The following is a 72,089-nucleotide window of genomic DNA, read 5'->3' as shown; positions in this document are numbered from 1 at the left end:
GTTGCTCCATTGTCTCCTCCTCTTCATGGTATCTGCTGATAGATCTGAGCATATTCTTACCTGCGCTCCTTTGTATGTGACTGTCGTCCTTTATCTTGCTGCTCATAAAATTTTCTCTTTTCCCTCTAAGTTGGATATTTTTTCTATTATATGTAGTGGCAGGTTCTTTTGGGGATTTAATCTAACTGGCATCCTTTCTGCTTCCTGTATGAGTGCCTAGTTCTCTCTTGTTTGGATGGGAAATTTTCTTCCAGAAATTATTTTGCTATTTGGCTGTCGACTGTGTGTTGTGTTGTGCTCCGGTAGACTGATTATTCGAATATTATTCCTCTTTTTAGCATCTGTCATTGATCTCAGGCTATCTTCTGTTTCTTTATTTTTCCTATCTGACTGTCTTTCACACTCGATTAGGTCTGTTTGAGTGTTCTCGAGATCACTGATACGGGTTTCTGCCTCTGAAAGCCTAACTGTAAGTTCTGTGAATCTTGTGTGGCTTCTTCTACCTCCTCTGTTAGCTCCTGCAGTTCCCTTTGATGGGTGGATTTCATCCTCTCTATTGTGGACTTCATCTCCTCTATCACTGCACCCTTATTCTGGTTTGCATCCCTCAGCTCCTTTATTACTGAGAGCAGACTTCTGAAGATTTCATTCTGTGGCAGATCTGTATCTGTTTCTTCTATGAGAGATGTTAACTCTGCTACTATGTTTTGTCTTTCTGTTGTTTTTTTGTTGTTGTTGGGAGTGCTGTGGTCTGTTGATTTTTCCTCAATCCTTTCATTGGCCCCATGTTTCTTGGAGGCCAGGGGAACCTTATCTGTGTTACTCATAAAGATTCTTTCAGGCAACTTCCTATGACCTGTGTAGGAATTGTTCCCCGAAGGCTTAGTGACCCACAGTGGTGAGATGTTTTAGCAACTGGAGTGGGGGCTGGAGCCTCATTGAGTGCCCTCAGGCTTCTTTGACCTGGTCTGTCAGGGTACCCTTAGCAGCCCTTTTCATTGTTTAGTAAAAACAGGAAAAAGTTAAAAATTAAAAAATATTTTTTTAAATATTGGGAGTAAAAAGAAACAAATGGAGAGGGAGAAAGAAGGCGAAGCTATAAAAGAGGAGAGAAAATAATTGATAATCATGAAAGTAGAAGGGGAAAAAGAGAGATAGAAGGAAAACCTATAGAAAGGGGGCAGAAGAGAAGTAATAGTAATAATGAAAAAGGGGGAAGAGAGAAGAGAGCGAAGAAAACACAGAAAGTAAAAATAAAAGAGAAAGACCAGCACGAGATAAGAATTACATATATATGTGTATATATTTAAATCTCCCCCCCTTTCTTTTCCCTCCATAATCTAGTCATACCTAATAGAAGGTGGAGGTGGGCGAGGCCTTGCTTCCACCAGATGTGGTACTGATCTGAGCTCCAGAGCAGGGCTATGTGGGGGGAACATGCTCTTCAGTTCAGCAAGCATTCCCTGGTCCCTGCAGGCCTGTAGAGTTGAGCCTGTGGGAAGAGGCTACACGGGCAGTGGAAGCTCCACAGGGGCGGACCTCCTGCACCAGCCAGAAAGGGCTGGGGCCGCAAGGGGTGCTGAGTGAGGCACAGGCCACAGCACCCACCTCCTATGCCAGCTGAGAAGGACTGGGGCAGGCTTAGAAGCTGGCACTGAGTAACCCACAGGGCACAGCAGTGGTGATAGCCCGCTGGAGCATAAAGATGGCTCTGGCTGGGACCGCAATCCCACATCCCAGGCTCCCTAGCAAGTGGGCATTTATCACTTGAGCCACTGGCTTTGTGATCGGCACAGGCTCCTCAGCAACGTGGCTCAAGCTGGATCGGACAGTGGTGCTCTGGCGAGAAACAGCGGGCAATGGCGCTTGCCCTCCACCCTGGTAGGAATGCGCCTGCGGCAGGCTCAGAGCTTGGAACGGGCCACTGGAATCCCCACAGCGCACTGGTGAGGGCAAAGCCACTCCAGCAAAGGTGCAAATCCCTCTCGCTCATGCTCCCAGAGGCAGGAGCACCCACTGTTCCACCTGGCGCTGTGGGTGCTGGAAGGGGCGACCTGTGGCAGGCAGGCTTTGCGCTCTGGGCCCTGGGCACGGGTCTCCGAGGTGGCGCAGGCCAGCCTGAAGTGGCTCCGACGGGAACGCAGTGTCCGGATAGAAGCGGGATGGACTCCGGCCGCAGGCCAAGCTGGCAGGAAGTGCACTGCTCAGGTTCCTGGGCCGGGAGTGGAGCGGGCGCTAAGCTGACGCGGGCAGACGGCCAGGCAAGCGCGGTTCTGCTAGGGCACTCCCAGGCAGTAGTGGGGGTGGATGGCCCCCCATGGGGTTTGCTAGGCAGCCCCTGGTGGCCTGCAGGTCAGTTACTAGGGACTTGGATGAATGGAGGGAGGGACTCAGTCCAAGGCCAGATCGTTGCCACCTGGGGAGAGGAGAACCGGGGGGAAAGGGAAGCTTTTCTCCTAGTGGGGTCCTGCGAGTGGGCAGCTACTGTACAGGGTTCCTGCCACCGCTGAGTGTGTCTCGGCAGAGCAGCAAGCAACTCTGGGTGCGGAAGGGTCTGGGGATGGAGTGGGGCTATAACTAGTTGCGGACACAGTGGCGGCAGCCCAGTGACCCGAGATGCCGCATGAATTGGGTCCTGGATCACCAAGGCCCCATCTCAGGACAAATGTGTAGGGTGGGGGTGGGGTGCTGTCCCGGGTTGGGGGGTGTATTTCACTCACCAGACTTCTACCACTTGGCTACCTGGACTCCAAACCTGCCTTTTTCGAAAGAGCTCTCAAAGTATGCGGCTCCCCTGGTCCGCCATCTACCCCAAAGTCTGCATTTCTTTTCATTTTTAATGATTTGCACCTTTCTTCATACTTTGTACTTCCCATGTTCTGATTATCGATGGGTGTTTGTAACTATTTTTTCTCATTTTGAATTATGCTGAAACCTGTCATCTTGTTGACGCTGCCCTTCCCTGAACTATCAGGGATGTGGCTTCCAGCATCACAGCAACGTGTCATGTGAGACAGCACTGCAGACCAGGCCAATGGTGCTTTGCTGGTGTTGGGGCCTGAATTTACATCAGTGGGTGGAAGTATAGGCTCTATGATAAGACCGGAAGGAAAGTAAAATATTTGCACTGCTTATGATATCCAAAGGTAGATAAAGTAGTTATGCCTTTGGGGGATTTGCCATGCTCCCTCTTCTCCTGTAGCTGCCTTGGAGCCTATTTGGTAGTTAATAGTGAAAAGATGTTGAAGCACCATTGTTTGTAATTGAAGGCTGGGGCATGGACTCATTAAAATTCGTCAAGATCAGGCAACAGGATGTTTGCGGAGATGGGAAGCACAGCGGTTTTTAGAATCTGGCCCTGGGAGCCTCCAGGGTTCAAAGAAGTGTTGTTAGCCTGGGAGGTGGGCCCCCACGTGTGGTTCCCCGGAGCTGCAAACCGAGGAGCCTGTTCGACGTTGAGTTTAGGCTCCGGTGTTCTTCAGCTAAAAAAGCACTGTAGCACCAACCAATGGCAATCACTTGACGCAGCTTTTGTGTGTTACGGAGAACAGAGAGCTAGACGCGGGAGAACTGAGCGGTCATCCCGCCAGCGTGGCCTCGCGCAGTTCATGCTTTCTCTCTGCACCTGCCTCCGCATCTGTAAAATAAGAGCAGCGTCACTGAAAGTGTTGTTATCCAGGGTCTCTTATCTTAGTGTTGTGTCATCTGACTTGTCGTGTCGATGCCAAAGCAATAAGACCCTGGTGCCGTTGAATTGGTTCTGACTCACGGCAACCCCAGGGGTTACAGAGAACAGCTCTCCAGGAATGTCTTGGCTGTAACCTTGCAGTGGGAGATGGTCACCAAGCTCCTCTCCCACGGTGCTGGGTGGGTGGGTGGAAACCACTAACCTTTGGTTTAGCAATCAGTGGTAAACCGTCTGCACCCCCTGTGGAGCCCCGGCGGTGTTGTTAGGTTACTTGCTGCAAGGTTGGTGATTCAAACCTGCCCACTGCTCATTGGGAGAAAAATGAGGCTGCCTGCTCCCGCAAAGGTTTACAGCCTTGATGCCCCTATGTAGTGTATCGAGTTGAAAATCAAGTCCAAATTGACTTGATTTTAAGTCGAAATCAACTCACTGGTAGGGTTAGAGACCTTGTATTACCAGAGAAGGCCAATTTGGAAAATCCTGTGAAGTGTAAGGTGTTCACTGGTGGCTCTTAGACTCTTCGGTTGATTTCATTTGGAAACCACTTCTCATATTTATCCACACAGTGGAATTAAAAGATGAGGTGGCACATAACATTTATAGGCCTTCTTCCACTTTTCAGATTATGTTAATCCATAAACTCTGATCCTGTAGTGGATTGAACCAATAGATGAGTCCTTCACTTAATTTTGACTAATTTTTGAGGCTCCCAAGAGGCTGAAAAGCAGTTTAAAAAAAGAGGAAAAAAAAAGTAGTTATGCCTTTGAGTAATCAATCACTATACAACAAATTTCTCTCTCCCGGGGTTTTAGATTATACTGGTGCTTTGGGTGCATGCTTGAAATTCTGCCCCCTCACCATGACTCGTGACCTACGCAGCGAATTTGTTGCGTAGGAAAAGGAAGGCATGATGCTTCTTGTCTGATTATTCCCAATGCCTAGGAGACTCTTCATGGCAAGGACGGGGACACAGAGACCTCTGGTTTAAATATTACCTTCCTGCTTTATCAAAGGAGCCCTCTGGCTACAACTATATTAACATTATATAGTATTACAGTCTCACCAGTTAGGAACATTGGCATTAGATACAAAAGGTGATAAATCCTTAAAAAGTAAACATAAGTAAAAATCTGATTTATAATCTCTTTAACATTGATTTGCTAAAGACTGATAGTCAAATATTAATATGATTTCACTAGGTGTAAGACAGGTCTACTTTTTAAAATAATATCAGTATATTTTACTTGTAACTGTTTTTGTTTTGACCATTTTAAGTATTCTGAACATTAAAAAATTCAAGTTTTTGTTAGGCATTTAGCTTATATAAAATAAGATATTTTAAAATGTTCACTGCCTTAACATTTAAGTGGTTAAAGCCCTCCCCCAACGAAAAACTAGTCCTAACTTTATAATGGATATAAGGTTTGTTTGTTTTTTAAGGAAGCTTTACAGGAAACTTGAGCCTTTAGAGCAATGGTTTCGACCTTCCTGAGTCCGCGACCCTTTAACACAGTTCCTCATGTTGTGGTGACCTCCCAGACAAAATTATTTTCGTTGCTACTTCATAACTCATTTTGCTACTGTTTTGAATCACACAACCCCTGTGAAAAAGTCATTAGACCCCCAAAGGGGTTGCTACCTACAGGATGAGAACCGCTGCTTTAGAGGGAAATTCATCAATAGGAGCAACACCACTATGTAGAAATAAGCACCCAAATTATTGGAATCAGTAAATATTTATTCAATTTTTATTTGTAAGTAGGACTATGAAAAGATTTAGGCACAAGCTTTATCTTTAAGGAGCTTAGATTTTATGTGTGGGCAGAACAGATACAAATACCAACTTAAGAATTACAATTTCAGTAATCAATATATAGTATATTCAATGTTCTGATGCTGTTCTTTCAACTAAGGATATAGCAAGAAAAAAGGCAGGGGAAATGTATGTGAATGCAGGAGTTTCAAGCAGGTATAAAATAAGCATGTGGCACCAAGAGTAATTTAATATTTGTATCTGCAATAGCATGCACATTATCACCTTTCTTTATTAGCTCCCCTCTTCAGTTGGTGAGATATCAATAAGACTTCAATAGCAAGTGTTGCAGTATGTCAAAGCCTCACAATTTCTTAGAATAATTTTAGGATTTTAAAAGGCTGGTGTTTTAAAATGTTAAATAGAAAAGGAAGAATTTAGCACGGCAGACTATTATTGTACAAATTCTGTCAAATGCATTTTCCCAGGAATAGAATACAGTTGAGTAGACCAATTGATGTCTCAGAGAAATCTCTACAGCATGCTTCTAGGGACAGTAGAAAATAGTTATAGATAACCCACCATGTTTCTCTGCAAATTTTGGAATTCCATTGATTTCTGCATCCAGACTATTTCAGCAATTTTGGAATTTAATTGATTTCAGCATCCAGACTATTTCAACCAAAAAAAGAAATGAAGAAGAAAACAAGCCCACTCCACTGAGTAGATTCTAACTCATAATGACCCTTCAGGACAGAGTAGACCTGCCCTGTAGTTTTCTTTCAGAGGAGAGAAAGTCTCGTGTTTCTCCAGTGGAGAGACTGGTAAGTTCGAACCACCAGTCTGTAGTTTGCTGTTCAAATGGTAGCTAGCCTACAGCACCATTCTCTACCTTACTCTTAGGGAGTAGATTTTAAATAACAACCAAATTACTTTTAAATCGGGGTGAGTATTGCCCCTATTTCATTCCATTGACATGATGTTTATGTTGCAAAGATTTTTGTGCTAATCCTAACAGACAAAGTAAAAAGAATTGCTGTCCATTTGATGTTAACTTGCAATGATTGTCCTGTATGTTGCGCATAAAGCTGTTCTCTGTAGTCTATTCAAAGCTGTGACCACTCGTAGGGAGATCACTCAGTTTTTCTCACAAGCTGCCTCTGGGTGAGTTGGACCACCAACCAGGTACTCAAATATTATCTTAACAAATCCAGAAAATAAAACAAAAATTACCACCCAAATCAAACAGATTCTAACGAAGCTGCTTAGGGAAAGTGTCTTTCCTTTTTTTTACAACTTATTTTTCCATTCTTTTTTGTCCTCTCTCCAATGAAGGGAATGGTCCTTTTCAGTCTAAAATTAAAAGAACATTAATATTCAAGATCCATGAAAGCACTTTTTATGACAAGCAGTTGCATGAAGCATACATCAAAGTGATATTGAAAGTTGTCCTCCTTCCCAGAGACAATACTTTTCAGGTTCATAGACTTTTACATATAAATCAGGAGGAAAGTGTCTAGGAGAATTTGCACACAACCATTATAGAAACTTTGACCTAGATATATCAGTAAAGGCCATTCATTCTCCTCTTCCTACCTCTAAGTCAAACTACCTAGACAAGTGTGAGTAAAGTTTGCTTTCTAAGATGTTCAAAAGAATATTCACCAAACCTCATTTGTAGCACATTTCATTTCTTAAAAATCTTTACTTTTAAGACTGTTTAACAATTTACCAAAATATGTCCAAACAAAATATTTCCTATGATGTTTAAAGCAATTCTTCCAAGTACTTCTATGTATAGAGGAATGTTTGCTTGTAGGGGACTATATAGATTACTTGACAACTGTGGATATTTTTCATATTATTTTCTGAATCCATTTGTTAATCTTCTCTAAGAAAATGACTTTTGAGGTACAGAAAGGTTGTCGTTGCTAAAGCCACACACTCTCACTTTCTTAATATGAAAGCAAGGACATATGAGCCCCCGTTTCCTCATCTGTATAACTGTCATAAAGATTTCAAATTTAGCAGATGCAAGGAGAAACATAAGAACTGAGATGGGGCTTAGCATGTACTAAGGCCTCCTATGCAATACCTTCTGTTATTATTTTTTATGTACTTCTCTATTCCATCATTCAGAATTCAGCAAACATTTATTAAATAGTTTCATTGTTAATCATTTCTTTATAGCAGCTTATTATTGCCTTGTGCTGACGACATGGGTTAAATTGGTATAATTCTGTATTTTACTTTAATAAAAGTTCTCTAGGCCCTTGACAATGCCTTCCCCTGCTGAAATACAGACATCGTTAAAAATAACAACAGAATAGAAACAAAGTCGTGGCCACGGAGTTGATTCCAACTCGTGTTGAACCCAGATGCATCTGATTAGACTGTGCAGATAGGCTTCTTGAAAGCTGAGTTTTCAGACATAGAGATTTTTTTTTTTGCGTGTATAAATATCTCTGGATAGGCTTGAGCGTCTAACCTTTTGGTTAGTGCCAAATTATGTTAACCAAGAATTTGAAACAACCTTACACATGTGCTACTAACTTCAGCAATGTATCACTCCACAGTCACCAATTTATTTATGGTCTGGCTGCTGGTACCCGATTCATAAATGGTGCTTCTTTCTCAGTGTAAACACTGCTTCCTTTTCTTTTGTTTTCACAAGTTACGGTAACTATATCAGTTTATAATTAAGTGGTGAAAACTGCAGGATGCCTGCTCAGGCCTGGTTTCTGATCTTAGCACTGTACCATAGTCATGCAGGAATCTGGATAACCAAGTGGCCTTTATGGATCTTGGTGTTCTTAGACCTTCCTGACACAATACCAACCTCAGAGAATGCTGAGACTTAAATAAGATCATGCTAACCTAGTTTAGCTTCTGACACTGGGTTGGCTGTCAATAAATGGCAGTTATTCTTATTCAATGAAACGACTTAACATCAGGCATAAAATTGAATCTAAAGGTGTCATTTCTCCTGTATTTTAAAACTTCCATTAGAGTTTTATTTTGACAGTTTTCATAATTTTTATCATTTTTGTTAAAGAAAATGTCTACTCGAGGAACTGTGTGCTACATATTCTTAGAATCCTTTGTCAGCTGAAGACTTTATGAAATGCTGTTGAGAAAAAAGAAACTTAAATGGGAATCAGGAGTTAAAATAAGTTTAATTAGTAAAAAAGAAGCACCCTTTAAGGGGAATTAGCGGTGTAGGCTAAGGCATGCCACAGTGTTGTTAATGTTAGGGCCACTTTTACATTGTCAACTTTCGATTTAGTAATCTTGAGGGAGACAGCATCAACAGCAGACAAAGAGAAATGTTTCACTTTCCTGCAGCTGACTCCTGTGTCTGCCTGATGTTTAGTTACATTTGGGCATCTGTCTCAGGAACGCCCATTGTCTGCAACCGTATGCAAACTGAAGTGTGCATTGGGGTATAGACATGAGGACAGGATTTATACTTGGATGTGCCATTCAACAGCAGTTGGATGGCTGGACTAGGCCTGGATACTTCATAGAGCTCGTTTAATGGACTGCTACTTTATTATTTTGTAAAGCTTCTGTAATACACATTTATGATATAAAAAGTGCCTTGCATACTGCTTCATCGGAAGGGGACCTCATTTAGATTAACCTGTGACTTCAACAGCAGGTGGTAGAATGAACCAACTGCTTCAATTACTGCTTTTGCGCATGACTTTCATGTGTTGCTAAGATTATCAGAGGAACCTGATTACATCCCCTTAGACACTATTGTTGGCATGATGATTAAGCTGTTATTTTTTTTTTAAGACTGGGAGCCTAAAAAGCTTTTTGGCATGAGGCAAAAGCACTGTGTATAGAGATCAGTAAGATAGTGTGTATCATTGCCCTGTCGCTTATCTCCGCATATACAGCTCCCCAGTGGGTCCCTCTGATAAACATTATTGGAACAATTAGCTGCTGCTGACACAGAATCCAGACACAATAGCCATGGCCAGCAGCAGAGAGCCAAAAATTATGGAGCCAAAACCCATAAAAAGCAACACCAAGCTACTCTCCCCATTCAACTGCTGTCATAAAACCCTCCCAGTGCTCTGTTTGCATAGCTGGCTTCCCCGATATGGCACTGTGACACAAAGAAGAAGCTGCAGCACTTGTCTTTGTTTAAGCTGAAATTACAAGTCATTGAATTAGTATGTCATCTTTATTGTGCTGTCATGCAGCAGAGGTGAGGACGGCTCCGTAATGGATGGGGGAGTTTGATGGCCTGAAAGACAGGCTCACAGATGGTTGTGGATATAAAACCGCCCCCCCCCTTAAAAAAATGGAAAGGAAGAAAGAGGGAGAAAAGCAGAAAACCTGCTTTGAATAGATCTCTCCTAATTTGTGGTGTGACACCAAGCAATAGTCCTATACGTCTCATTTTTAAGAACTTGGACGGCCGAGTTTATGACAAAAGACAGAATGCACACACTTCTGAGGGATGCATTTATGATTTCAATGACACGGCATTGTGGCTTCCTAGAAAGCTGGTGACGGCTGTTCTGAGGAACTTGCTCTTAAATTCCCAAAACATTGTGAATGATTCAATAATATGAATAAGAAGAGCTACTTGTGGGGCAGGAAGTTTCAAAAAGAATAAACGAGAATTTGGACTTTTATTATTACAAGAAGTCTCTTCTTGTGTGATTAGGCTTGTTATGATTTGAATTTCTTAATGATCTATTAATGAGCTATTGAGAGGGATTTGGTTTTAGTACATTTTAGTCCAGTCCATATTCATGTGCCTTACTTTAATTTTTATCTGTAGTTGTAGTTATATTTACAACACAGTAGTGGAGAAGGGTAATAGCATTGTTTAGTTAGAATCCGTTAATTGAGAAACTAAGTTTAAAATGTAAAGGCAAATTTTCTGTTTCCTTTGACATCATTATTAAAAGTTTCTCCAGGTCTGAAAATCTTTATCCTAAATATAACTCTTTAGTGAAAGCACTTTTTGTTCTTATTTTATTTCAAGTGGAAGTTTAATCCACTAAACATCCAGGGCAATGTTTTAATTAAGGAGCAAACTAGTTTTACCAGGAAGTGTGTCGAATTTTTAATGTACTCATGATGATTTCTGATTAAGGTTATCTTTTTAATTAATTTTTTTGATAAAGAAAACACAAAAGAAAAAAAAAGATCTAATACTCCTCGGTAAAATTGAGAGAGAAACATAGCCACACATGAAAGCCTCTACTGGGATTAATGTGCATATGGATATATACTTTAATATATATTTATATGGATATGTATTTTTAAAACATACTTGATCACATATAAGGAAATGGTAAGGGATGAAGTTCAAGGACTATGTACTGGCATAAATTAGCTTTGCTCAAGAATGTGCACATCTCCCTGCAAATGCAAATCAAAGGACCCAACTTCCTGGATATTTCTAAGGTAATGCTTCAGAGCACATGAAGGGGAAAGACAGGATTAAAATGCCCAGTTGAGATCCTAAATGTATCTGGTCTGTTCAGCATCATTGTTCTATCTATGGACGTCTGTTTAATGCAGATTTTGTATTTATTTGAAGATTGTGATGCCGACTCTTGCATTTTGGTTTGAAAACCACTCTTTTGGGAACATATTGCTAATATGTGCATATTACACATATGTGTGTATATGTTTCTGTGTCGGGTGCTTGTGTGAGGTGTGGAGATGATGGGCAGAATATGGACTTTACCATCAATGCGATTTGGATTTGAACCTTGGCTCGGCCACTTGTTAGCGGAATAACCTTGAACAGGTTGCATGCGTCCTGGCATCACACTTTTCTTAGTTGTAAAAGCGAGTGAGGACAAGCGGTAATAAGGGTGGTAAGTGTCTGGCACCCGGAAAGAGGGAGGAACTTTTTTATGGACGAAACGTTTTCAGTTGTTACTCATTTCCCTGTGGTCAGGAGGTCTGCAGGTCGCCGGTGAAAGGACTGGAGTTTAAGAAACCCCCAAGCAAGAGCAAGAACACAGAAGCTTGAGCGCAGGAAAGTACAAGGTCAGAGCAGAAAGGGAAATATAGATTGTCCGTCAGTTTAATCTCCCAAACTGCCCCTCAAGGCCTTACTTCCTGTTCTCGGAGCCTGGGCCAAGGATTACGAGGTCCCAGACGTTTTTGTGCATAAAGTCAGACAAGTCATTAAGGTTTCATCATTTGTGATGTAAAATGATTTAACCAACCGAGGAAAGGTATTGGTAGAGACCAAGTTAGGAGAGAGAATATGAAGATACGCATGGAAGCATGAGAGTTTAAAGAACGAAGATTTCTTCTCCAAGCAGAGAGAGAGAGAAACAAATAGGATGGAAAATCAGGAGTGAAATGTTTACTCTTGTATTGCTGGACTCACCTCTACCGCCCAAGTAGGAAAGGGTCTTCCCAGGCAGGTGCTATAAAACAGCAGATCTTCCAAGTCCAGGGGCTCTCAAACGAATGGCTGTTCACAGATGTGCTGACTAGAGGAGGCAGTTGCCTGTGTGCTGTGAGAGGTATCCCAGGTTCCTGGTGTTTCTCATGCTTCTGTATCTGCTCCATGATTTTTCAAGTTTTTCTGATGTGCATGTGAAGTAAGTCACAATAGAACCACGAACCATTTGCTGTGGAGTCTATTTCCACCCATGGTGACTGCGGGTATCATGGTAGCCCTTTGCTTCTTAGGTTTCCTGGTGACTGTAAGATCACCAGTCCTTTCTTTCATGGCTCCTCTGTGTGCATTCAAGCCCACAGCCTTTCTGTGATAGTTTTGTGTATGTGCGCCAATATGGCTCCCATAGAATCATTTGGGCAGAGTTCAGCCTGTCAATCAGGTCCAGCTTGATTGGAATGCAAACAAGATAAATGCCAGCCTCCTCCCCCTTTTCTACCTGGAGGCGGGCATGTCACATGCTCCCTCTCTGCTTCACCTTCCTGGTGAGGAACTGCTCTGAGCCATGCTGATGACAGCCAGAGCCTTGAAGTTGCTCCCACCACCACTGGATCCACAAGAGTTTGCACCTACCTGCCTGTGACCTTCCTGCATTCTGCATCATTGGCTGTGGCTGTGCGAGTCTGAATAGGGATTTATGGACTAAAATTAAAAACAAAAGCTATGCTTACCGTCCAATCAATTCCAACTCACGTGGCAGAGTAGAATTATGATTCATAGGCTTTTAAATGGCTGTGCTCTTTTTAAAAACATTAAAATATTACTGTATTGGGGATCTCACAGATCTTATAACCATCCATACATCAATTGTATCAAGCATATTTGTATTTATGTTGCCATCATTATTTTCTAAACATTGACTTTCTATTGAACCCTTGGTATCAGCTCCCCTTTTTTCCCTCCCTCGTCCCACCTCGTGTGCCCTTGATAAATTATAAATTCTTATTATTTTCATGTCTTGCACTAACCGCTGTCTCCCTCCCCCACGGTTTCTGTTGTTTGTCCCCCTGGGTGGTTATGTATTGATCATTGTGATCTGCTCCCCCTTTCTTCCTCCTCCTCCCCACCTTCCCTCTACCCTCCTGGTATCAATACTCCTATTCCTGTTCCTGGACTCCATGTGCCCTGAGCTCTTATCTCTTCTCTATGCCTGTGCACATGCTCCCTTGTAGGCCGCAGTGAAAGGCAGGCCATGGGTCATGACAGTGGGGGGCGGTGGAAGCCTCAAAGAATTGTGCAATATTTCTCTGGTTACCCGAGGATGTACTCCTATGGGAAGTGGCTGGATGGCACAAATCACTGAGGACTGACGGCTAACTGGAAAGCCCAGGCTTCAAACCCACATCAGAAGTCAAGCTTGTGTTCTGCTACTAAGAAGTCTCAGCTTTGAAAACCTTGTGATGTGAAGTTTTGTTCTGAAACACATATAGTCACTGTGAGTTAGGATCAACTAAATACCATTTAAAAAAAATCTTACAGATGCATATCATTGAGTCTTCCGCCCATGGCAGGGGTTCTATGCAAGCCAACATGCTTTGGATTCATTAAGCAGAAACCCTTTGTGACAAGGACATGAGAAAATAACTTGGTTTAAATTCACAATTTACAAGTCCAATGAGATAATATATATGAAACACACTCATTGCCATTGAGTCGACACCCACTCACAGCGAACCTATGGGACAGGATAAACAGCCCCGGTGAATTTCCAAGTCTGAAACTATTTAGGGGAGTAGAAAGTCATTCTCCAGGGGAGCAGCTGGTAGTTTCCAACACCTGGTCTTTGGGTTATCTGCCCTAAGCATAACCACTACCCATCAGGACTCTCTCTCTTTCTCTCTCTCTCGCTCGCTTGCTTTGTATATAGATGTGTGTGTGTGTGTGTGTGTAGCAAAACAAAACCAATTTTGTCATTGAGTCAATATTGACTCATAGCAACCCTATAGGACATGGTAGAACTGTGCCTGTGGGTTTCCGACACCATAACTGCTTACCGGAGTAGGAGGCATCGTTTTCCTCTTACAGAGTTGCTGGTGGCTTTAAACTGCTAACACTGCAGATCACAGCCCAATGCATACTATGCCACCAGTATGACATAGATGCAAGGAATATTAACTTGGAAGGTAGCATGCAAATGAAAATTATCATTGCGATCCCATTTCTCTTTCACTGCCATCAAGTCAATTCTGACTGATCATGACTCTATATCTCATTTAGTCTTTATCAAATGGTTAGAGAGCATTAGAATCCACACAAAGACATAGGCAATAGCTATAGGTGTTTCCTATGAATTGGTGTTAAAAGAAGGGTGGTATGATAAGGACCTGGAGGTAGATGAAAGCCAGAAGAAGCCAGGACGCTGGAGAAAGCCTGGGGGAGTTGAGATCTATCACTGTTTGCTGTTCCAACCATGGTGAAAAGAACAAATTACTTGGTGTTTATAGGTGTCCAGAACATTTTACTCTGCACCTTTTTTCTCTCTTCTCCAATTTCATCTTTCCTATAAATTTTTAATTCATTTCCTGAATCGGGAGAAGAATAAAAGCCAGTGAACAAGAAAGCATACCTCTTCATTTTATGAAAAGGGAATTCTTTTTAAATGCCGCACATACACGTGTTTATATTCTGCTGTTCTCCAGTTATGCTAGACTATGATTCTAATGTTTAGGTCGCAGGGTCATGTATTTTGTAATATAAGCTGACTTCAGCTGAAACATCTCTTTTCCCTTGCAGCCTGCAACTTGTTCTTTGTGAATAAATGTCACTTACTGTGCTTAAGCTGCCTCTTGGCTCTCTTTACCTCTCCGCTTTTCCTGGGCTCTCCATTTGGCGTAGCTGTGCGATTAAATGATACTTGGACAGTCATTTGAAGTAGTCACAGTCCTACAACCTTGTCAAAATCAAGTACAATTTTTTTCAATTATTTTAATAGGCAAGGCTTTATAAGTAAGTTAATCATTTATTGTTATTTTTAGGCACCCAATATATAAATAGAAATGGACTACATCCTAATCCATAGTAAAATTGACTCCAAGTTACCTGACTTGACTTGTATGTATGTGTCCCTGTGATTCCATGTTTGTCCTCTTCTGCACCTCTAATCCTCTCTATGGATAAATTTAACATGTATGTAATTTCTCTCCTTTCTGGATTCTGGTGGTGTAGTGGTTTCCCTTTGGGCTGCAATCTGCATGGTCGGCAATTCAAAACCACCCTACTAATAGCTACAGTTTGGGAAGCCTGCAGGGGGTCACTGTGAGTCCGCGTGGCGGTGAGTTTGCTTTTGGAATTCCTTCCTCTGCAGACCAATGCTTCAAATCCAGACGAGACCATGTTCATCTCCAGTCTCACTGTGTCATTAGCTAGTATATTAGCAATGGTGTTGTTCTGTTGTGCATAGGGTGGCTACGCATCAGACTGACACGGTGGCACTCAACAACTTAACAACAACCAGGAGTCACATCGACACCTCTTTTGTCCCAACCAAAAGCTATTACCTGCTTTTTCCATCCTCCCATGTAAAATTATATTTACCATATAGTACAACAGCAAATATTAGAATAGAAGGTTCTGAAAACGCCACTTTTAATTGGGAAGTTTACATGCCTTGTCACTTTATATTATCAGACTCACTTTTGATGGCTATGCCGACACACAACCTATCACAATGGCTTATATTCAGTATCACCCAAATGTCTCCTCCCACCCCACCCAAACCAGCTTCCCCTGGTACTTCCAGCCACCATCTTGAATAGCTTCAGAGTCAGCTTTAAGTCTTGTTCTTCAGAGATTTGCCACATTTGATAACATCGATGTCTCCAATATCAGTAACTTCTCCCGACAGTTTTCTCTCATACTCCAGCTCTTACCTGCGACTTTCCAAAAACTCTATTCCCCAACAAATTAGGACAGTGTACTCAGTCTGGTAGTCTGTATTAGGAACAATTTATTATGACCTGCAAACTGCAAGGCTGCTTACTGCAAGGTCAACAGTTCCACACCACCAGCAGCTCTGTGGGAGGAGTCGAGGCTCCAACTCCCAGAAACCCACAGGGACACCCCGAGTCGGAATCGACTCTAAGGCTGTGACCTTTTTCCTTTGTGGGTGAGCGGGGTGGTGGTGGTAAAATTTTTGCACTGAACCTATATTTCAACAAGCCTACCTATGGGGTCACCATTCATCTGAACCAACTCCACAACAAATGCACAACCCCCACCTGCTAGTTATGAAGTCACCCTTTTGCAGAAAGACACATTTCATGTCTGATTTCTCCTTTGGGCTGTCCCAACCTAGTGTTACCTTTTCTTCTTAGAACCTTACTCTCTAACTATTGTTAACTCTTCCATGGCTCTTAGCATGTTATGATTATTTAGAGACTATTTTCGTTGGTTTCCTGACTGACTTTGCCTTCCCCAGGGAGTCCTGGTGGGTTGCATTTGGACCGCTGACTGTGAGGTGAGATTAAAGGCACTAGCCGATCTGAGGGAGGGAAGTTCGGAGTTCTGCTCTGATGAAGAGCGACCGTCTCAGACATCTGCAGCAGTTCTTCTCTGCCACATGAGGTTGCAGTGAGCTGGAACCAATTCAATAGCAGTGAGTTTGGTCTGTTTGAGTTTTGCCTTCTTTATTCTTAAGCTCTCTCTGGGCAAGATGTGTTGTAATAATCATTGGATTATCAAAACACATCACTACAATTTGTGTGCCAATACTCAATATTAAAAAAATGATTTTTGAAGGAAACCAGCTGCTTGAAGATGATTATCTCTCTTTGTCATTTGTATCGGTAGATTCTGTCCAAATTCTCATACACTGTAGAATATGGTGGAGTGAATCCAGCGAAATTAATTGTGGGTTGCATAACTTTTCAAGATGGAGAAATGAATGAATACTTATCATTCTAGTTTGATTGTTGAATCTGGCACATTGTATATTATATGATAAGCCCACATTCGGGAACTGAACGTGGTCCAGAGGAGGGTGCTATAAAGTGACAGGTGCACAAACTTTCTAATTAGCAACTCAGTTTTCAAAAGCCATCCATAATTATCATAATTCTTGAATTATGATAATCTCACCTTTTATATAGAGGGAGGAATTGGAATGGAAGTTAATGACTTTTGACATCAAGAAATCTGAATTTTGTATGGCTGTTTTTTAATTGAGGGCAAAGGATATGATAAGTACATCTCCATCTGGAAGTGAAGTTGAGAATACTTTTGTTTATCAGGCTGTGATCCAACCTCTCTGGCTTGTTGGGGTGGAGGGAGGGGCAAGGGTATTTACAGCACTACAGAGGTCTTATTCGCCCTTGACTTCCCGCTCAGATAAACTTAGCAGCGCAATTGGTTTATTTTGTATAAATAAGCAAAATGCTAGAAGAAACTAAATATCTTCATAAAACAAAACATTGTGATACCAGAAACCCTTAGGAATAGCACTAATGCTTTTAAATGAAGGTTTTATTTGTCTCTGAGCTGCAAAAAGGAGTCACTAATGAGATGTCATTTAAATTCTAACACCTGTTTAATGGCAGTTTTTCTCTATCCCCAAAGAGTAACCGTTTATGAATGTTTGCAGTTTTCCAAGTGTATCTACAAGAATTGTCTTTTCATAAACACCGTGATACCTTTTTCCTCATCTGCTGCAGTTATGTTACAACACGTGACACAAATGGTTGGTTATGGCATATCTGATCAGATAGATTTCTATGGTACAAACACTGAAACTTACAATTTTCTAATGTAAATAATAAATATCTTGTCGGCAACTTCACATTTTACAAATGAAAGTTTATATATAGATAAAACCAAAGTAAAAATTTCAACTTGTCCTCTTTACCTAAATTTAAGTAAGATGTGAGAAGACAATGTTGAATGGCATTTGCCCTTACATTACTTGTCATGAAAAGATAATATATTCCTGAAGGAACATACGTGCACATAGATTTCTAAAAGTAGCAGAACAGAAATGCTTGTTGGCTTCCTTTCTCTCTGAAACAAATAACTCAAAAAGGCAGAAAAGGGAATGTACTGGCCCATTTTTAGTGGCATGTTTTATGTGTGAATATTTTTGTTCAAGTAAAGAAAACATAATATCTGTTCTCATTTCTCTATATAATTTCTACAGAAACTAAGAGTTATGCGTGAGATTGATGGATTTGGGAAAATGTATTCACCACTGAAGGCATTTTTATTGGGGTCTATTTTATTTGCTATTTATTGCAAATAAAGTAGATTACTTTCATATGTAATGCTCTTTAATAAAAGGACTTATACATCAGTGGATTAAATGGCATGTAGGTCTACTTTGAAACGATTACCTTTTCTTGATAAATTAAACTATAATTAATTCCATTGGTATAGCAGGGACTTGGGACCATGTGTTTTTCTGAAAATTGTTACATGAAATCTTGACAATGCAAGCTTCTAAGGAAGAAGCATTTTCTTTTAAGGAAAGTGCATCTTTGGCCTAATAAGAGTGATGCTGGATGAGTGACAAAGACGATCCTTGGTTGTGTTACAGAAGTGTAGCAAGAACTCATCCTGACAAAAGGTGAGACCGAGGCCTGTGGACGAAATCTTCCTGAGAACGCTTATGGATTTAACTGAGTGCACGAGGCTGCCTGCAAAAGAGAAGCGCTCAGCCATCAAACGTCCAAGATGTGGACCTGAGCAGTTCTGCAAAACCTCAAGTTCCTGAGCATTAAAGAGGGAACAAAGGATTGGATTGGATTTCTCTTTATGCAGAGCAGAAAATGGCTCTAAATCTCTTCTGTATGATCACGATGCCTTACGTTTTTGAGCACCAAGTCACTCCTCTCCGCTCCTCTCTCCTCCAGGACCTTCAGGCCCCGTGTGACTTTGCCATCTTACAGTGGTTCTTTTTCAGCATCTAGGTGCATTAAAACATCTTTTTGCTCTGGATTTGTACAATTTTCATTCATAGGGTTCTAAGTGCTTAATTGGTGTGTTCTCTAATTACCCCCTGGATTTATACATATACTTAACACTGAGTCAAGACAAATAAGCTTATTCTTTTCACTGTACAGTTCTTTCCTTGACTTATGAAAGCCAAATATCCATTCTGTATGGAGAGATGAATCAGCAATCCATAAAATATCTATTCATCATACATATTTCACAAGGAGGATATTGTGGTGACTGCAAAGTTCTTACAAAAATAATATGGAAATCCGGAACTTGATGTGGAGTGTCAGAGAGCCTCTTACTATTATTTACCTTATCAGCTTTTGCTTTCTGAAATCAATGGAAGGGCATCAAGTTCAGCTAATCCATATTTCTGAGTATGAAATTGAATTTATAGTCTGTAGTATGTTGACTACCGCTTGCATTTAAGGCATAATTGATTTTTATTGAAAAGCCAGCAGGCACATCAAAAATTTCCACAAACCACAAGGATGTTAAATTTTATCCTGTTTAGATAATAGTGTGGCTTTATTTATCCTTTAAAATGAAGCTTTTATATTTATATCAGCAAATGCTGTAGAAGTGTGACTGATACCTTGCGAAACCATCAATCCATGGTTCTGTAAAACTGTACTGCAGAGAAATAAGCAACTTTATATTTCTAAAGTAAATGCCCAGGGATGGCTGCTTTTAAAAGATATATTGATAAATGGGATCATAAATCTACCATTATATCAAATCAGCAAAGTTATATATTTTTGACATTGAAATAACAACTGCTTGTGTCATTGTTTCTCTACCCACTCCAACCCTCCTTTTCTTTTGCATCTCAGTTTTCGTCCCCTGATTTAGCATCTCCAGTTCTGTTTGTGGTTTGTGTCTGTTCACACGTGAAGTTGATTCCACGGGAACATTCTATTCCTTCTTTATCAAGAAGTCAACTTTGAGCCTGGGTCAAGATCCATTAAGTAAGTTTCCCTCTATTATTTCCAGTCCATACGTTCAGTCCACATATGCCTAGCTTAAAGTAAAAGCTATGGTCAAGAGGCCATTGGGTTTTCTGTCACAGAATGTAAATGGTTAATGTCAATCGCATAGTAGCTTCTTGTAAAAAAATCAATCTTTGCCTAAGTCTGACAAAAAGCAAATAAAGACAAGCCAAACGCACCATGACACAGGTGTGCTTGTTCTCTAAATCCTCCTTAGGCAAGGCCCCGACGGTGGTTCGCGCTGTGGGGAGGGTATCACACCTAATGAATACAGGTGCTGATCCAGTATTTTCAAGGATGACGAGGGATGGAGCTTAGGCGACCACTAACCTCTGGTGGAGTCAAGGAGACAACTTGCAGAAGAACCTTGTGCCATGACCCCACAGAACTTTCAAGTGTGCACCCTACCCGATATTCATATGGATAAAAGAAATATTTATACTTATATATGCCTAGAATCAGTTCCCACTCTCTATGCAATTATGAGGCATATTTTAAAATAATTTCTAATATACATGAATTTTCCAGAATTCAAATTGTCATGTAAATTAAAAGTGATAATTTTATCAAGGTCAGTTGTTGATCACTAATGATAATGCTCCTTCGGGTGTTTATTGAATTGACACAGCACTTGTGTCTCTGCATTGTTGGCTAGAGTCTCCAGTGTATGGTGATTCCTTATTCAGGCAGTAGCCCCTGACTATGTAGTCATGCCTTCCTTCCTACAGCAGCAATGCTTGAGTAGTTACATTTCAAACTAGGTGATATTTTATTTTGCCTTTATTTTATATTTGGAATGGTGTCGTGACTTTTTTCAAAACTGTGTTCAGAGTCGTTAACAAATTTCACTTCAGGAAAGTCAATGGGTTACAAAGTATTTGCTATAAAAAAAGAAAGCAAAGGTCTGATACGGTAGAAAGAATTTGCCTTATGATGCTGAGGCATGAATCTTTCAATGCAAATGTTTCGATGATAAATCTAGTGATTATTTTAATGGAACAATTATTTCCAATGAGGAAAATATTAGCTCAGGGATTTTTGAAATAGGCAGTGGTAAGCCCTTAGTGCCTACCTGCTTAAGTGAATGGATGAAGACGGTTGAAAACAATTTGTCACATGCACAGAAGTACAAAAGATGCAACCTAAAGAGATTATACATCCGTCTCTGAAGAGTAAAACTGACGGAAAGAAGCAGTATACCTTTCACAGAGGCAGATATTTTCAAAGCAATGTGTGACAGGTACAGGGACAAATCCCGTTAATAAGTAAGAGGATTTGTGCTTGGCTCTGTCACATGCCACTTTGAAAACCTACCCTCAAACTGTCTATAAATTTTCATGCCCATCTTTTTTCTCTTTGGTTTTTCCAGAGTGTCTGATTTATTTTTATTCATGATTTTTTTCTTCACTTAATCTCATGGCGACCTTTAAAACTTTTTAGGAGGTTGATGTATACACTGTGATTTTGTGGTTACATTATTTTTAACAAAATACTACAGGTATATCTGTGCGCCCTCGCTGTTCTCTTTTGCTTAGTTATAGAACATTTTTCTAGTTCTCATACCTTCTGGATACATAAACAAAATATCTGCCTCATGGAAACAAAGGAGGGAAATGAACATAATGATATATTGGTTAGCTTCTCTTATGGCATACAGCTTTTTTAAAGTAAAATGAGTATTAAAAATTGATGCCAGCCGAGATCTCAACTGTTGTGAAACTCACAGCCTCAGAAGGAGACTCCCAACAGCAGTCCCACGCTGGCCTCCACGGTCACTGAGTCAGAATTGACTCAATGGCTGAGAGGGTGAGGGAGTGATGCGGATGGCATAGTTTCAAGAAAGGGGACCTTGTCTTTTTCAGTTATGAATTTTAAAAAGTAAATTAGTAAATATATATAATGTTCTTGGTAAAAGCTACTGGGATCTAAATTTGAATCTTGACATTTTGCTACGGTGAATCAATTCCTTGCTTCAAACTTCAGCAGTATATTAAGAAATATGTTATTTTTAAAAATACTTGTGCATGAAACATGTTTCCATGTAGACAGTCCCAAGGGAAAAAAGAAGAGGATTGATAGTGTTCTCAGGAACATTGATGATGCCTATAACGTACTGAATTATCAGTGTCATCTGGATAACTAAAATTACACATGGAACACTGTCTTCTTTGCTCATCTTTAAGCTCAGGCTTTGGCTGTCCTTCCCTAGCATGGGCCAGCTGGGGGGAAAGCAGAAAACTGAGCGGAACTGCCAGATGTTTGGTCTACATGAAATCTAGCATCTGGGTATTTTACAAACATTTTGACTATTGACTGGGTTTTTCACATTCGATCTGCACATTTTTGGCACTTCTTTATTTGCTTGTGCTTTGTGAATGTGTGTATTAGAGGATACAGAAGAGATGCTACCAAATCTGTTAAAACTAGCTAGAACATAGAGCGTTAGATTGTGGATATTTTTCCAAATCTGGTTTTAAAGCCTAGCTAGTCAAAGCCTAAGATACATAAAATTTCTGAAGGTCAGCGAAAAAGGGGGAAATATCTTACAATTTGTTGTAGTTTCCAAAAATATATCACAAAAAATGGAATGAAAAAGTAATAGAAATTTTTCCATAAACTTCTGATCTCTCCTTGTGTGATAGAACGTTAGTTATGACTCACTGGAAGGTATTTCAAAGCCACCAACTTAGATATTTTACCTGTAGGCTTAAAGAAAAAGTCATCTAATATATGAGGGGGTTGTTTCTTTCTTTTTTTTTCAACCCAAACCCTCCCAAAATAAGAAGCTTTCTGATTGTAAGCATCGTTTTTCTTAAATATTAGTTTAAATAAATGTACAAAGAACTTTGCCCTTGACATGCAAATTGCACTTACCCCTGTAGAACCCCAATCAGAAAACGGCCAGCAAGCACAGAGTGAGTGCTTGGAGTGTATGCTCATCTAACAAACAGCATCGGTCTCCACTACAGAGGCCTTTGAGTTGTTCGACCATTTTTCAAAGGCATCTATTCATTATTTCTACATGATAGAAACGATCGCACTGAATCCTCGTCATCGAATTTTTGATTTGGTGTGATACTCATTAATGTACGGATGTGAAAGGAAGATGAGAAGGGAGGAAATATTTGTGGAGCAAGTTCTATAATACATTATAATAGGGGACCTCACATGTTATTGTATTCTCACAGAAACAGAAAGAGAATTTTCTTTAATGTGTAATATGAATCCCGACTCGACCATGCAGCTGCAAATGTTTGCGTCTATGTTCTTTTTAGGTGCCATCAAATGTGTTGCCCCACATAGTGGCCCTGTATGCCACGGAATCAAACAGGCCTCAGTCCTGCACCGGCCTCAAGATTATTGCCGTGTTTGCACCCATTGTTGCAGCCACTGTATCACTCCATCTGGTTGAGGGGATTCCCCTTTCTGGCTGCCCCTGTACTTGACCAAGCATGATGGCTTTTGTCAGGGACAGGTTTCCCCTGGCACCATGTCCAAAGTATTGTGTCTCAACATGTTGGCCTCTAAGGAGCAGGCTGGTGGTAATCCTTCAGATAGATTTGTTGTTCTTTTGGCCTCCGTGCCCTTTAAATATTATTTGCCAACACCACAATCCAAGCACATCCATCTTCCTTAGTCTTCCTTATTCAATGTTCATCTTTGACATGCATAGGACGCAATGGGAAATACAATGGCTTGGGTCATATGTACTTCAGTTCTCTGGTTTTCAACATTTTAGGGAAGTCTTGTGCAGCAGAATTACCCAATGCAATGTGTCCTTTGATCTTTTGATTGTGATTTTCATGAGCATTGATTGTGGATCCAAGCAAGTAGAAATCCTTGAAAATTTCGGTCCTTTCTCCATGTATCATAACATTACCTATATTTATCCAGTTATGAGGAATGTGCTTCTTTACACTGAGTTGGAATCCATACTGAACGCTGTGATCCATTCTCTTCATCAGCAACGGCTTCGAGTCCTCCTCACTTTCAGAAAGCAAGGTTGTGTCATCTGCATATGCAGGTTGTTAATGAGTCTTCCTCCAATCCCAGTGCCACATCCTTTTTTATCTAAGTCAGCTTCTCGGATTATTTGCTTATACAGATTAAATAAGTTTTATGGAATTCATATGGCATGAGGGTACAACCCTCGTTTATTTATTGACTTTAAATGAGGTAGCGTGGCCTGTTATGTTCTCACAATGGCCTCTAGATCCATGTACGAGTCCCAAATGAGCATAAGGATGTCTTCTGGAATTCTCATTCTTCCCAAGGCGATCGTAGTCTGTTATGATCACCACAGTCGAATGCATTATCATAGTCAATAAAACACCAGAAAATTCATTTCTGATCATCTCTGCTCTCAGCTAAGGTCCACCTGACATCACCAATGATTTCCTTTGCTCCATGGCCTCTTTGTGATCCAGGCTGACCCTTCAGCTGTCCCCACACAATGTACAATTGTTGCATGATCTTCAACAAATATTTGCTGGCATGTGATATTGATGATATTATTCTAAAATTTGAGCATTCAGTTGAGTCACCTTTCTTTGGAATGGGAATAAATACGGTATGTAGAAATTTTGATCAACTTCTAACTGAAAACATTGGTAGATTTCTTCAATTTCATCACTAGTCTAGGTGGTTTGTACATAAATTTGGATAATAGTTGTATTGATTGGATTTCTTTGAACGTGAATAGGTGCAATACTCTCACAGATAGCGTTAACTTCAAGGGAATTCTTGGTGTGCCTTTGGACAGTAAATACACCACTCCTCTGGGCTGTATTATAGTAAACTCCTCTGGGCTGTATTATAGAAAATCACATATGCTGGTCCAAATCAGCTCACTAATGCCTACAATATCAATTTTATGTGGCTCACTTCATTTTTGTTGAGATCTAATTTTCCTATATTCATACTAAATACATTCAAAGTTCTGATTATTAGCAGATTTTTGTAGCTGTTCTCTTCTCATTTTCAGTCATGCACCATCACCAAATGAAAGTCCCAAAGGCCATGGGCTTTTCTCCATTTGCGTTCTTATGGTTGACTCTCCTTTGAAAAAGCAACTTTTCCATTTTTGTCAGTGGCTTTCTTTTTGTTATTGTTATTTTGTGTTTGCTTTTTGCTGTTGTTGATTTGCTTTGGTGACTTTGTTGACTCCCTTTGTTGTTTTATTTGGCTTTGCCTGGATTTTGCACTTATTAATGAATCTGCATGTCTATCTAGATAAGATAGGTGGGACCAATAACTCAGATGAATAGAACAGGACCAATGGTTCTGGGGATATGGGAGAAGGGATGGTAGGAGAAAGGGAGGGGAGAGGAGACCAACCCAGCCAGCGTCAAGGGAACAAGTGAACTAAAATCAATGGAAGGAACGTTATAGGATGCCTAGTGGGGCTCAATCAAGGGCAATGTAGCAGGGAAGAATTACTAAACCTGAATGAAGGCCAAACATGATGGTGGGACAAGAGGGAAGTAAAAAGGAAATAGAGGAAAGAACCAGGAAGTAAAGGACATTTATAGAGGCCTAAATACAGGCATCTGTAGACAATTGGACATCCCTTCACAGAGGGGTCACAGGGAAGAGATGGGTCAGTCAGGATGTAGGATAGAACCGATGAAACACACTACTTTCATCTAGTTCCTTGGTGCTTCCTTCACCCCTCTACCATGACCTCAATTCTACCTTGCAAATCAGATTAGACCAGAACGTGAATATTGCTACAGATAAGAGTCCGCGAGGGGAAAAAAATTGATGTATGTATATGTATGAACTGTGATAAGAGTTGTATGAGCCCCTAATAAATTGTTTTTTAAAAAAAAAAAAGAGTCCGCAACACAGGGAATCCAGGGTAGATAAAGCCCTCAGGGCCAACAAGGAGAGTAGAGATACCAGGATGATTAGGGAGGGCTAGGGGTAGAAAGGGGGAATTGATCACAAGGATCAACCTAGAACCCCCTCCCAAGGGGGACAAATAATAGAAAAGTGGGTGACGGGTGACAGGATGATATAAGATATGGAAAAAATAATCTATAAATTATCAAGGGTTCATAAGGGAGGGTGGGTGGGGGAGGGAGTGGGGAGAAATAGTGGACATCAGGGGCTCAAGTGGGAAGAGAATGCTTTGAAAATGCTGATGGCAGCATATGTGCAAATGTGATTGACACACTGGAGGAATGTATGGATTGTGGTGAGATGTAAGAGCCCCCAATAAAAGTATTTTTTTAAAAAAAGGAAAAGGCAGCTTTTCCTCAGTTACATTTTGAGTGCCTTCTGACCCGACAGGTCCATATTCTGGAATGCTCTTGGATAATGTTCTGCTTCCTTTAATTAGACCTTCAACATTTGAAAATGTTTCCATATTATCAATAAAGTTTTCAATGACTATTTCCTCCAAAGTAGACAGCCTATTCCTTCTCTGTAGTCTGTTCTTAATCTGGAAGCTCTGCTGAGATCTGTTCCGTTTGCTTGACCCTGATGATACACTTCTCATTATAATAGTTTATTTTGCTTTTTGGACCACCTTGAGCTCCTCTGTTCAGCTCTTGAACAGCATTTCTTCCTCTCATGTTAACATATATTCAAGAGCAAGGCTGAATCTTTTCTGGCAGAAATGTTTGTGCTTTCTTTTTCTAATATCCTCTCACTTTCTTCATACATGATGCCTTTAATATCATCTCACAACTGGCTTGGTCTTCGGTCACAGTGTTCAGTACATCAAATCTGCTCTTGACACGGGGTGTGCATTCAAGTAAGACATAATCAAGGTAACTTTGGCATTGTTGCCGGTATTTTTTTTCCAGCTTTAAGTTGATCTTGCTTGTGAACAACTGATGGTCTGCTCGGCAATCAGCCTCTGGACTTTTTTTACTGATGACACTGAGCTTCTTCATAGTTTGTTCCACAGATGTAGTCTATGTCATTCCAGTAAGTTCACACATCTAATCACTGTTTGTGCTACTTGCTAAGGTATTTGCAATAAATAAGTCAGTAGACTTGCAAAGTTGTATCACACATTTTCTAGTGTCATTCCTTCACCAAGGCCATGCGCATGTACATATGCACAAATCCATATTATATAAATGGATATAAATAAGTATATATATATAATATTACTACTGATCCTCTTTTTTTTGTTTCAACGTTTGCATTCCAATCATTGTTATCAGTGTATCTTGATTTCACATTTGACCAATTTCCAGCTGCAGAAATTGATAAAAATCTTCAGCTTCTTCATCTCTGTTATTATTGATGAAATGTATAATCGTCATATAATCTGGTCTTCCTTATAGGAGCATGAATATGATTATATCACAGACAGCATTATAGTTTAGGAGTAATCTTGCAATCTTCTTTATTTATGAGTGCTACGTCACTCCTATTCAGTTTGTCCTTCCTGTCACAGTTGTCTGTATGATCGTTCATTTCAAATGGCTAATATCAGGTCATTAAGCTAACCAATGCCCATGATATCTCTCTATATGCAATTTCTCAATAACTTCTAGCTTTCTTAGATTTATACTTATCCCTTTCACATTCTGATTATAAATCCACACATATGGCAATTTTTTCTAGTTCTGAATTGTACCACATCAAAAAATTAAGATCAGGAATCACTCAACCATCTAAATCACTAAGATTGATTCTCCTTGGAAGTAATAACTCTTCCCCCATCACATGGTGAGTAGCTTCCAACTTGAGTAGTTCGTCCTCTGGTACTGCATCAGACAGTGCCCTGCTGCTATTCAGATGGGTTCACTGGCTCTTTTTTTAAAAACATGGATTGATGTGTGTTTCTTCCTGGTCAGTATTAGTGTGGAAGCCCTGCTGCACCCTGCCCACTGTGCGTGAGCCTGCTGGTATTGAATAGCCGTGACACAGCTTCAAGCATCACAACACCCAAGCCACCACAATAAGATAGAATTAAAGAAAAATGAAGAGAAATGATAGGCTAGAATCCTTGATTTTATTGCACTGTTGATGCATTCACATATCTGGGAATGTGTTAATATTAAGTATTCACTCTGTCATTACATTTGATGTTACATGTGACGATAGACCAGATACTTCAACTCTGATTACTGTAAAAATTCTATTACACAATAGGTCTTGGGATGAATCAAACACCAACTTTACCATTAAGGAAATTGTGTCTTTCTTTCTTTGTTTTAAAATCTCACAGAGAATATCAGGTGAGTTCTTAACTAGCCACAATGCAGACTAATACATCAAGTATGGGTGTGTCTTCCTTTTGGAACATGAATGAATGTCAGACTCCAACTCAGGGAATCCTAGAAACCCTTGTAGAAGAAAACCTCAAAGGGTGGGGTAACACGGCAAACTGAGATGAGTGGGAGACCAGAGGGGTAAATACTGAATGTCTTTGGAAGCACCTTGGGCACACATAGATGATCCCTGAATTTGCATGTTTTTCCATCTAAATCTTGTAAACTCTTTTTAAAGGGTGGTAGGCTTAGGTCAGGTCAATGGAGTAACCATGGTATTTGACCATGTCATAAAGTGATTAGTGCTGAGCAATAAGAATTAATTTAGGTCAGGATTAGGGATAAATGATTTGCTTGAAGGAATTTAGACTCAACAAGGGTGAGAAAAAAGCAGAAGGTGAGATGTCTCACGAATCTGCTAAACATCTTTATGTGTATATTTACTTATCTATAAGATCCATGGTCTGGACACTATTTTAAATGATATGCCAGCTTTTATTTTCTGGCCAGTATTTTCTAAATTGTGTGCTGTTGTGTGTTAGCTCTGCTAGATCACAGTGTCTGTTAGGTAGACTGAAAGAAGGGCTCTGTGATAAAACAAATTTCTTGACTAGCTAATTAAACATTCCAGGAGAGTTTCCTTTGTTCTGCGTATGTGTCTTAGGATCAGAGTTCAATGAAGCATGTGTTTTAAATATGTCCTGTACATATACGGTGCTCTGTTGAGTTTGCAGTCGGTCTGTTGTCCTTAATAAATTGTCTATAGAGAACAATATTTAATCAATAATTTATTATTTATCTCTGATACTGAACTATCTATGTAAAGGAGGCAAATCTCTTGTTCATGTATTGAGATCACCTCACATGCTGCTAATAATAGAAGTAGGATATTTGTTTAGAGGTAGACGTTCATGGTCCCTACATTCTTGAGTAAAAGGGGTCTTCCTCTATCTGAAAAGAAGAGTCTTTTCAATTTTTGAGACCTGTCTCAAAAGAGAACCCCCCTGGGGTGGGGAGCAGACAGTAGGCTAGCACTATCGACCTCTGGCTATCAGTAGAATGGGAAGTGGCATGACCAGACAGCCTACCCTGATAAACTACGTGTGCAATGATCTCCTCAAAAGAGAAGAGTTTTAAGGAGCTCCTCAAGTAAGGTATGACACTTGTCAGAGGAACATAAGAAAATTGTTCCAGATGGTTGAGATTGTGAAAAGAAGGTGAAGGGGGCAAAGAGAGGTGACGACTAGAGAGAAAGAGGGAGGAGAGGAGTGGTGAAATCCTTTGGAGGGTGGACAGGTAGTTGGAACTTCCTCTGAATGACAATGAGACTCCACTGAAAAAACCACACACAATACCAAAGAAATGCTCTGCCCTTTAGCCTGCAAAGCCAGTCTTTGGAGGGATCATTCAGAATTGACTAGAGGGACTTGTCAGAGTGGGGAATTTTGATAAAATGACACATGGAAAAGGAGAGGAAATCAGAGTTGGATATTGCTGTAGTTGGTTTCTTCTCCCACCCCCTTTCCCATAGCCTGTTTACACCTTGCTGCTGACTGTAGGAACAGCTCCCTGTCTACAAGCAATATGGTGAAAGAGCAGTCAGCAAGGCTTGATTTGCTGTTAGCTCCTTTTAAACATCCTAGAAAAATTCTGAAATGAGGCATATGCTTTTTCATTAACTACTCTCGAGATTTGGAAGCATGACAAGTTTTCAGTTTATTGTTTTATTTTTAAAAATCAAAACATTGCACAGAAACTGCAAGCATTTGATTTTTATCTAAGCCTGATCATCCTCAAATCTACTAGAACCCAAATGATTTTTCTAGTCCTGCACCCACAATTAAACAACGCAAAGGGTGGGCGGTTTAGCACTGGGAGCAGCAGGCTAAGAGCTCAGGCATGGATGTGGGTGTGCACATCCAATCAGTGTTAGTCTGTGACCTCAGCAAAATGATGCATCCTTTCTTTCCTGTGGGTCATTCACTTTTAAAAATAATAATTTCTCTATATACGCAGTAGGACTGAAACCAATAAAGATGTCGCTATGGTGTTGGGCTCATGGTGTGGTTCAGATTCACCTTTGGTTCTTGGATGTCTTACATTTCTTGAGTAAGAAATATATGTTGATCACTTTTTAGGTGTTGGAGATACAACAGCATGCGAAGGAGAGAAGTGTCCACCCTAATGGGTGTTACATTCTACTTGGGAAGGCATAACTAAAAATAAGCAAGTGATAATTAGGTTCCTTTCCAGAACATGCCAATCTCTGGTCTTTTACCAAAGGTGTACTGGACATGGAACTATTGTGAGTTATAAACAGCATTTGGCTTTGCCTGTTTTTTTTGCACTTATTAATGTATCTGCATGTCTATCTAAATAAGACAGGTGGGATAAACAATTGGAGATGTAAAGAATGGGACTAATGGTTCCAGGGGGATACAGGAGTAGGGAAGGTGAAAGAAAGGAAGGGGGTGGTACCAACCCAGGGACAAGGGAACAACAAGAGAATTAAAATTATTGGAGAGAAGGGCATATGATGCCTACTAAGGCTTAATCAAGGGCAATATAGCAGCGAGGAATTACAAAATCTGAATGAAGGGCAAAAATGAAGGTGGGACAAGAGGAAAGTAAAAGGAAATAGAGGTAAGACCAGGATGCAAAGGACATTTATAGAGGTTTAAATACAGGCAGGTACATGTGTGTGTGTGTGTGTGTGTGTGTGTGTGTGTGTGTGTGTGTAACGAGAGGGGAACAGAATTAAATACTCATATCTACATGTTGAGAATTAAGGTTGCAGATGGACATTGGGCCTCGACTCAAGTACTCCCTCAACACAAGAACACCTTGTTCTAATAATCCAGCATTCTGTGATGCTCACCTTCCCTACAGTATCACTGAAGGCAAATAGGTGCATAAGCAAATGTGGTGAAGACAGCTGATGGTGCCCGGCTATCAAAAGATATAGCATCTGGGGTCTTAAAGGCTTGAAGACAAACACATGCTATCTAGCTCAGAAGCAACAAAGCCCACATGGAAGAAGTGCACCAGTCTGTGTGATCATGAGGTGTCAATGGGATCAGGTATCAGGCATCTCAGACTCAGAACAAATTCAAACACAATGTGAATTGAGGGTGGAGGTGGGCATGGAGTGGAAACCCAAGGCCCATCTGTAGACAATTGGATATTCCCTCACAGAGGGGTTAATGGGAAGTGATGAGCCAATCAGGGTGCAGTGTAGCATCAATGAAACACGTAACTTTCCTCTAGTTCTTTGGTGCTTCTTTCCCCCCACAATCATGACCTCAATTCTACCTTACAAATCAGATTAGACCAGAGCATGCACACTGCTACAGATAAGAGCCCCCAGCACAGGGAATCCAGGATAGATATACCCTTCAGGGCCAACAAGGAGACTAGAGATAACAGGAGAATTAGAGGAGGGTGGGGGCAGAAGAGGGAATTGATCACAAGGATCAATCTGTAATCCCCTCCCAGGGAGACAAACAATGGAAAAGTGGGTGAGGGGTGATGGAGGATGTTACAAGATATGGAAATAATTATGTATAACTTATCCAGGGTTCATGAGGGAAGGTGGGTGGAGGTGGTTGGTGAGAAATGGAGAGTTGACATTAGGGGCTCAAGTGGGAAGAAAATGCTTTGAAAATGATGATGACAACATGTGTGTAAATGTGCTGGACACACTGGATGAATGTATGGATTGTGATAGGTAAGAGCCCCCAATAAAATCATTTCATTGAAAAAATAAGCAAGTGAACATACAGTATATTGTCTTGATAATTCTGTGGCAGCAGAGGACAGATTACTGATTTGTAAAATAATAGATAGTTTCCCTGCAGCATCGGATTCTGTTTAGTTTATTTTAATGGCTGTGGTTACATTTCCTACAGGATGAATAAGCAGACACATGCCTTACTGTCATTATATGGTTGGTTGTTAGGTGATATTCAGATAGCTCCAACTCCTAGCAGTCTATGTACAAACAAATGAGACAGTGCCTGGTTCTTACAATCCTTTCTGCATTTAATCCTTTCCACACCACACCACACCAGTTGTCGATTGTCTTCCTCTTTTCCAGTGGCCCTCGGCCGTACCAAACATGCTGCCTTTCTTCAGGGACTTGTCCTTCCTGGTAACATTCCTGTCCAAAGAGGGAGACTTCCTTCCAACACAGATTTGTCCATTCTCCTGGTAGTCCATTCACATTTAATATTCTCTTCTACACTGTAATTCAGATGCATCAGCTGTTCTTTGGTCTCCCTTATCCTTTTCCAAGTTTTATATGTACAGAGAGGGATTGAAAATAAGGTGTCTTGGGTCAAACACACCTTAGTCTTCAACATGACATCTTTGCTTTTTTATCACTTTAAAAAGAACTTTTTGTAACAGGTTTGCCTAATGCAATATGCCATCTGATTTCCTGATGGCTGCTTCCATGGGCATTGATTGTGGCTCCAATTAAAATAAAAGTCTTGATGAAATAAAAGTCCCTTCTCCATGATTGTAATGATTCTTGTGTTCTTTATGTTGAGGTGTAGCCTACTTGCAATCCGTAGTCTTTGCAATTCACCACAGTGTCCCAAGTTCTCTTTGTCTCCGCAAAGGTGTGTCACCTGCATAGCACAGCTTGGTAATGAGCCATCCTCTGATCCTGATTTGGTCTTCTTCTTCATGAAGCCCAGTTTCTCATATTATTTGCTTAGCATAGAGGTTGAATAGTGTGGCCCAGTGGGTATAGCGATAGGATCATATAATTTGTCTTCCAAAGCAGGACACTTTTGAGAGTGAAAGGAGAGTCCTGTGCATGCTGGAGCAAATGAGGGAAATATATAGACAATTCAATATGGCAGACAGCCTTAGGGAATGATATAGTTAGAACCATACACATCTGGATAGGGTGCTATCCATGGTACTGAGAGACTGCATAGCATTTCAGAGACAGTGACATGTTATCTCTGTGTCTACCTACTGCCTGATCCATAGCCAGGAAGGACACTGCCCTAATGGCAGGGAGCTCTCTCTCAGGGTGGCCATTTCTGTCTGAGCTGCCCAACTGTGAAGTAGACAGGTCCTACCCTTTAAATATTGGCCTTTGGGGGCTCAAAGCCTGTCTCCCATCAAAAACAAAAAAACACTGCCATCAAGTAGATTCTGATTCTCAGTGACCTTGTAGAACATGGTAGAACTGTTCCTGTGGGTTTCCATGACTAACTGTTAGAGAAGTAGAAAACCTCACCTTTCTTCTGCAGAGCAGCTGGTGGTGTTTGAACGGTTGACCTTGTGGCAGGCCATTACCCTTCATGGGGAAAATGGCATGCCTGTACGAGCCTCCAGGGCGCACACGTGGAATGACATGAGGGCAATCTCTGGACTGGTTGTGGTGTCCTGAGTCCAGGAGAAGGTTCAAACACATAGAAGGTTGAGGGAGGTTTGCGTCCTCCAGTCGCTCTACTTCTTTCTGGTTGAAGTACTGTCCCCACAGAGGTGCAGTCTTCTTCTCTGGAGCTTCCTGCTCATGTCCCTCCATGTTCATGGCCCCTATGCCTAGGATTATGGATAGAGGTCCTAATAAATTAGTTCTCTAAATTTGAGAGAAAACCCTTTTGTGAGGCTCACAGATTTTTTTTTAATGTTAAAAATTGCAAGCAATGTGAGCACAGTAATAACACACACTTCCATCCTTCTGTCTTTAAATTGAGTCAGGGGCTGGTTTTTGATTATTACTAAAAGTATCATAACTTCCCTTGTGTGCTGAATTTTAATGCATCAAAATACTTTTAAAATCCAATTTCAGTGATGACAGTAACTTTTTTAGAGAGGTTGTTTAAGTATCATCACTACATAATTTTCTCCGGCCTCATTCTCCCCCCACCAGTAGCAAAGAGGAATTGGTAGGCATTGGGTTAATACTACATGTCTTATCTAACAACGATAAAGGAGAATCTCCTCTCTGCATTTTTGTCTTTAAACACTTTTAAAAAAGCTATGCTTGCTTAGTATTATTTAAACTTAAACTTATTTTGAAAGCTAGGCTTCAGCAAAGGAATTGATTTGCTTTTTTTTTTCTTTCACAGTGTCTTTTATCTATCTCCCAATACATAGAGATTGAGTACGTTTGGAGGTATAGCACAAGATGATTTACTACTCTACCCAGGAAAGAAGTATGAAAATTTTCATCACAATGATTATAATTCAAATAACTTCACTGCTGATGTTCCCATCAATGATTGTGGGTTCTTTGTTCCTTGGAATAGAAAACTACTACAGCAAGGATAATAATATTGACATTGTTCTAAGACCTTCACATATACCATCTGATTTAATGTTGACAGTGCATCCATGTACTTGATGTCATTATTATTCCTATTAGAGATGAGGGACGTTAAGTAACTTTCCTGAAAACATGGCCTTCGCTGGAGTCCACACTCCTCACCACTTGCTGTTTTGCTCCCAGATACAAATCCAAATACTTCAGGCTGTCACAGACTCTGAGTCCAACTGGTTTAGGATGTATTCCTGGTCCTGCAAGTTATCAGTGGCATGTCAGGGGCATTCCATTACTGCCATTCAGCCTTCGTAAAAGCTAAGGGTAAAATTTAGGGGTAATTGTGATGAGGGGAACACTGTTTATCTTTACTTTTGTGGAAGAAAATTCACCTGATATTTTTTGAAGTTCTCATGTGACCATGTTCCAGGAACAATTACGTGTGCCGAGGAAAGCAGAGGTGAGCAAAAGAGACCTGCTGTTCTTTCAGAAAGTTATATTAAAGTTATGTTAAAGAGGAAAATAAAGAATAATGTAAACAACTTAAAATTGCAAATTAGTAGAGCAAAACATAGGCTTACCACCCCATCCAACAATTGTCCAAGATATGTATGCAAATGGAGTGAAATCTATCTACATCAAAATATGCATATGAAGTTTATTTATAACTGCCAGAAATCAGAAGCAGCCAAGATTTCTTTCAGCAAGCAAATGGATGAGCAGACCATGTGTCCCTACCATGGAGTATTATGTAGTGATAAAAAAGAAATGTGCTACTAGCCTATGAAGAGATAAGGAGGGCTGTTACATGCTTATTTCTAGGTAAAAGAGGACAATCTGGGAAAACTACATGCTGGATAATTCTGGAAAAGGAAAATCTAGAGACCCAATGCCATAATGAGCCGCTGCGGGGATTGTGAGGAAGGGAGAACAAATAGATGGAGAACAAACACGTTCAAGGCCATGGAACTAACTCTGTGTGGAGGAATATCGTTATGAGTTTGTCCAAACCTATCAGATCCTGCAACCCAGAATGCACCCTAATGTGAGCTCTGCACTTTAATGAAAATATAGACAATAGTTGACCAAGTGTAACAAATCGGCCACGGGAATGCAAGTTGTTCATAATAAGAGGAACTGTTTGAAGTGGGGAGAAGGAGTACGTAGGGACTTCTCCAACATTTTTTTCCATAAAACCAAACCTGCTCTAAGTATAATGCCTTTTTTTTTAATTGAAGGACACAGCAAATGTTCTGAAGGGAAGCGTTTAGTGAAGTGCAGAGTGGCATGCCACATTGCTATATTGGCAACTCCGCGGGCATCCTCACTGTAGCTCTGCTAGCCATCCCTATGTTACACGCACCTGAAATATCGCAGGAATTCAGTAAATGTCCATTGAGTTCATGAATAACTGAGAAAAAGAAAAGAAGTGTCTTGGCACAGCTTCTCTCAACAAGTGTGCTGTGAATGGAGAACAGACAGGGGAGAGTTTGTCATCTCAAGCGGAGAAGAGGAGACGTTTCTAGGTCTAGATAGAGAAATAAACCAAAGCCAAGAAGTGAGGGGAATGTTTCTCTGTGTGCATGGTTAATAGATTTAAAGAGAAATATCCCCTGAGCGTCCGAAACTCTTGACTTGCAGAAATTTCATTTAGAATGCAAAAATTAAGATACAAGGATCCTAATCCAGAACTGCAGGCAGGATAATTTGCCCAGAACAGACTCTCCCTCAACTCAGGGAAGATAGATTTGCCACAGTTAAAAACATCAAATTGGAATTGAAATCACTTTTTAAAATAACAGACCCCTGTAGTGTACCCAGGGTAACTTTGGTGGTTAGAGGGTCACACAGTGGTTGGCACCCACCAACTCTCTGAGGGAGAAAGATAAATTGGTCATGTTTAAACATGTCATCTTTCTCCTATAAACACATACAGTTTGAAACCCTAACGGTCAGTTCTACTCTGTTCCAGAGTTGGAATGACTCAATGGCAGTGTGTTTAGGCTTTTTGTCTTGTACCCAAGGATTCCTAGTGACGTAGCGGTTTATGTATTGAGCTGTTAACTTCAAGATCGATAGTTTGAACCCACCAGCTGCTCCAAGAAAAAAATATGAGGCTCTCTACTGTGAAGATTAAAATATTGGAAACCCACAGGGTCTGCCCTACTCTCTCCTATAGAGTCCCTATGGGTAAAATGGAATTGATGGCCGTCGGTGAGATAGTGTACCCTGAGTAAGAGTTAACAGGTTTTACAACAGTGTGCATTCATCTCTATGCATTAGCAATATTAACTCCCTGCTTTGGGAACTTATTAAGGAGGTCTACCCGGTGGCGGTGTCATAATGCCCATCATGAGTATGGCTCTGAGGAGAGGATCGGGCTGCTTTCCGAGGTGGAAACCCAGTGAACAGATCTGCCCACCACAGTGGTCACATGCTGCAGGCTTATCCAACAGAGAGGTTTCAACTGTGTGTGAAGAAAATGTGAAAGGAAAAATTGACATATTTTATGTCAAATTTTCTATTCTTTGACTTTTAATGAAATTTGGCATTGAAAACACAAAAGAAAATTTTTTTAAATGCTTAAGATAATTAATGCCTCACCAAGACTCAGTAATCAAGATGCAAATAAAAATTAATAAATAACTATTTTGATATAGATTTTAATGCCTTTTACATAAACTTTGCTAATTACTAGCCATTATGCATGCGATCATCTATCAATGTTGACCTTATATATTATTCTTGATGGTAGCTGCCCATTTGCCTATCATTTTTCCTTGAAATTCACAATTTTATAATGGGTTTTTAAATCTATGTTTAGGTTCTTCATCATGTCCCAGAATACACACAATGGCTGATACTTAGTATTCTCCAAAAATACAAAGGGGGAAAATTAAAGCAGAGGCCTATGATTGATTGTACGTTTAAATAAATCCACTACAGTTTGAGACAAATGTGCCGAGCTCATGTGTTTAAATCACTGGATTTTCACACAATTGAATAAACACACATGTACAATGCAATGTTTAATTGAGTGCAGCAAGTACATTTATGCCCGTGAGTGCACCATTGGGTATTCAAGCACATACCCTGGGCTCACTTTGGAATGGCTGAAGTTCAGTTCTACACACACCAAGTTTTCCATCTTCCACTGGCTTGGATAAATCAAAAATACCCACAGGGTTTTAGGTGGCTTTGCATGGAAGGTTTTGTTATTTCAAAAATTTTATTTTTAAATATTTAAATAAATTTGGAAGAAAAACTAGCTATTAGCTCCATATAGAAAAAAACAAAGCAGATCAACAACTTTCTTTCTCTGAAGAAAGTCACTCTGAATGCAGTGAGTTTGAGACAGAACATTGCCTCTGCGCCAGTTGCATCTCTGGCTCTCTCGTCTGGAAATTGCAGTTCCAACTCTTTAGGCATCAAGCATTGGGCTCATTTTGCTTTGGGATTGTTTGCACAGCCTCAGTCAAATGCAGTATCGCCTCATGAATGCATGCACGTCTGGGGTCAAATCTGTGCTATTTGGTCTAAAGACCCAAATGAAGCCTACTAAATTCGTTCATGCCGCTTTCATGCACTATTTACATAGATGCTCTTTTTTTAGGAGTGCTGCCATCCGCAGATTTTTATGCCATTTCCATTAGTAGCGTCTTGAAAGAAAGAGGAAAAAAAGAAAAATAGTGGTGTCTTGCTTTAATGTTTGTTTCCAGGTATGATCAGCAGTCATAATGTGTGTGGCTCAAGGACCAACTTTTATAGTTTAATTCTTGATTTTTCTTGGCTTTCATTTTCATAAATTTCCTTTCTTTAATAGTTACTTTTTATTATTCAGGTGGTTTAGATCTTTTCATCCAATAGATTCTTTTAGCAATAGAATTGTCCAGTGTTATTCTAGGTTTGTGTTTTCTAAAGGGAGTTCTGAAAATTTCATTCTATTTAGTTTCTTAGAAATGTATATACCATGCCACATAGGTTTGTGAAAAACCGATAGAATGACAATATCAGTTCACTCTGATGTAGTGTTTGCTCTGTGCTCAGCCCCCTTTGCCCACAATATTTGTTTGAGAACCTATTTTTTGGGCAAACTTTACAGATGAGGAAACAACCTAATCTATAGAATCACTTCCTCAGATATTTCCCAATGAGAGATGGATACAAAATGTTAACTAAGAAGTCTTGGCCAGGAAGTAACCGGCTACATTTATTCCAGTTTTCATCAAAAGTATTTTCAGATGAACCCCTTTGTCATGTAAAATTTGTTCAGTTCCCACAGAAGGCACTTCAGTATCCCTACCTAAAATGCCCAGCGAATGACTATTGTTGAACAGTTAAATGAGTACTGCTGCATCACCCAAGCACCGTCGTACCCTGCTGGAGAGTGAACAGTTCTGAGTCCTGACGGTGCAGTGGGGTAGCGTGTGAGTTCTACCCACGGGAGTTCACATCAACCAGCCCTTCTGCAGGTTGAAGTTCAGGCAGTCTGCTCCCATAAAACTTTACATTCTTGGGAAACCCAATAAAGCAGTCCTACTCTGTCCCATAGAGTTTTTATGAGTCAGAATCAACTTGATGGCAGTGGCATTTTTTGTTTTGTTTTGTTTTAACCAGTCATCAGGCCTTCTGACTGAGGTTTCTTTGTGCTGAATTAACTAACTAAGGTGGTTGATTTAATTTCAAAGCATGTTAATGGCACTTCTCTTGAAAATACGTCTTCTATTTCAATAGGTTTTCGTTAGAAGGAGGTTTGTGTTTTCTTATTATATTGATATAATTTGTTTCAAAGTAGATACTTCCCATAGATCAGATCATGTAACTATTGGGTAAGGTGTTAACACATGAAGATAAATCATGATGTTTTAAGAACAAAAATGTCTTGTTTCTTGATGGAGGCATTGTTTTTAAATGAAAGGTGAGGAAAAAATTAAAACTGCATTTTTATTTATACATTGTGTTGTGTTCTAGGTGAAGTTTTACACTGTCAATCTATATCCTGTACAATTCATATACAAATTGTTCAATGGTATTCATTGGTTGTAGCCCCTCAATGTGTGAGCACTGTCCTCATTTTAATCTGCCTTTGCCATTTTTTAGGAGCCCGTGTAGTGTAGTGGTTACCCATTGGGTTGCTCACCTTGAGGTTGGCAGTTCAAATCCACCAGCTTCTCTTTGGGAAAAACAGAGCTTTTTACTCCCACGAGTCACAGTCTCAGAAACCCACAGATACATTTATATCCTGTCCTATAGTGCCCCTAAATGTCAACATTGACTTCATGGCAATGAGTGCCCCATATTTATGTCCCCAGTTTCACTGCCCCTCCTTGCCTTCTAATCTTTGCTTTGGTGCAAGTGTTACCCATGTGCGGTTGGATAAGTTGACTGTTCTAAGGAGAGCGTTCCTCACGGGTTTTAGTACTTGATTTATATTGTTTTTGTTGTTAGGTATCATGCCATGCTGAGCCCATAGTTTCAGTCTCTATGTCACTCTATTTCATCAGGGGTCTTCCTCTTTGTCACTTACCAAGCATGTTGTCCATTTCCAGGGACTGGGCTCTCCTGACAACATGTCCGAGGTATTTATGATAAAGTCTTGCCAACCTTGTTTCCCAGGAATCTTCTGGTTTGTTTTTCTGCTTGCAGTCAATGACACTTACAATAGTCTTTGCCAGCCCAACTCCATAATTTCGATACATCAGTTCTTCTCCAGTCTTATCAATTGTCCAGCCCTTATATGTATATGAGGTAGCTGAAACTACCGTGGCTTGCATCAGGCTCATCTCAGTCTTTAAGGATTTAAAGTTTCAGAAACCCCAAGGGACAGTCCTATACTGTCCTATAGGGCCGCTATGGATAAGAATTCACTCAATGGCAGGGAGTTTGATTTTTTAGTTCAAGGCAGCAGATTTAAACTGCATAGAAATTAATTAATACACAGTTTAATTTCTCGACTGCTGCTTTCATTAAACATTGATTGTGAATCTAACTGAAATGAATCCTTGACAATATCAATCTTTCCTTAGTTGATCACGATATTGGCTATCGGCCCAGGATTTTTTTTCGCTTTACATTGAGCTGTCTTTTGAAATGTTCTGGCCAACTCTTTTGCTCCATCATTTCTTCCATTTGCTGTAGCTACTCTGCATTCAATAGCAAATTTCAGGTCTCAGACCTCTTTGAATAGTCACTTTGATTTTTCTTTTTTCCTGTCTCTCAAATGACCTTTTACCTTCTTCATGTATGATGACCTTTTACTTTCTTCATGTAGGATGTTCTTGCTATCATCCCACAGCTCACCAAATCTGTCATTGGTGTTTAAAGAGTAAAATCTGTTCGTAAGACGTTTTCAGGTGGGATATATTCAATGATGTAGTTTGAATCTCATAGATTTGTTTTAATTTTCTTCAGTTTACATGTGAGCACTAATTTTCATATGAGCAATTAGTGGTCTGGTTCACAGTAAGCCTCTAGCTTGTTTTGACTGCTGATTTCTCTAGAAATTTAGATTCTCTAGAACTTCTAGAGATTCTCTAGAAATTTAGTTTCTCTAGAACTTCTAGAGATTCTCTAGAAAGTGAGTAAACTTGAACCCAATGTAGTTCATGTGGAATCAGTCATGCAAAATTCTATCACGTGATCTCAAACTTCCTTGCTATCAAGTCTATATTTTACAAGTACTATACCTTCCTCTATGGTTCCAATGTTTACATTCCAATAGGCAGTGATTATCAATGCATAGTGACCACATCTTAGATCACTTGCAGCCTTAAGAAGCTGATAGAATTCTTTATCACCAGCAGTGTTGTTAATAGTTGGTTCCAACCCATACCGACCCTATGCACACCATAGAATGAAACCTGGTATGATGCCATCCTCACAATAATTCATATGTTTGGACCTATTGGTGCAGCCGCTGTGTCCATCTGTTGAGTTGAAGACCTTCCTCTCTTTCCCTGCCCCTCTACTGTACCAAGCATGATGTCTTCCCAAGGAACTGCTTTTTCCTGACAACATGTACAAAGTATGTAAGATGAAGTCTTGCCATCCTTGCTTCTAAGGAGCACTCTGGATGTACTTCTTCCAACACAGATTTGTTTGTCCTTTTGACAGTCCCTAATGCTTTCAGTATTCTCTGCCAGCAGGACAATTCAGATGTATCAAGTGTATGGCTTCATTCCTTATTCAGTGTCAAGCTTTCACATGTATATGAGGCAATTGGCAATGCCATGGATTGGATCAAGCACGCCTTAGTCCTCAAAGTAATATTTTTGCTTTTCAGTACTCTGTAGAAGTCTTGTGCAGCAGATTTGCCCAATGCAATTCACCTTTTGATATCTTGATTGCTGCTTCCATAAGCATTGATTGTGGATGCAAGAAAGATGAAATTCTTCACAAAGTTAATCTTTTTCCTTTAACCATGATTTACTTTATTGATCCAGTTGTGAGGATTCGGGTCTTCTTTACATTGAGTTGTAGTCCCTATTGAAAACTGCACTCCTTGATCTTCACCAACAAGTGCTTCAAGTTGTCCTCACTGTCAGCAAGTGGTTGGTATGTAAATCTGAATAGGTGCTGTATTACTTGGACTTCCTTGTAGACATATAAAGAGTATACTATTACAGACAACACTGTACTTCCGTGTAGATCTTGAAGTGATGAATGCGATGCTATTCCTTTTGAGGTTGTCATTTTCCACATAGTAAATTATGACTGCCTAATCCAAAATGACCAATCAATACCTGTTTATTTCAGCTCACTAATGTTAGATATCTATATGTATGCATCCCACTTAATTTTTAGTGACTTGCAATGGTCCTAGAATTGTACTTTATCCATTCCATGTTCCAATTATTAATATATATTTGTACTGTTTCTTCTCATTTTGAGTTGTGCTCAATTAATAATTGAAGGTCCAGAAAGCTTAACTCTGCCCATGTCATTAATGTCAGTACGGCTTTGAGGAGGTAGCTCTTTGCCCCTTGTAGCTGAGTGTCTTCCAGCTGGAGGGGCTCATCTCCCAGCATTACACCTGACAATGTCCCAGTGTTATTCACAGGTTTTCTGTGGCAGTCTGTTGCTCAGTCTTCCCAGTCTGTTAGCTCTACTGAGACCTTTCAGCACAGGTGACCCTGCTGGTGTTTGAAATATGGGTACCAGGTCTTTCAGCATCACAGCAATTTGCAAACCACCGCAGTATGACAAGCTGAGAGACAAATGTCATGTGTGCTTTATAGGTCTATCTAGTATTTGGCAACCCATTGTAAGTCCTCTGGCAGTGCCTTCGGCTCATAGGTTAAGGGGTTGACTGAAGGTGACCACATCCAGGGATCCTCCAAGCAATATAGATCCAGTAAGCCTAGATGTTTATTTTGTATTTTATGAGTTTGAATGTTGTGCTGCATTTTTTCCTATGTAACTGAGATCAGAAGAGTCAGTAGTGGGAGCTGGCCATCGTCTGGTTCTTTTGGTCTTAAGCTGAAGGAGTCTGTGGTCTGTGTAGACCATTAGTCCGACACACTGATCTTTCCCTTGAGTCTGTGATTTCCCTCACCTCCCCGTGATCCAGATGGGAAGAGACCAATAGTTGTATCTTAGAGGACCACTCACAGATTTTTAAAACCCTATATAATTAGTCTAACTAAAATGTAGACCATTGTTTTATTGAACTACATTATGGCAATGTACCCAGATGTTCCCTAAGACTGTAATTCTTATCCATTTTAAGCCCGAAACCACAGTCCTAGAAGGTGTTTGAATATATCTTTGAAGTTTTCTTAACTTTGCTCCCCTTGTGATCTAATCCATAAAGGTGTGTGTATGTATGTGTACGCAGGTATATGTGTGTATGTATATATGTATATATACACATATTAATATGTATGCATATGTGCATACATATATATATGTATGCACATGTATACATATACACACATAAATACCCATAACTATACCTAACCATACATGTGCATTTACTCCCATATACCCTGCCACCTGTTTATAAGGATACGTATGTGCCTATGTCACCAGTCATAAAATTCTGGCTGCTACTATTGCAGTTGAAGAACTGTTGTATATGTCATAGTACTGACTGTGTTTACCCTTCAGTCATGTGTACCTCTTAGTTGTGCGGGAGGGCTGCTTTTATTCTTACTTTCCTTACAGCAGTATCTATTTTTTGCAATACATATGACAATGAAATAGAGAGAGAGATTTTACTCATTTAAATTGATTTTAAAAAACAATCTAGAAGAACACTGTCACTTACCAAGATTTAAAGATATAAATATCTGTACACATTTTCATTTGCTTTGACAAATACATTCCCAAGATCAGCCAAGAAAAGAAAATAATAATATCATAAACTTTGGGAGAGAAGAAAATTGGCTTGATTGTTCTGAGATAATTTTATTGCCATTTTATTCAGCCTCCTCTGTTTAGCTTTTGCTTAAGATGTTGGTGAGATGATGAAAGCTGAAAAGTAAATAGGTGCTTCAATAAATGCAAACAAATGAGTGCTTTCTTAGCAAAGAATTAGGGAAAATCAGCCCTTCCTCTGAAGCGAATCCCTGGACAGCTAAGACTGTGAATTTCACCCTCAACATGCACACAGATGGATGGCCATGGAGGATGACAGATGAGTTGTGTTTGACAGGATTAATGGGCATTATCATGTTAATGGCTGTTTAGGTGAGCCATGAGCAAGTTACAGGCCCGGGCAGAATTACTGGGGTTTCCAGACCTCTGTGTGTGTTCATGCTCCTCCTCCCTTTCTTCTTCTTCCTAATAATTAACTTGTAATGCTCAACATTTTTAGCCCACCAAATGACCCACAGACTACTGCCTTCCTAAGTACTCCATGTAGCTATAGATCAGCATCATGTGTGCTATCCTTTGACATGCAAAATGCAGGCAGCTCTGCTTGATTTGTCCTTCCATTGCCTTTGTGCGTTCAGCTCCTTCATAATCCGGAGTCTACTTTGTTGCAATCGCTTTTGAAATCTGACATATTGATCAAGAGTTTAGCCTTCGTAACTACTGCACAAATATCAACTGTTGGTGATCATGTCAGGTCATATCTGATGGCAAGATGATCCTGTCCCCAAGTAGGAGATCTCCTGCAGCTCATATGAGTCGATTTTGTTAACCTCATTGGGCCAGATGCTTACGTGGCTACATCACAGTTTTGGCAACCTAATTTTCTCTGCTACATCACTGCTTTAGTAACATAATTTCATAGCACCTAGCTCTGGGTCTCTCTCTAAATTAGATTAAACTAGATTAAAAACTAAAGCTTGGTCAATATTCTATAATAGCCTGCATTTTAAAATTAGGGTAAAATCATTCAATATTAATGTTAGACTTGTATGTCCATTTGAAATCATATGAATATGTCTGAATGTTTACTAGGTTAGTTTAAGGCAGCAAACTCCTTGTCTATGGATAATTGTATCAACAGATACCAATTAATTTGAGTTAATATGAGAAAACTTCTGTTGTATTTTTTAAGTAAAACATTTTAAAGCAGATTGCAAGTCAAACGCATAATAAAATCATAGAATATCTTTAGTTTTGAAGTTGTATTTTCTCTGAATAATAAGTTTAAAATGTTTTAAAAAATCATTTTATTGGGGGTTCATGCAATTCTTATCACTGTCCATACATACATCCATTTTGTCAAGCGCATATGTACATTTGTTGCCATCATCATTCTTAAAACATTTGCCTTCTACTTGAGCCCTTAATATCAGCTGCTCATTTTCCCCCTCCCTCCACACCCACCCCTACCTCATGAACTCTTCATAATTCATAAATTATTATTATTTTGTCATATGTTACACTGTCCATCCTGTCCTCTTCTCTGCCGTCCATCCCCCAGGGAGAAAGCTATCCATATATTCTTGTAATCAGTTCCCCCTTTTTACCCCATATTCCCTCCACCCTCCAGGCATCGCCACTCTCACCACTGGTCCTGGAGGAGTCATCTGTCCTGGATTCCCTGTGTTTCCAATTGCTATCTGTACCAACGTACATCCTCTGGTCTAGCCAGATTTGTAAGGTAGAATTGGGCTCATGATAATAGGGGAGGGAAGAAGTATTTAAGAACTAGAGGAAAGTTATATGTTTTTTATTGCTACCCTGCACCCTGACTGACTCATCTTCTCCCCACAACCCTTCAATAAGGGGGTGTCCAGTTGGCTGCCAATGGACTGTGAGTCTCCACTCTGCACTATTACATTTATAATGATATGATTTTTGTTCCTTGATGCTTGATACCTGGTCCCCTCGACAGCTCGTGGTCACGCAGGCTGGTGTGTCTCCTCCTTGTGGGCCCTGTTGCTTCTGAACTAGATGGCCGCTTGTTTGCCTTCAAGCCTCCAAGACCCCAGACGCTGTATCTTTTGATAGTTGGGAACCATCAGCTTTCTTCACCACATTTGCTTATGCACACGTTTGTCTTCATTGATCGTATCAGGAAGGTGGGCATCCTAGAATGCCAATTTAATAGAACAACATGTTCTTGCATTGAGTAAGTGCTTGATTGGCCCAATGTCCATCTACTGCCTTAATACTAAACCTATAATTATATGCACATAGATCTGTTTCCACACACTCATATACATATATTTACATATGTACATTCCAGTCTTTAGACCCCTGTAAATACCCTTTGTAACCTAGTTCTTTCTTCTATTTCCTTTTACTTTCCTCTTGTTCCACTATCATGCTCAGCCTTCATTTGGGTTTTAGTAATTTCTCTCGGTTACCTTGCCCTTGCTGAATCCCTGTCAGGCCTCTCACACCCTCCTTGCCACTGATTTTGGATCACTTGTTGCTCCCCTGTCCCTGGGTTGGTCAGTACCACCCCTTTACCCCCTCCTACTCCTCTCCTTTGTCCCCCCAGAACCATTGGTCCCATTGTTTTCTCCTCCAGACTATTCCTCCAGGCTATCTTATTATCTAGCTAGATCTGTAGAGATAATAATATGCACCAAAAATCAAGCCATATCAAGATAGGTGATTGGTGAGAACACAGCAATGACAACAAAAAAAGGAAACCAATTACCCATAGAAGAATGAATTAATTAAAAGAAAACAAATTTAGAAAGAAAGAAAAACCTGTAAATAGATCAAGGTCTGATTTTTTTTTATCTCTAGGCATGTCCTTCAGTCAAGTCCCATGGGGTACCATGCTCTGGCCCCAGAGTCTTTCCTTTGTACTCCCTCAGGGACTTCTACTGGTTTTTTAAAAAAAAATTTGAATAATCACAACATATTATAGTTTGATGTTAAGATAAGATAAATGTGTCAGTCACTTGGGTGAGAAACTTGTGATGAAGGAAGAAAATAATTCACACGTGTTTATTTTATATATTCATTTAAACAAGTCAGTCAGGAGTGGGTGAATCAATCAGGATCGTCTGTTTTCCAGAACCAGAGGATGGTGGTTGACAGTCCCTCTTTCATTCCCTAAAGGAGTCCAGTTTGGATGACAAACTTGTAAGCCAAAGTAATGGATTTCTGAATAAGACTGTTCATATGTAGATTGCAGCAGCTCCAAAACTCTCACGACCCTCAAGTGGGGTTTGGCTCAGAAGACCCAGTAAGGCAGCATAAAACTTCCCCTATGGGTTTCTGAGACTGTAAATCTTTCTGCAAGTAGGAAGCTTCATCTTTCTCCCATGGAGCAGTTGGCGATTTCCAGTGACTGATGTGGGAGTTAGCAGCGCTGCCCAGCATACCCTGCTAAGTAACTAGGGCTCCTACTGACTGGAGTTGCTAGGCAGTGCAATAGTTCAAGCAGGCTCCACTTCTAACCAAAAGGACTGCTATTGGCACTTTCAAGTAAGTGTGGGATGGCTAGCCTCAAGGTCTGAGGTTTAAAATCATCAGTCATTCTATAGGAGAAAGGGGAGGCTGTCTCTTCCCATTGTTTTATAGCCTAGGAAGCGCTTTATATGGTTACCCTGAGTTCTAATCAACTTGATGACCATAGGGTTGGTTTTTGGTTTACTGCTACTCCAAACATTGGAGATTCAAGATTACCCTTTCTTGGGAATGTCTCCATTAGTTCTGAGACACTGGGGCACTGTACTTATCTCTGATGAGAAATAGAAGCCAAACTCAATATCCACATAAATTGATTTTGTTTTTCCCAGACACCGGTTTTAAAATTTGCACTCCCAGAATAATCAAGAGTATAGGTGTACATGAATGACTGCATTTTTGTCCCGAGGGTTTATTTTGATCTGTAATTGTTTAAAGAAAGTGAAAATATCTAGTCAATGCAGTATATAATCTTCATTTATCTGAACGAATGGGGCTTTGAATGGTTGTACTAATCATATGCAATGAACAAGCCTGCATCTATGTGACCATTTTACAGATGAGGAGACACATCCAGTAAGTCTGAGTGTGTTCGGAGGACACATAAGTAAAAGTGGCTCCAAAAGTCTCCATATGAAACATTTTGACATATTGACTTATTGAAGGACAACCTATATGTAAATCCCCTTAGTGCAGTGGTTCTTAACATTCTTAATGCCACGATCCTTTAATACCCTTTAATACAGTTCCCCATGTTGTGGTGACCCCCCAACCATAAAATTATTTCCGTTGCTACTTCATCACTGTCATTGTTACTGTTATGAATCAGGCGACCCCTGGGAAAGGACCGTTTGACCCCCAAAGAGGTCATAACCCACAGGTTGAGATCCTCTGCCTTAGCGTCTGGAAGATGCTGATCATTTAGATCCTATGCTAGAATAATGTTTGTTATCAAGTTATTTTTCTACTTTGGAGAAATATTTCCAACTGGTTCACTAGTCCCTTCCATTTCCTTCTTTCTTTTTTTTCCCTGTCCCATTTTTTTTTTAACAGCGCCACGTGGGTTTATTTGTACAACAAACAGCACAAGAAGACACCAGCGCCATGCAGGGAGCAGCGCAGGGCTCACACCAGTCCCTCTCGCCCTCACACAGAGAACTCTACTTTGTGGGAGCCTGGGGGCCTTTGGGAATTTGAGCTGGGGCCGGGGCGCCTTTGGGAGCTTTTGCTGGAGTCGTGGCCTTGGCTGGAGCATCAGCCTTGCTTTGTGCCTTGGCCTTGGGCCGGCAGAGCCTCAGACCCTTGGCAATACGTGCCCGAGCCCGCTTGCCAAGCTTGGGGTGGGCAATGTAGGCCAGTCGGCTGAGCTTGCGGTTGACGCCCATTGGGCTCTTGGCCTTGACCTCTGTGGGCTTCACAAGATCCTTGATGGCCTCAGCGCGAGCAGCCGCAGCCTTGGCGTTATTGGCCTGCATTTTCTTCAGGCCCTTCTTGTTGTGCTTCTTGGCGAAGCGCATGTTCCTCAGGAACTTGGGGTCCACCCCCTTAAGAGATTCGTATCGTTGTGACCGGGGTTTTTTGATGCCGTTTCTGTGCCATTTCCGGGATTGGTTGTGCGTGGTGTGGTTCTTGGATCTGGCCATGTCTGCACTGACGCCAGCAGCTCCCGGAACGCCAGGGACCGGAAGAGTCCCTGTCCCATTTTATAGGTTTCCCTGACTATAAATAATTAAGGAAACAATAAATAATGCTCATGCTGGGTGACCAATTAGCCCACTTCAGGAAAACCTCTGCAATGCAGATACTCGAAAGGCAGTCTGGGAGGGATTGCTTAATCGAAAGTAAAGCAACATTTAACCCATCGGCAAGTAAATCCTGAACGTGAGCTGCTGAATGGTAGCAGTTAGCATTGTGTTTTCCAGAACTAACCTAACAAAATACCGCGAGAGTGGGACGCGGAAGTCACCGGAAGGCCGGAAGTTCTCTGCAAAGGAAGCGGTAACAGATCAATGGCGACTTCTCCTTAGCATAGCTTCTCCATTTAAAATACGGATACTAAGCGTACATCTGTCCCAATCATCTCTCCTACGAGAATAATTAGGTCATGATAGGCATGATAGGCTACCCGAGGTAGCTCGGGTCTCACCATTTACTGAACATTTCCATCTGTACTTCTTTAAAGGAGAAGCACTGGGCTAGAGGTTACGTGGTGAACTGCAATCCTAAAGGTCAGCAGTTCGAAGCCACCAGAAGCAAAAGACTGGGCTTTCTACTCCCGTGAACAGTTACAGTCTCAGACACCCGTAGGGGTCCCCGTGAGTCAGCATGGTCTCAGAGAAGTGAGAGGGAGTGCTTCTTTAGTAGACAATCAAGCATAGATAGTGTTAAAACCCCGTTTATGTTGTGATATTCTTTCTTTATTTAAAAATGATCCACCATACTTCAAATATATATCCTTCATGGCCTTACTGATCTTTGGGCAAACAGCACAGAAAATGAAAAAATAAGAGTACCTTTCCCTCTTCAAATCTGCAATTTGAAAAATGCTCCTGCACCTCGATTAGTAGTCCCCATGCCAAGTTTTCAGAAAAGGAAACATGCACGTACCGTTGAACCAAAAACCAAACATATAAATAAAACTTTATTGCGTCCCCCTCCCCAAATGATTTGTTGATCAAAATAATTCAATTGCCAAGTTACATCATAATCATTATTGTGGTCAGTATTCACCCTCCCACAGGCAGTGGTCTAAAGAAAAGAAACGGGAAGGAGAGGAAGTCTGCATTTCCTCTGAAAGCCTATCTCATTTGGAGGAAGAAGGCGCAGAGAAATTGGGTCTGCCTCCAATAGGTCTTGCCCCAAAAGAGTCCTGAGCAGGAGCTGCTCCCAGGACACCCGCTTGGCTGCTCTCTGCCTCCACTGATCCTTCATGCGCCTGCGGAGGCCTGGGCCAGGCAAGGACTTCTCTGAGGAGGTTCGTGAGAGTAGTTGGGAATAATGATTCAACCGGTAGGATCTTCATCCCTGAATATATACCTTCCACTTTCATCCTCCAAAGCCTGTCACTGCCAAGGAAAAGGGAGACAAGGAAAGGCTTACCCTGCAGAACTTCTACAGAGGGAAATGTGCGAAGAGAAAATGATTGCAAGTGATGTGCCCATTATGCACTCGGGAGTCAGACATTATGCAAAAAGATCCTGCTCCTGCATCCCCTGCCCCTCCGGAGAGATGAGAGCATACATATCTCTCCGATCTATTTATCTAATTGTCTGGCCTTAGTAAACATTCCCCATAACCATCTAGCTGGCGCGGCGGGGGTTAACTGGCTCCCTTTTAGCCTTTCTCAGCACTTCGCAGTCTTCCTCCTCAGCTCTTTGGGCTCATTTGTGTCATTGCGAGAATGCTGCCTCCTCCCTGGACAGACGGAGGCTGTGACACTGGGCTCTGATCCACACACAGAGGGGGCATGGAGTGCCTGGGAGGGATCCACATTAGGCAAAGCCCTCGGAGAGCAGATTTGTAGCTGGTAGAGGAAAGTTTTTTCTGCCAAATCATTTCAAATGTGTTGTTGAGTTAAGTTTGCTTCGCTTCCCATCTCCTTTTCTGATGGATGCAAGAGTATCATTTTATCTTCACCCAGGAACTTGTGTCAACAGCTCCCTCCACGGACCACTCGCGAGAGGTGCAATGTCAGAATGTCAAAATCTTGTTCCCCCTTAATCTGGAGATGGGATGCCTTTTACTTCTGCGCCTCTCCCTTCCTTTTGATGTCTGCTCTTGGCTGAGCTCTGTCCTGGTCATTTGGAGTCATACAGTCATCCGTCACATGTACCTGGGCAGGCCAATGCATACCTTTTACTCTCCTGGGCTGGCTGCAGCTGTCTTTGTCACTTCTTTAGAGCTCTGTTTAAGAACATTCCTCAGCCTCGGGGAGATCTCTACGTTCATAGCATCCTGTGTGGAAATCCTCTGTGTGTGTGTGTGTGTGTGTGTGTGTGTGTGTCTATGTGTGTGTGTTTTCAAGTCTTGTTTTTTTTTTATGGTTGAAATCTTAGTGTATTTCCTCTTAAAAACCTGTTGCTCCTATTGATGCAAACACTTGAAGCCTGACCACGAATGTAAGGTTACCCAGTGACAATGTGTGGACATGCCTCTTGCACTGAGCCTTTAGCAGGACCGTCTCAAGACTGTTTTCATTTGTTGCCTGTTGAGAAAGGCCGCAGGGAAATGTCAAAGTCGTACTCAATGGCATGTTATACTAGTTTTAAGCAAAGGGTAATTTTTAATTTTTTATTGTTGGTACAATTGCCTGTGTGTTTTCCTTTATTCTGTCTTTGCGCTGTGTTGTTTTATTTATTACTCCTCTCCAGTGACTCTTTGGTAGCCAAATCTTTCCTTCTATATTATTTGTTAGAGTTCACACATCAGATTTTCCTTTGAGCCTTGGGATCTTCCTTCATTGCCTTTGTCCCAGCAAATGAATCTGAATGGGAGGAGTGCCTTCTCCACAGGAGGGGAGGGAAAAGAAAACAGCTGAAGCATCCTCTGCTTTCACACAAGAAGCTGTTTCTCTTCCAGGGCCAGTTCTGGGGAGAAGTACTGAAAGCTCAGGAAACTCAAGAGAATTCTCTCTTCTTCCAGTTTCAATCCCTAGCCCCGAGGGAGAAGCCATGACGACTGCCATGTTATCCATTGGACAATTTTCCTAATAAAGTTATATACGTGCTCTACCCCGGGGGAAGTTTACATGCTGCCACAAGGATACACTTTGCTGAAAACTTATTATTAAACTGGCTCAACAATCCGTTTGAAGTGGAGTCATCCCAAATGGACACTAACAAAGTTTAATGGAAGACAGTGCACATTTTAAACAAAATGAAATTCTCCCACGACAGATTGTTATTAGCTTGGAATACCCAGTGACAAATCATATAGCATAAACCTAGGATACAATTTAGCAGCATTTATGGTTATCAGCCATGGAGCTTTATTATTGCTTTGTTATTGTATTTATTTGGGATCTAGAGATACTATAGGGGAGATGCCTGGTTTATTGAATGATGACCAGTGGCATATTGTGTCTTGTGTAGAGAGTCCATCCTCTTGTCTCCTTGGGAATATATAGTTTAACAAGACCCTTGCCATCATTTCTTTAACAGGGATAATAAACAGAACAATTCTGCATAAAAGCTCATATCAGCTTCTTTCATGCCTTTTCTTTTCGGAAGGCTGCCTAAGGGTTTAAGCAATTTACTGGCCTGACCCGCATCCTTTCTCTGCCGTCTGCGGTTCTTTTGTTTAACATTAGTATGTGGGCAAACAGCCTTCTGAGCTGTGCAGAGCTTATCAGCCTGCGTTCAGTCAGCCGGAACCCCATTCTATGTATCGAAGAGGGGCCACATTTAATGCTTCACAGTGGGAGCATCTGCAGTCTCCAAAAATGACTTGTTTATCAGATAAACTCTATCCTTCCGCTGACAAATGTGGTGGATGGTGCATCTTCAGTACCGTAGTTCTGAAATATAAGGCGTGTGCAAAACATAGGCTGCTGCAGTGTGGTGAGCAACACAGGTGAAAGCCATAACAGGAATCATGTAGCCACTATACAAGTACACTGGCTGGCTGTTGGAAAACGGAGACCACTCCCAGAGTCTCTTTTGGAATGGAATCCGTTACTTAAATAATGAAGTAGAGGAAAGACGTTTTCACTGTTAGCATCCTATTTTGTGATGTCATTGGTAAACACGGGAAGGTGCCTCAGTTTCCTGGTCTGCAAAAAACCTGGGTTGACAGGGGCTATCTGAGATATTGTGTATGCCCCCGTGGGACCTGGGTCTTGGTTGGGATACTAGAAGAAGTAGCATTAGAAACTTACCTGCGATTGACTCTAAACATTGCTAACAGTCTGTGACCTCAACATGATCTCTTTTTTTTTTGTGGGTGAGGGTGGAGTGGGTCATTAGAATTTGTAATCCTTTAAAGATTTTAGATGAATTTTAGAATCATCTTTCTAAAATATAACTCTGACATTTTATGCTAAAGGGCTCTAGAATTATGCCTTTATTGTGAAAGCATTTCCAGCCTTGATAGATAGACACATAGATAGAATGATACATACATACATGTAGATATACATATGTAACGAAGTGAATAAACACACATGCAATAAACTAAATATTTGTTTCAACTTGAACATTCCCTTGTATTGTTTCTCATGAGAAGGAACTATAGGACTTAAAAAATGTTCGCTTTGGGGATTGACTGGCAGCAGAGCGCAGTATGATCAAACAATCCATACTTTATGCTGACGTGTTAGCAATACTCAGGTAGCACTATAAAGAAAGTTTGATAAGCACATGATGAGGTTTGATTCTGAATGTACATCGCCCAGACTTATGGCATTCCCATCATTTAACACATATGATCCATTTTTTTGTTCTTACCTATAATTACCCTTCATCTTAAAGCATTTCCTCTAATTATTCCACTAGTAGTAGCCCCTTCACCTCTCAGCTGCTAATTGAATACCTTGGTGAAAAGCCTTTGTTATTAATTGTTGTGAAATGTTGTCATAACCATCTGATTAAATAATTCTTAGAAAAACCAAGTTTCAATGTAACTGAAACTACAGTGCTTTACAGTAATGATGGCAGTATGTAAACAAAATGTCTGATACCACAGAACTCATATTTGATGCCTCTGTGGTCAAAGCCCAGTATTATCCCTAATAAAAATATAGCTAACATGTTGTATAAGTCAATATAATTCTCAAAAACCTGATGATGCATTTTTGCATTTGATTTATACTTGCCTCGGGGGTTCAGTGCCCTTTTCTGGTACCGTTAACTGCATCCATAGACTCTCTTCATACAGGCTGCCTTATCAAAGAGGCAGCCATTAAGAAATACATTCAATATCAGACTAGGAGACATTTGTGTGACTTCCCCTACTCTCACTAATGTGTGCAAGCCCACTGTTCATGCAGAAATGGTAACTGTTAATGAGGGTTCAAAGGAAATTTCAAATCAGGTGTCATCTTTAGAATAAGGTACCTACCTCAACTGTCATTTTCTGTTATTTATTTTTTTCATTGGCTCTCGCTCTCAATGCAGCCCCCATTTTTGGTTGTTTTTTTATTATGATTCTAATGATTTTCAAACAAAACAAACACGCACGCGTACACACACTTGAGTCCCTGGCCCTGCACGTTTCCCGGGTCCAGCATTTCTGATTGCTCACTGATTTTCCTGACATGAAATCCCATGTGTCATACACCTTGCATGGCTGCAGACTTTGGCCGTCTCACCTGCTGTTTTGGTTGGCTTTCGATGCAAAGAGAAGAATATGAAAAAGAGGAAGGGGTGAGGGAGGGAAGTTTGGAAGACTGGAGCTAAAATTTTTTTTTAAAAAGGCAAATGTTTTTAGCGCCTTCATCTAGACATGTGTCCCCTCACTCTGTGACATGGCTGCTCCAGTGTTGCCATGGTGAGCATTTCTAATCATCCCTGCACATGACAGACTCCTATTTGTCTGCACTCCCTTGGGTGTAAATTTCTAGGCTTAAAAAAAAATCCATGTGAGCGTATCATCCGCCGTGCAGATGTTTCACTGCTTTAGAATATCAGGCAGCTGCTTGTGCCACCGTAGACAGCTAATTGGAGGCTGCATCGTAGGAACAGAGGCGTAATTATGGCATAAATACACATCCTCTGGTGCATCATTGTATCTCTATTAACAGAAAATTTTAAACAGTGCTCAGAGTGTAATTAGTGTAGTTGATAAAGTTGTAAAACATGTAAATAAGGGAAATAGCAGGTACGTGGCCAATCCACTACCCAGCACTAGGGGATGCAGATTATTGCCTATTTAGAAATAATTAGCAAAGCTGCATTAGCAGAGCCTGTGTCCAACAGAAGCAAGGCAAACATTTATTCTGGTAACAGCTCTTTCTGTGCTAGCCATGAAAATCTACTAATATTGGTAATTTAGCCCTCATTACCAGAGGATAAAGCATGAAAAGAGCTCAGACATGAAATATGACAAGTAATATTAATTTTTATTCCAGGGGAAAGGATGCTTCCTTGTGTTGCATGCTGATTTCTCGGCAGGGTCTCAGCAGTGCGTGTGGAGGAGGCAGTGGGTAGCTGGTAGTTGAGAATTCAGGGTACGGAGCTGGCTCCCTGCTGGAGGTATACCCTGGGGTGGCGATGACAGTGGCTGATGAGGCATGCCACTGTTAGTGCCCAGCCAAACCTCAGGTCACAGTTCAAAACAAGCACTCAGCCATTAAACTTCAGTCCTTATGGACCTGCGCAGCTTTATGTCCCCTATTCCTGCTCCTCTCCACTCTGCCAGCCCCTTTTCTCCTTCTCGCCAACATTTTTTTGCTTCTTTCCCCCTGTCCTCCCGCGGAATGCTTTTTCAGGGCTATGCAGGCAATCAGATTTTCGTGCTTCGCACCGCCCTTTGCAACGTGCCGCAGATAACGAGCCGCTGTTGTTCCGGAGGAGCGTGTGGGAGGGGTGCTTTCAGCGGTGCCTGAACTGCGGGGGTGCCCGGGATGAGAGATGATCCCTGGGCTCACATACATCGAAGATTGTGTCACTGAAGAATATCACCCCGTGACCGGGAATCATGAATGGCAAAAATTTGGAGCTTGTTTTACAAATACACTTCCTAATGAAGAAAAATGCAAAGGCACTGCTGGTTTCGGACACCTCAATTCATTTTCCAGACAGAGGAATAAAAAGGCAAGATGTTTGGGGAAGAGCCACCTTTGTTGCATTAATCTCTGGGCTGTTAGCTTGTTCTTTGTTTGCTTCTTGAAGCATAAAAAATGGCAGGAATTAAGACCCCAGCGTCTGAAGCCCACCGTGTGTTGTCGCACGCAGTCTTTGCTCTGATCTCCTCGTGCCCATGACACGCAGATCCGACTTCTTTCACCTGCTTCTGGGCACACGCAGGAAGAAGTCAATTTCCTGAATTTTAGGTTGAACTGCCAGAAAATAAGTTACCAGCCAAGGGCAAACTAAATATCCAATCCATCTGAGTTACACAATACATTCGGGATGCCGTATAAATAACAATTCTAGGGGGAAGACTTTTTTTTTAAAGACATCAGGTTGTATCCTTTCACAGTTGAAATCTCAAGATCTTGGGTGTGTTCATGCACACATCGGAGTGGAAATATGATCCGTTTCATTTTCAAAAATGAAAGCAATATCTGATCGATACCTTTCATGGTGAGGGGCCTTAGGGCTGCCCCTCACCTAGAGCACAGGGAGCAAGATGCTGCTGGTAGTGACTGCGAGGATGTCTTCTGGTTGGGATCTTTACCTAAGGGGATGGGAAGAGCTAGTTAAGAAATGCCCTTGATGATTGGGGCGTAGACCACATCTGACACAACTTAGGCCAGAGCCACCAATGCATTTGCAGCTGCACACGCCATGTGAATACTGAGCAGTACAGGCAACATGGTCACAGACAACATGCAAATGTGAACACTCATATATGCCTACTGTATTCATCAACACCCACAAACACACCCTTTACTTATTTTACAGCAGATGCTGAATTGTGAGGGTGTATTTCATTCCCTTTGCAATTCTACTTCTGAACCCAAGCTAACATCCAGGCTCTAAAAGGCCCTTTCTTCCGGTTAGCACCTTGTCCCAGCTGAGCTGAGACCAAGCACTGGACTTGACTGCTGGTGAGCTGAATTGACGTTGTAGCTGAGAAAGTTACCTTGGGAAACTTAACTTCTCTGGCCTGACTCTCCTTCACACGGGTTCATTCTGGTTTGACTGTCCGGGGAGCATTTGCCTTTCACTCCAGAGATACTGAATCTGGCAGGGATCTTGTGGAAATGTGGATTCAGTTCCAGTGCACGTGGAAGAAAAGTGCAAAATCTCACCAGGAAGTTGAACCCAGAGACACCAATGCTAAGGCCAGGGTTTCTATACAGTGAAATGGACAATATCTCCTTTCCTTCTAGGATTGTTATGACCTACTACCCAACTGCACTGTCTTCAGGTAGATACCGTCTCCGAGCAAGTCTAGGGAGGGTTTCCAATGGGATAACCCTTCACAAGAGAAAGCAGTCCTGATCCTCCCACAGGTCTGAGCTGCTGGCCTTGCAGTTGACAGCCCAGTGCCTAGCGTAGAGCCTCACCAGGGCCCCGAGATGATGGAACACGTATAGACGTCCGCTGCAGACTGTGAGATATGACTTAAATGAGTATTTCTGGGCTCTATCTTATTAATATTAACACAATTCATGTACTAAACACAGTTATTACTGAGTTGAATCACTCTTGTACGTTTATCTGCATTTTTTAAACAAAGTACAAATAAGCTAAAACAATGCCATGAAATTGATCTCTGATTGTGTCTGTACACTGCCCAAACTGCTGATTCATAAATGAAATTGCAGTCAACCAACCAGATGTTTCTTCTACGAGATGCCAAATTGTCACTTTAGCTGATTTTTATCCAAGATCCTTCCTATGTGTATTGGAATGGTATAAACATTGCGCTCATCATTTTGATTTTCAAGCCACGCAGAGAGTCTGGGGGTGCCCTCCCCCTCCCTCAGCAAAGAGGCCTGTTTTGCATTCTGCCAAGTACACAGCTCTCAGGGAGAGTGCCTGGAGGAAAGTTGTGCTCACGTTGCCGAGTGTCCCCAGGGGACCCAGGGCAGAGCAACACGCTGCCAAACAGTCCGTGTTAAGTGAAACCCGTGTAGAACAAAGCTCAGCTTTGTGTTGGCGCTGTTGTGTTAACCCCTTATAGAAAAATCACAATTACGGAGAGCCCTGTTTTCCTAATTTCCTCTGTCATGTCTGGTGCCTGACAAACAGCTCCCGTTTGGAGACATTATGTTGGTCCTCTCCACTCCAGCACGATGCCCATTGCCTTTACAAAATTGGCACCTTCGCAGCCACCGTTGCCAATATCTGGGCAAGGGCAGGAGGGACTGGAAGGGAACAAGGAGCAAACTGATCCCTTAATTCCAGTGGACGGTTGCTACCTTTCTTCACGTATTCCTTTGCTCCTCCTTATTGTTCGCTCCTCAAAAGGGAGGGAATAGGCTCCAAATGAGACCACAGAGAAGATCTTCAGGGTCAAGTTAAATTGCAGCATGAGGAGGGGGCTGAGGGGAATATGGATTGCAAGGTGCCAAGACCTGATCTAATTTGCATCCCTTTCCTGACTCCCAGACTTTTGGCATCTCCTGAAATAGGGGCTTTACTCTGGAATTCGTAGGCAGTCTATTTTTCATATAAGTTGTTTAACATTTAACTCAGAGCATATATAGGTAGGTGTTGATACTGTGCATTGACGCAGACAATGAATGCTCTTGGCCCCAAAGGGTTTTTGTTTGTTGTTGTTGTTGTATTAAGGGAGAGAAACTCTCCTTTAAAAAATATTCCCTAATAGTTATTAGATAGGAAAATTCCCAGAGTGCAAGAGTAGTGCGACTCCTGGATACAGCCAAATCTCTCAAAAATCTCATCCTCTCCTCTACCTGCTCCTCTTCCTTTCTTAATTCAGCTGCTGGGCAGCCTTGCAGCCTTTAAGTCCTCTCCCAAGGCTTCCTCTGTTTCTTCCATTGTCTGTCTTGGCGGGTGCTATGCAGGCCCACAGAGTTCTCAGGCCCCAGCTCTGAGCAGTGGATCCTACACAACATCAGGAAGTAACTCTAGTGCCCTAGTTCATACTCAGCCAGGGTTGTAATCACCGCAAGCCATTTCCCCAAATCACAAACCCCTCCCAACCCAGTCCCAGTCCTTCTATACCACCACATACCCTCCCACACACTTGCTCTGTGCCCTGAAGTGCACAAACTCTCAATCTAGTTGCCAGCCCTTTCCCTGGCCCAACATATCCAGATCTTCTGGAAGATACAGCACTCAGCCTTTGCTTGGTGTGCTCCTATCAGGTTGTAATATAATAGTTTCCATGGGGATTTAAGTAGACCCAGGCTACCGGTAGATTCACATGGTGTTCACACAATAGTTAAGTCACATAAATCTTATTCCATAGAAGGTGTCCTGGTGACCCAGTGGTTACATATTGGCTGCGATGTGCAAGGTCAGAAGTTCCAAATCACCAGTCACCGAGCCAGAGAAAGGCAGGGCTGTTCACTCCTATAAAGAGTTACAGTCTCGGAAACTTATACTCTGTCCAACAGGGTCACTATGAAGGGACATTGACCTAATGGAATGGAGTTTTTTGAGTTATAATAGACATTAAGTGATGCATATATTTAATTTTATATATTCTGTAAAATACTGCACATCCGTATGAATGATGAATTCTATGTGTCAAGTACTTATTCTCTTTTTGTACTTTCTCTGCTGCTTCTCTGAGCAGCTTTCTCTAAAGGTCCCTGTAACTCATAATCATTGGGGCTGTTTGTGAATCTATTTCTCTGGGTCAGAAATTTCAGTACTGACAAGCACTCTAGACAGCCCTTCAGAAATCTCCTGCTTATTACTCATCCATTAGAAAGTAAAAGATGATATTTTGCATCAGTAGTTGTTTCCCTCTTCCCCATTCTTTTCCCCCCTTTAAATTACAGAAATAAAGTACTTATTTTAAATTGTTCATGCTATTGAACAACATTACATGCGGAACAGGCAGGCAGCCCATTGGATGAAAATGCATGGGGGACGGTGGAAACCTTTGTGACTGAACACACACATTTTCACACACACACACACACACACACACACACACACACACACACTGCCATTGAGTTGATTCTGACTCTTAGCTACCGAGACTTTAGCAGGGTCCTGAAATGGTTTGAGTCAGGTTGAAATGAGCTTTTCATTAGAAAAACTAGCTGCTTATCCTTAAGGGTGAAAAGTAGGCTAAGACATTTACTTCAGAAACTTTTATAGTAAGTTGTTTTAGTTTTCAATAATAATAAAATATCTGAATATCTTCTTCTGCTGCCTACATTTTCTGTAATATATTTTATGGGTAACCAAGTGTTGAAAAAACAATAATTATGATATTTGATGGCCTAAATATGATCTAAAAAGAATGCCCTGAACTTGAAAATCAGGGTTTAGATTATCAAGGAATCAAAGAAAATAAGGATAGTGTGTTTATTTAATTCCAATAATGCTTTTTAAAAGAGAAAACAATTCTATTTTTATTTATTGTTTTTACCTAAAGAGGAGACCTGGTGGCACTGTGGAGTAAGCATTGGGTGCTTCCTGCAATGTCACCATTTCAAACCCACCAGCTGCTCTGTAGGAGAAGGTGAGCCCGTCATCTCCCACAATGGTTTACAGTCTTGGAAACCCTAATGAGCAGTGCTACTGTGTCCTAAATGGGAACATTATGAGTCAGAATTGAATCGACTGTTGTCACTACAAGGAAACTATTGATGATACTTGAAAAATCAAAAGAAGATAGGAGGTAGTACACAGAGCCTTTGTACTAAAAAATAATTGGTAAATTACCAACAATCTTAGGAGATTACATGTGATCGTGAGCAAACTGTGTTGGTGGAAAAAAATCAAGCTGCATAGAATGTAAAAAAAAAAAACCAAACCCAACAAAGGCTGGTGGTGGTGTGTGTCTAAGAATCAATGTAGTAACCATTTAGCATACGAATGCAATGCTGGCCTAGTCCATTGGTCCATGCCCTGAAGTGTGATGGCAGGTACCTGACCAGTCACCCGGAAGAGTGCCCATTCTGAAGAAGATGATCCAATAAAATGTGGAAATTATAAAAAATATCATAAATATCAATTGCAAACAAACTGAAGAGAATTAATAAATCACTGCAGTAGTATTTAAATAGCAAGCTCCCAGAAATATAAACTGGATTCAGAAGATGTGCAAGATGGAGTATTATTGCTTATATTAGATGGATCGTAGCTGAAAGCAGAGAATAACATAGAAATGTTTACCTGTGCTTTATTGACTATGTAAAGACTTTCAACTATGTAGATCATAACAAATTTTGGATAACATTGTGAACAGTGGGAAATTCAAAACCCTTTATTGAACTAATGTGGAACCTATTCATAGACCACAATAGAGTCATTTAAATAGAAATTGTGAGTGCTGCTTGATTTAAAATAAGGAAGGTGCATGTCAGGGCTGTATCCTGTCACCATATGTATATAATCTATACTCGGAGTAAGTAGCCCAAGAAGCTCTACAACATGAAGAAGAACATGCCATCAGAGTTGATGGAAGGCTTATTAACAAGCTGAACTATGCAGATGACACAGCTTACTTGCTGAAAGTGCAGAAGACCTTAAGCACTTACTGATGAAGGTCAAGCCTACAGCTCTCAGTGTGGATTGCACCTCAATATCGAGAAAACAAAAGTCCATTAAAGAAAACCAATATGCAATATTATAATGAACAGACAAAAATTAAATCTAAGGACTTAATTTACTTGGCTCCACAATTAACACCCATGGAAGTATATGTCAAGAAATCAACCTATGAATTACATTGGAAAATCTACTGTCAAAGAGCTATTTAAAGTGTTAAAAAGCAAAGATGTCACAGTGAGAACTAAGGTATACCTGACCCAAGCAAATGTTTTTGCTGTAACTTCATACAGCTGTGAAATCTGGACCCCGATAAGGATGACCTAAGAAGAATTCATGCTTTTGAATTGTAATGCTGGTGTAAAATATTGACTATTCCATGAGTTGCCACAAAAAGGAACACGTTTGTCTTGGGGGAAAGTACAACCAGAAATCTCCTTAGAAGTGAGGATGGCAATAGCCAGGTATTTTGGAAACGTTATCAGGAGTGACCAGTCTCTGGAGAACAACACCGTGTTGACAATGTCGAGGGTCAGTGAAAGAGGAATACCTTCAAAGGGATGAATTAACCCAGCAGCTGCAACAACGCCCCTGAGCCGAGCATGGCAATAGTTGGAAAGATGATGCAGGGCGGCCAGTGCTTCTTTCTGTTGTATATAAGGTTGTGGTGGGTGGGAACCAAATCGATGGCACCTAGTGGCAGCAACAATTATCTTAAACTTAAATATAATCTAAGGGCGCAACTTCCGATGTTAACAAGGACTTTAACATTATTCTGTTAGCCTCCTCCCCATTTTCTCTGTCCTGGTAGTAAAACCTAGTGAGGGTTGAGGATTAAATTAGGATGGCAAGCTTCTCCCTAAGAAACTAAACAAAAGTCATGGAAGAGTGACTGGTCAAAGATCATAGGGGGATTCTAAGCCTACAATATTTTTTTAAGACTGTAGGAAAGTTAAAAGTATATATTTATGTTTCTACCATCCATTTGCCTAGAACTCATGACTGCGTGGCCTGATGAAAATAAGGTGTAGAGGGCTCTTTCTTAGGGACTGGTCAGTTTTCCATTCCCCTGGGCAGAAGAGAACCATCTCCGAAGAAAGAACACGGGGGTTCCCCAGAGAGAAGAGCCACCAGTGGGGCTAGTATGAGATTTGAAGTAGCAGAGGCAGCAGAGCAGAGGAGCCATGCCTTTGAGACTATCCCCCAGTGAGGTAGAGAATCAGATGGGCTTCCTGACCCGTGGAACAACACGTAGTCCAAGGGCCTATGTGGCTGAGAGGTGCAGGACCAGAGAAACATGGCAGTGAAGAGGTGCTGCACTGGACAAAAGAGTCTATCCTCAATGTTTTCTTGACCCTGACATGTAGTAACTTGTTAATTTCCCTAGTAAACTCTGATAATCGAGGGTTTTGTTTATGGGTTCTGTTTAGCCATTGCAACAAATGATCAAACCCAGCTGAGAAGCAGCGTGACTGGAAGGAGTGGTTTGTATCGGCAAACGGTAAGGAGAGAAGGGAAGGCGAGGCGTAGCTGACTTGTGGTTTGTGGCAATCACCCTTGCACTGGTGTTGAGTTGGCTTTTCCTTCTTTTTTGTGCAGCCAGAGGAAGTCAGATGTGGTTCAAAGCCATTTCCTTGGAGACCACAACTTCTGATCATTAAATATGATCATAATAATCAGTACATCTTTCTTAGAATCACAAGCATTATTAGGAGTGTTGCTGTTGTCCATTGCTATCAAGTCGATTCTGACCAATGGTGACACTATAGACACTGGAAGGAAGTGCTCCCTGGTCCTGCGCCATCCTCATCATTGTTCTGCGCTTGAACGCATTGCTCCAGCCAAGGGTCAATCCACCTTGTCGAAGGACTTCCTCTAGTTGGCTGCGACTGTTCTTTACCAAGCACGATGTTCTTTCCTGAGAGCTGGGTCTCTCTTCATAACGCTTCCAAAGTACATGAGACAAAGTCTCACTATCCTAGCTTAGAAGGAGCATTCTGGTTGCACTTTTTCCAAGACAGATCTGCTTGTTCTATCATAAGTACAAAGAGTTCTAACATTCTTCACCAGTGCCACACTCCAAATACATCATTTCTTCCGCAGTCTTCCTTTTTAAAGGTCCAACTTTCACATGCATAGGCGGTCATGCAAAATACCACAGTCAAGGGCACCTGAACCCTCAAAGTAGGATCCTTGCTTTTCCCCACGTCATGGAGGTCTACTGCAGCAGATTTACCCACTGTAATGTGTGCTTTGTATATTGACTGCTGCTTCCATGAGCAATGATTGTGGATTCAAGCAAGAAGAAACCCTTCACAATTAATTTCAATCTTTGCTTCATTTTCTCTAGTGGTCTTGTTGTGAGGATTTTGCTCTTCTTTATACTGAGTTGTAACCCATGCTTAAGGCTGTCATCTTTTTGCGAGGTTCCTGTCAGATCAATTTGTTTTGAAGTGGAATGAGAGCCCTTTTTCATGTTCAGATGGATTTTATAGACACAAAGACACAGAATTGATTGGCTTCGTTCATTGTATTTTATTCTGAATATCTTCTATATCTCAATATGTAAGTATGAACTTAAAACAAAACAAAAATTAAAGCAGAAAAACAACATAAACCTAACCAGATAATTCATAAGAATATTTCTACCTACATTTTTTGTTTGGGTGCTTTTAATTGTTTAATTTGAAATATTTTGTAGTTTCTACTACAGTAGAAAGCACAAAGCAGAGGGAAATGCATATGTATATTTGAAGTCCATGTACTTATAAAAATTGAGTTGCCATAGGCCAACCTTTTTTTTTTTTTTAGAGAATAGCATTTTAGACCAGGATAGAATTAATTAATTTATTCCTGAATAAATAAACTGCAATTGCAGTCTTGTTTAGGAGAATTCTTTTATGTTTATATTGAATAATATATGTATGTATTTCTGGTGTCTAGTCTTTCTGTACTTTAGGGCTATACACTTCAGAAGTGGAGTGCACAGGTAAATTTTCATGGCCTTTTTGGTTGCAGAATACCACTAACCACACATGATTTACATGTAGACTTTGAGCAGTGCCTGGTACAAAATACATGCTCAATAAATCTTTGATAGCAGAAAGTTTCATCAGAAATTTCTTGTACAGATAGATTTTTTTTCATTTGACAACCAGGCAAGAAATACATCTGTTATGGGCACCAGGCTTTAACTTCATAAATAGCTGCTGAGGAAAAAAAAAAAAAAAGAAAGAAAGAAAAGAAAATGATTAGGGAAAAGAATGTACAGATGTGCTTTATACAATTGATGTATGTATATGTATGGACTGTGATAAGAGTTGTATGAGTCCCTAATAAAACGTTTAAAACAACAACAAAAAAATAAATAGCTGCTGAGTGATCAACCAACATATCTATTTAATCCTTGATGCTTTGTAGTTGGAATATGAATATACTAGCAGGGTAACTCATAGTCAACAGGTTTCAGCAGGGCGTGCAGACTAAGAGCAGATTATATGAAGAAGGAATAGGCTATCTACTTAAGAGGGATTAGCCACCAAACATGCTATGGATAGCATTGAAACATTGTGAGTTACTGACAATTTAATGAACAAAAACTGAACATTGTTGTGCCAGTAGATTAGCCCCCTCTGGTCAGAAGGCACTCAAAACATGACTGTGTTATTCCAGGTAGACCAGAGAAACAAATCCATAGAAACTCATATGTGTATAAGAGAGAGTTTTATATAAACCGTAATTGTAAATTAAGAAAGCATCTCAACCCAGTCCAATACAAGCCCATAAGTCTAATATTAGCCCACGTGACTGATACCAAGCTATAAAGTCCTCTTCAGACTCACAAAACACATGCAGTGACATCAAATGCAGGACGATCACAGGCCAGTGGGGAGAATGTCTTTGGATCCAGTGGTGTTGTAAGCATCTCAGCACTGGCAGGGGTCTCCACGTGGCTTTTCCAGCTCCAGAGGTCTGCATCAGGGTAGGTCCACATGGCTTCTCTGAGGGATGTCTACAGGGAGTTAGCAGAGAGAGAGAGAGAGAGAGAGAGAGAAGTGTCTCTTGCCCGCAAGGAGGAAAAACAGGACTTCCCAGAATTCTCAGGAGAAGGCCATGTCCACACACAGTCCTCATTGGCTATGACTCTATTGACAGACTAGACTCCACCCCTTCACTCTCAATCCTCAAATTGACAAACAATTATATAACTACCATAATGACTGAGGAAGGGCTCCCTCCTCAAGTAGAGTTGACCAGAGTAATGCTGATGCAAGAGGGAGCATGACTCAAAACGAGAAGGCATGGGCACAAACATCAATTAATAATTGGAACTTGGAATGTATGAAGTATGGATCTAGGAAAATTTGAAGTCATTAAAAATAAAATGGAACACATAGAAATTTATATTTGAGGTGTTAGTGAGCTGAAATGGACTCGTATTGGCTATTTTCAATCAGAAAAATCATAAGTTTACTTTGTTGTAAATGACACAGTCGAGAGGAAGGGAATTGCGTTCAAGGGTATCTATGGCCAAAAAGTACCTTCCAAGGTCTATCTTGAAGTCCAGTGCTATCTGTAATAGGAGATTGTCTATCTACATAAAAGGAACCCCAAACGATACAACTGTTATTCAAATTCCGGCCCCAATCATTCAAGCTAGTGATGCAGACATGAAAGAATTTCACCAATGACTTCAGTCTGATATTGTTCAAATACGTATTCATGATGCAGTGGTAACAATACCCAACAGCAACTAAAAAATTGTTTTCTTAGTATCTTGTTTTTTTTAATCCTGTTTATGGGGTTAGCTGGGTAATTTATTAAGAAAATTTCATTGGGGACTTCTGGGAAGATCGTGACAGAGTGACACATACCAGAGGGACTCTAAAGAATTCAGCTCAGGAGAGTTGCTTAGAGGGAAATTCAACACTGCTAGCATGCAGGAGAAGCATCATAAAGATAAGTAGGCACAGACCCACAAGGTTTTGAGGGCCTGGGACATTTGACTTACCACAGTGGAGGCCGACTAGGACTTGACCTTAGCCCCGCCACTCTCTCTGCTGGAGCCTGGGCATTTGGCGTCACTAAGGGGACTTAATCTCAACAAAGCAACAGTTTGCTGCCACAGGCCTCAGGGCATGGACTAAACCCTTGCAGCTCCACAGGCAGGGATGGGGATTCAGCTACATTGTAACTTTTGTTTCTCCACTCTTCTCTATATCCACCCACAGAGGCAGCTGGCTGTTCAGGGGCTTTTTCTCAACACAGCCACAGCTTGTGGCTGCCTCAGGGCAGGACTAAACCCTTGCGGATCTATGGGCAGGGATCTGGACTCTGCTACATTGTTACTTTTATTTCCCTGTGTTCTCTATATCCCCACACAGTTTCAGTGGGATTACTTTTTAATTATTTTCTCCTCTTTGCCTCTTTCCTGTTCTCTCACACTCCACAGCTGACCTCTAGACCACTCCCCTTAGCCTAGAGCATTTACACCTACACCACATCCAGCTAGCTGTGCAGCTAGCCTGAGGCTGTGGAAAGCCCTTCCAACCTCCACCAAGGGATACTCTGCCCAACTTTTTACCAGGGAATTCCTGACAGTCTGCCTAGCGGCCTAAGGTAGCTTGGACAACGCTTGTCAATGTGCCAAGCTGTTACAGGAACTGCTGCCCAACTTCCACAACACCAAACAGGCAATCCACCAGTCTTAAGGGACACTCACCTGAGAGGGAAGCCTAGGAGGATAAAGTGGTAGGTTAACTCCATAGGCAGTTCGAAGAAACATTCCTACAAGTTTCGCAGAGAGAGCCAGTGCTCTTCGATTCCCTGGAAAATTGGACCTGACTCCTCTGAAACATTGCAATGCAAACAACCATCAGTCCCAACTACCTCAACAACAACAACAACAACAAAAAAAAACAGGAGAAAAACGGCAATGGCAAAAGATGTCCTGAATATAGTAACATGCATAGAAGAAGCAGACATTGAGCTGTCACAGAAAGAACTTTTCAGAATGCTGCTTGGAGTCATACAGGATATGAGGGAAACAATACAGACAAAGGATGAAATGATAGAGGAGATAAAGGCCATACACCAAAGGGAAATACATGAACTTAGGGAGGAGATTACAAAAACCAGTAGCAGAAACAGGGAACTGGAGAATCAACTGGAGGAAACAGAGAACCACATCAGTGACTTGTAGGACAGCCAAGCAGACTTTAACAAAAGTGAATAAAAGTCTAATAAGATCATCAGAGAAGCTGAAGAAAACCTAAGAGCTATGTCTGATGCTATGAAGTGGAACAACATTAGAATTATTGGTCTACCAGAGGACGACACAACAAAGAAGTCATCTGCAACAATAGTAAGAGAATTCTTGGAGGAAAACTTCCCAAGCTTAATGAATGAAAACTAGGCAAGCATTCAGGAGGTTGCAAGAACACCAACTAGCCTGATTCCCAAGAAGAAGTCACCAACGCACATAATAGTTAAACTGTCCAACTTTGAGGAAAAGGAGAAAATCATTAGAGCATCTAGAGAAAAACAAACAATAAACATAAAGCTTCCCCAAAAAGAATATGCTCAGAGCTATTAGCAGAAACTATGAAGAAGAGGAGAGAGTGGAGTAACATATTTCAAAAATTGAAGGAAAACAGCGCAAACCCAAGAATACTCTACCTAGCCAAATTGTCAATCAAGATAGAAGGAGAAGTCAGAGTCTTCCCAGACAAGAACAAACTCAAAGGATATGTTAGAAGAAAGCAAGCTCTACAAACGATTCTTCCCGACCCAGTATGGGCAGAAGAACAACACTCATCAAGCATAAATAAGAGCCTACCATACAGAACAACCTCACTCAGAGCGCAACAAAGAAAAGGCAACCCAAGATAGCATTGGCTTAAGGATGGAAAGAAGTTAAGAATGATACACCCCCACATGCACAACACACTAATGAGAAAAGGAAGTTGGAAAACAACTAATACAAAAGATATAAGATGACATCACAGAGTTCACAGATGGAGATAATAACTCTGAATATCAATGGCCTGAACTCAGACATTAAAAGAGTAAGCCTAGCAGACTGGCTTAGAAAACACAACCCATCAATCTGCTCCCTCCAGGAGACACATCTCAAGGCTACAGACAAAAATAGGCTGAGAATCAAAGGCTGGAGAAATATATACCATGCAAACATCAATTCAAAATAAACAGGGGTTGCAATCCTAACTTCGGATAAAATTGACCTCAAAGTGAAAAACATTAAAAAAAATAAGGAGGGACACTATATAATGCTAAAGGGAATGGTAGACAAAGAACCACTAAGCATAGTAAACATATATTCCCTGAATGAGAGACCCGCTGAATATGTCAACAAAACACTCCAAAAGATGAAAAAAGAAATCAACAATTTTAGTGGGTGACTTCAATACACCACTCTCTGAGAAAGATAGATCACAGGAAAAGAAACTCAACAAGGAGCTTAGAGATCTAAACACTACAATTAGACAATTTGACCTTAAGATATTACAGCGCTTTTCATCCGAATACAAAAAAATTCACATTCTCCTCAAGCTCACATGGCACATATTTGAAGATAGAACACATGCTGGAGCATAAGGCGATTCAATATAAATTCAAGCACATTGATATCATACAGACCCCTTTCTATGACCACCGTGTGCCATAAGGCTGGAAATCAACAAAATAAAGACGGGGAAAACAAGAGCAAACAATCGGAGGATGAATAACTCTCTAGTGCAAAAGGAATGCATACTGGCACAGATCAGAGATCAAAGTAGGATATTTCTAGAAACCAATGAGCGTGAGCACATGACGTATCAAAACTATGGGACACAGCAAAGGCAGTTATCACAGGAAGTTTCATAGCAATACATGCACACCTGAGAAAGGGAGAGAGACTCGTGATTGATACGCTGGCAAAAAATTTACAACAATTAGAGCAGAGTCAGCAGGCCAATCCTACTTATAGCAAAATAAAAGAAATAATAAAAATCAGAGCTAAGATTCAGGAGAAGGAAAATAAGAAAAAATGGAAAAAAATGCTGCTAAGAGTTGGTTCTTTGAAAGGATAAACAGAATTGACAGACTGCTGGCAAACCTAACCAAAGAAAAGAGTGAACAAATTTCAATAGCAAGAGGGAACATTACAAGAGAACCTAATGAAATCATAAAGATAATTACACAGTATTATGAAGGATTGTACTCCAATGAATACAGCAACTTGTTAGACATGGACAAATTCTTGAAAAAAATTCTTCCCTAGACTATCTTCGATGGACGTCAAGAATCTCTGTAGACCTATAGCTATAAAAGAAATAGACAACATTATCAAGGGATTACCAACAAAAAGTCCCCTAGACCAAATGGCTTATCTGGAGAATTCTACAAAGCATTTAGGGAAGAACTAACACAAATCCTACAAAAACTCTTCCAGAACATAGAGAAAATGTGGCAAACTCCCAAACTCCTTCTATGAAGCTAGTTTAACTATGATGCCCAAATCGGTCAAGGATCCCACAAGAATTGAGAACTACAGAACAATATCCCTAATGAACATCGATGTAAAAATCCTTAAAGCATAGTAACTAATAGAATACAAAATTATATAAAATAAATAATTCACCATGACCAAGTGGAACTCATACCAGGGATGCAGGGATGGTTCAACATACGAAAGACCATTGACATGAAACACTATAAGAGTCACATGATAATAGCGATAGATGCAGAAAAAGCATTCAACACTAATTCCTGTTTAAGACACTTTAGAAGATAGGAACGGGAGGAAAATTCCTCAAGATAATACAAGCTATATATGAAAAACCAACAGCCAATACAGTAGTCAATGGAGAAAAGATTAACACAATTCCACTGAAAAGGGGGACCAGACAAGGATGCCCTTTGTCCCCACTCTTATTTAATATCGTGCTGGAGGTTTAGCTAACAGCATAAGGCAAAGAAAAGACATCAAAGGTATTCATCTGGGGAAGGAAGAGGTAAAACTATCGTTATTTGCAGATGATAGGATTTTATATGTGGAAAATGCCAAAAGCTCCACAAGGGGAGTACTGGAAACAATAGAGAAGTTTGGCAGAGTGGTAGGATACAAAATCAACAACCAGAAGTCCATCGGACTGTTATACACATCGGATAAGACCACAGAAGAGGAGATCAAAAAGCTGGCACACTTCACAATAGCCAAACACAAATAGAAACATCTAGGGATATACCTGACTAAAAGAACAAAAGATCTATATGGGGAAAACTACAGAACACTATTACAAGAAACCAAGAGCAACCTCAACAAATGGAAGAAAATCCCATGCTTGTGGATTGGAAGACCCAATATAGTCAAGATGTCAATTCTGCCAAAGGGACTATATAAATATAATGCAATCCAAGTACAGTTACCCTCATCTTTCTTCAAATAAATGGAAAAACTGATTACCAGCTTCATATGGAGAAGGAAGAAGACCAGAATTAGCAGAGAGCTCCTCAAGACAAAGAACATCCTGGGAAGGCTTGCTTTACCTGACTTTAGCACCTACCATACAGCCACAGTTGTCAAAACCACATGGTATTGGTACAATGACAGATACTCAGACCAGTGGAAAAGAAATGAAAACCCAGAAATAAAATCATCAGCATACAGCCAACTGATCTTTGATAAGGGCCAAAAAAATATCCAATGGGAAGCAGATGCCCTCTTTAAAAGTTGTGTAGGAAAAAATAGATATATACCTGCAGAAAAATGAAGCAAGGCCCTTATCTCACTCCATGCAAAAGAATAAACTCAAGGTGGATAACAGATCTTAAAGTTAAACTCCAAACTATTAGGGCAAGCAATGAGGAAATTGGGACCAACTTGGGAAATTTGGCACAGGAAATACATAGGCTATCAGAAATAGGGAAGGACACAAACACAGAGGAGGAACAAATTGGCAAATGGTATATATTGAAGATAAAACAACGGTGTATATCAAAAGAATTCACCAAGAGATTAATAGGAGAGTCCACGGACTGGGAAAACATCTTTAGCAATGACACACCAGACAAAGGCCTTGTTACTAAAATCTACAATATGCTGCTAACTTCCAAAATAAAAAAAATCTAATTGCCCACTGAGGGGGTGTGCAAAGGACCTGAATAGAAGTTGCACAGGGGCAGAAATCTGAATGTCCAATAAACATATGAGAAAATGTTCCCAATCTTTAGCCATAAGAGAAATGCAAATTAAAACAACAACGAGGTACCACCTAACACCTTCAAAGATAGCCCAATTCAAAAAATCAGAAAGCAACAAGTGTTGGAAGGGCTGTGGGGAGACAGGAACGCTCATCCACTGCTTGTGTACCTGTAAGTATGTACAGCCACTATGGAAATCGATCTGGCGATATCTAAAACAGATGGAAATCGAGTTACCATATGAACCATCACTTTCCCTACTGGGCATATACCCAGAAAAGGCAAGAAACAAACCAAGGCCATATATCTGTGCTCCAATGTTCATTGCGGCACAGTTCACAATTGCAAGGAGTCGGAAACAACCCAAATTTCCAACAACTGATGAGTGGATTAAAAAGCTGTGATATATACATACAATGGAGTA

At 40.8% G+C, this 72,089-nt stretch overlaps 1 protein-coding gene across 1 annotated transcript; it reads right to left on the bottom strand.

Moving 5' to 3' along the window:
* Positions 1–48,313: 48,313 nt before the first annotated feature.
* LOC142452811 (large ribosomal subunit protein eL29-like) lies at positions 48,314–48,796 on the bottom strand. Its single transcript, XM_075554014.1, has one exon. The coding sequence runs from the start codon at positions 48,794–48,796 to the stop codon at positions 48,314–48,316; it is 483 nt and encodes a 160-aa protein (XP_075410129.1).
* Positions 48,797–72,089: the final 23,293 nt, after the last annotated feature.

This window comes from Tenrec ecaudatus, chromosome 7, assembly GCF_050624435.1.
Source record: "Tenrec ecaudatus isolate mTenEca1 chromosome 7, mTenEca1.hap1, whole genome shotgun sequence".
Taxonomy (NCBI): Eukaryota; Metazoa; Chordata; class Mammalia; order Afrosoricida; family Tenrecidae; genus Tenrec; species Tenrec ecaudatus.
Note: the sequence above shows the minus strand (reverse complement) of the source record. Positions and strands in the feature narration are given on the sequence as shown.

Coding starts and splice junctions, on each gene's coding strand:
- LOC142452811 (XM_075554014.1), bottom strand. CDS start 48,796: ATGGCCAGATCCAAGAACCACACCACGCACAACCAATCCCGGAAATGG.